Here is a 72,089-nt window from a genome sequence, read left to right as displayed (position 1 = left end):
CCGGTCCTGACTCGATACGAGTCGAGAGTTCTGCGACGATTCTTGCTCGATCACGGATATCTCGACTTTCTGTTATTCGACTTAGCAGGCATCCTTCGATCTCGCTCGATCTCTTTCCCGTGTCGATCTCGATCTTGATCGGTCATTGATTCACGAGCTTAGCAATCCATCTTCGTACCATGGTTCGATACAATGTGAGGCCGAGCCTTGATTTGCCACCCCGATTTCGGTTAATCATACAAAACTAACGCAACTCGATTTTAACCGTATACACAGATGAATTTCTTTTGGTCAGATTTTAGCCGTACGGACTCAAATCTGGTAGTGCTACTTGTAAAAGCTTTTGCAACAACACAGTTTGCTTGTTGTTTCAGACATTGGTGTTTATTATGCTTGTGATCATAACTTTAGCTTCAACAGTGATCAATGACAAGCTGGTGACTTATAACCACTAAAGGGTGTTTCTTCAAGTTTGTAATATATAGGAGTAGCATTCAATAGTAATTCTTTAGTGCTGATTAGATTTATTTATAAATATCTCAAAACGAGGTCAATTGATTTTATGGCTTTTTATAAACTTATTTTTAATTTTATAACTCTACCTTTTTTTTACACATGAAAAATTTATTTTTACGCGTAAAAGATCTATTTTTTTACACATAAAAGATTTAAAATAATTATTTTATTAATTTTAAAATTGTAAAGGGGCATAATGTAAGATAACACCTCAAAAGGGAAGACAAAATCAAGAAGAATTAATATGAGTACACAACAATAACTGTGCTACAATCTCAAACAAATTCAAATTGACTAGATAAATCATCACTAATTATATTTTCTATTTAGACTATCTCTCAACATTATACTCAAGAAAAGTTGGAAATAAAGTTTTGTGTAATTTATCAAATATTGTATTCATCCTTTTTCTTAGCCCAGTTTCTGGTATCCCTCCTAAAGAGATACTAGGAACAAAACTACTACTTAGGTCCGAAACGAGCCTTTCCTTTAGTAGAATAAATCCAAATAAATATCATGACAATATAAAAATAAAAATTAGAACAAAAATAAACGACAGTGGCTAATAAGGACGATGTTACTGTATTCTTTTCTGGTTCTCTGAGTTTCTGCATCTTCTTAATGACTATATTAATGACAAAGTTTAAACATATTTAATGACAAATCAAAAATTTAAAGATAAGTCTATCTTTATGCTTATCCAACGCAGCCAGCACCACGGCTACAGATTCCGGAGAGCGACGCCACAGAAAATCTACACAACCCCAAACCTCCCGCCGACGATGATTCTTCCTCAGCTTCTACCGGCGGAAGAACTCTCCCGTCGGCGAATAACGTCCTTCCGTTAGTCGGCTGCGCGTCGATGACGACACCTTCAAGCTCAGCCGCCGCCGCTGCAGCGGCGGCCGCACCGCCGTCAATCGCTCCGTCTCCCAACCTCCGCTCGACTTCGAGATACTCCCCGAGCGAAGCAGGTTTGGAGTCGCATTCGTCTCTGCAAAGCCTCCACCACCTCCGCCGTCGGCAATTCCTACGCTCCTCCTCTTCCGCCGCCGCGGCCGCAGCCGCCACCCTACTCTTCTTCGACTTCCTGTTCTTCCGAGAACTCCCCGCGCCGACGGAGCTCTCAACGTTCGATTGGCGGTTCTGAGTCATCGATGGAGCTCTAAACGTGATCGCCTGGAATGTAACTCCCATGAGCGTCCCTAAAGTTATACTCCGATCATGAAAAAATGAACCTGTAGACTGGTCACACGGCAAAACCCTAACCGTAAATTTCAAACACATTTCACATACACAATATGCAGTTAGGGAAGTGAATGATCATTAACTAGTTACCTCAGTGTCGAGATCAGAAGAAGAAACTGATGAAATTGTTGGAGAAGAAGGTGGTGGTACCAAATCACTCGCCGGATCCAACATTTTTCCTAATTGGGGCTTCAATTCTCTGGGGAATATATTACCAGTAGAAGCTATAACAAATAGTTTGAGGATAAACAGAAAGGGGTAAGGGTACAGTACGTCACCCTGAAAGTATTGTTGGGTTTACAGTGTAATTCTTGTGCATCAGTACTGGTCCTGCAAAATTGGAGGGGTGGTTAAGCTAGGGGCATACTATGCAATCATACCTTTCTTGGTGGAAGAGTGGAGCAAAAAAGTTGGAGAAGTTTGATTTTGTGTATCATAAAATTGACACTAGTTGTAAGAGATAATTTTTTTGTCTTACAAATTTGTGGATCTCAATCTTATATTTTTGGGTTCACAAAATTATGAGATAAAAAAATTATCACATACCACTAATGTCAGTTGCACGAGACACAAAATAAAATTTTCCAAAAAAGTCCGCGTTCCTATGTGTGAAAATGATCTACTTTTCTAGTTTTCACTGTTTAATCCAACAACTTTTCTGATTTCACTGTTTAATCCCACAACTTTTCTGGTTTTCACTGTTTAACCCTCCTATATAATGTGATTCTCGGCCTGTTTTCTGCTCCTCTTGTTGGTTGATGCATCACATCTCATTAGTTTTTTAAATAAAAATAAAAACTTGTCTTGTGGAGCTACAATTTACAGCTCATGATTTTGACATTAGTTTCATATGAATGACACAATGAAAGTTTCGAAATCATTAAATATAATTGGAGCTTATGGTCATGAATCATGATTAATGATCTTCAATCAGTTAATTTTGCTATTTGTTCATTTTACTCTATTAGTACAAGGTATTTTCATTGTAATACTAAATAAATTCGTGCTATAAGGCAAAGTGAAGGTTTTACTTCAAATATTGTACATATTCTATGAATATCACGCTTATCGTTATGCAAACAGGAATTTCCTAAGCAATAATTGACAGACTTATTACAACGTCAAGCATAATGTAAGTATAATAACAACAGTTAAACGTTAATTCAAATTAATTGGTATTGTTATATGGGTCATTTGTTGCCATATGTTCTATTTGTTTTTGTTAAATATGTGTTCGTTATGTGATATTGTAAACTTTTCAATAATTCATTTATATGTGATTTTAGATCTATCTTGTTAGTTTATATTTTATAGCTTCTTCAAATCGTCATCGCGCACGCCTATAAACTTGTGCAGCTGAGGACATCACTGAACCATCACACAACATTTTCCCATATTGTTATCGAATTGTGCTACTTGCACCATCAATCATATATGATAAACTAAAATATTATATATGTGAAGATTTAATTTAAAACTTGCATGTCCATATCATTTATCTCACGGATATTCACTCTTACGGCTTGGAGAACCTCTATTTAAATAACTAGTCTCAGTATACATGTGTTGCATGTGTATTGTATGTCAATCAATAAAAAATAAATGAAAAAATAAATTTAAATTTGCATGTGCATGTGTATGTATTGTATCGATAGAAATTGATATCGAGATAAATACAATATTAATTTAAATAAAAAAATAAATATTATTACATTGACGTACGCAACAACTTGGATTGGAACAAATTCTATGCAATGACTAAGATATCGTCCACCATCACTAAAAAGAAAACCACAAGAATGAGTATATTGGGTTGGGGGAGAGAGCAAAAAGACTTATCTGAGTACAAAAATAAATTATTTATAATTTTAACCATGACAAAATATTGGAAAAATTAACTCATAATTAACTCATGTTTCAAGAGATATCAAAAAGAGGAAAAAGGATAAATATCGTCTTTAAAGAATAGTTCATTGAAGAGTAAAAATTTATCCTCTCCACCAATTAATCACCATCTCTTTTCCCCAATCTCCAACTCTCTTCGATCTGTTCTCCTATAAATATAATTATTATAATATTGAAAAGAGAACCGATTTATATAATCACTAATCACAAAAAAAGAGTGGTGAAGATTAAGACCCACTTACTAAAGGAAAGAAAAATATTTTTTTAAAAAAAGAAAAAATTGACACAATGTACTGAATAAAAGAACTTAAAAAGTCCACATTAAACCACAAATATTCACCAAAAATTCAAACAAACAAATATAAATCAATATCATTCTCATAACTATCTTGAGTATATGCATACAGAGAAAAATGGACCATTTTCTTGAATAAGTCATGTGAAATGGAACAGAAATGCTAAAATTAAAACAAATATTCGTATAAAGAAAAATAATATTGAATTAACAAAGATCTTTTATAGATAAATCTTAAATTCGATGTCTAACCAATTTTCTATTATGAATCGTAAAGGTCCAACCAACATATAAAAAAATTGTAAATTAAGCCAAATATAAAAGCCTCTCAGGTCTAAAACATGAAAACAAATCAATGCACCATTCAAATACAGACAACCAAACCAAGAGGAAGGTCTCTTAAATATCTAAATAGAGAAATCGTACAATGGAAAAAATTAAAGCAAGGATTAATTGCTTGCTTCACTATTAAATAATGGTTATTATTTTTCAATTTGATTTTTTTGGGCTTTACAATCCATGATATAATGGTAAAAATTGCACGGCCCCCTGTTTGGTCGCCCCCATTTAACCTATACTCATTTTTTTAAATTTTTTTAACTTGTACCCATTTTTTAAATAACTCCAGTCCCCTTTCTCCTCCTCCTTGCTTTGCAACTCTCTCGAATCATATATAGGAGAATCTCAACTAAGAACCTTAGGACGTTCTTCCCATGGAGTGATACTATATAAATGAACACTTTCTTCCTGGTCTCTCAATTACTAACAAAGGAATTGACAGATTCAAACAAAAATTAAAGAAATGCAAGATTAATGGAGGATTCGTGTCTTTGTCATTGCCCAAGTGGCTTCTTTATCTTCATAAAGGATACATATTATCCATAGAGATCTGGAGGCGAATAACAATATTCTTCTAGACGGTAATGAACCTCAAAATATCAAATTTTGGATTGTCGCATGTTTTTGGTGGCAAAGATTCAGAAGCTAAGACAAATCGAGTTGTTGGAACTTAGTTGTTACAACCCATATACACATGTGTTAGTTCATGCCATATATTAGTTAACATAAATCCAAGAAGGAATTATTTTTGAGATGATAAGAAGTCAATCCTATTGGTCTTAAGTGATACAAGAGTGTATAAGGGTGATTAACAAGTATTAGAAGTTAAATGAATCAAGGATGTTGTAACTCGTATTTTCAAGTAATCTAGCGGTGCTTAATACACTCAAGAGTTCATTTATTAAGGTATTTTAATCATATAATATCTGTATCATAAGTCTTGAAGTCAAACGAGTTATGAAACAAAAGTCGACAAAAGTTGTCGCAACTTAGGTTCATAATTTTACTTAAACATTAGGTCAAATGTTTCTAATTTTTTCTCCTAATCTACAGGGAATTACGGGGTGATATACCAACCAAATTAAAGATCTATGAGTCTCGTTTCCAACGCATTAAACCGTTCATCGATACGATCTCGGAGTAGAGAGATATTCGCGTTTTCGCGAGACTGCGCCAAGCACCTCTCTATGGGGCCCACTAAGGCGGTTTAAGATATTTGGACCTATATAGGATGCCTCCAACCCGTTTTAAGTCATTTCTTCTCACTATTTTCAGACCTTAGAACCCTAGGAATATCCTCTCAAGTTTCTCTCAAGATTCAATACCCAAAAAAGGGGCAAACAACACAAATCAAGTGTCGGGAATTCCGTGGCGCTAGTAAGTCTCTTGTTCTTCTTGTTGTTGCTCATTTTTGTGTCGTTCCAGCTCGTGTGGGAGGTTGTTTTAAAGGGTTTATGTTCTGTAAATACTCCATCATGTTCTTAATATCAATCCTAGGTGATTTCAAGCCTTCTAAAGTGATTCTAGTGCCGAAAAACACTAATTGATCGCTAGTTTCGCTTTTTTGTTGTTGTGGCAGCATTGGAGGGATATTTCATGGAATGGAAATTTAAGGTCAAATTGGAGTTGATATTTCTGTATAAAGGTAAGGAACCTCTTACTCTATATGTATTTAAGATTATCCAAGTTACGGCTAAGTCATTGAAGCTAGAACTTGTGAAATATATATCGAAAGGCTTGGTAGTAATGTTATTGTTTTGTGGACTGTTTTGCACTGCTGTTGGGCTGCATATTTTACTACTGTTTTGTGGAGTTTTGGAGGAGGAAGGGTGTGGAGAAACACCATATATATGCAGGGTTATGGGCTGATAGTTATTCGTAACATTTCCAGGTTGTTTGACACGACTACGGTGGTCGTCGTATGTATGGAGTGATTAGGCTATGTGTGGACTATTTTGGGAGGCTCAATATGTTTATTATTGATATTGTTTGGGCTGTTTGGTGACTGTTTTGAATGGTGTGAGGTCATATATATAGGGGAGGTGCTGTCCGTTTCATCGTAAAATAGGTTGTGGTCGATACATAATAGTTATGACGCTTAAATGATAACGATAGTATCGTTTCTCTTATTGTAGACTAAGGAGTTTTGACAATTTCATAGCTTGAGATTGGGGCAGTATATACAAGGTATGTGAGGCTATCCCTTTCCTTCTTTTGCACGACTCCGATTGTACATAATGTAATGAACGAGCTTCCAAGATACTCTACTCTTAGAAGCTAGCAGTACTTACATTGTTTTCCCTCTTATGGAACGATTGATGTTAATGTTGTTTCTCTTATTCTTATGTTATCAATGTTGTTGGTACTTCCTGATTCTTATAAGGTTCATAGTGAAGAGTTAGTCCTAATAACGTGTACAGAGGATACCGACCTTACGTCACTCCGAAAGGTTTAGAATGTGATTCCATGAGTCGAGCATGCATTATATATATGTATCTATTTTACTCTACCGAGCCACACTATAGTTGGCCGGGTACGGCACCTATTGTGCAACCACTGATCAGTTGGGTTTTACCGAGCTCCACGTGGCCGGGTACGATTCTACCGAGCCTATTATGGCCGGGTAATTTTTTTACCGAGCCTATTATGGTCGGGTACGATATGATGATGATGATGCCCATAGAGGCGAATGTTTTAAGGGTTTATGTATTTATACATATGTACCATGCATTTCATGTAAGTAGCCCTCAGAGGTACTAAGATGTTATAGGTTGTATATTCTCTATCCTTTCTTACATTACTGATCGTATTTATGGTTCCCTGCCTTACATACTCAGTACTTTATTCGTACTGACGTCCTTTTATTTGTGGACGCTGCATGTCGTGTTGCAGGTCCTGATAGACAGGCAGGTGCAGCTCCCCCACCATAGTAGGCTGTCCAGTTCAGCGGTGATTGGCGAGATCCCTTCTCCGGACTTGCCTTGGTCTTGGTATGCATTTTTGTTATAGATATTATGGGTATGTCGGGGCCCTGTTCCGGCTATGTTGCAGCACTTATGTTCCTTTAGAGGCTCATAGACAGGTGTCGACTCATGTATAGTTTGGTATACCTTGTCAGCTAGTTTTTGTTGTATAGTCTTTCATAGTAGCATGGTAGCTCATAACTTATAGGTAGTTTCTTGATTGTCTGGTCATCCCCTGCTATGTATGTTCATGACGTCATATTTTATTGCTGGTTGTCCATGATCCAGGACTACCATTTATATTGATCTCGTCAGCCCTAAAAGATAATAATAAAGGTTAGATGAAATGTACGTTGGTGCTCGGCAAGTGTGGTCGGGTGCTAGTCATGGCCCTCCAGTTTAGGTCGTGACAAACTTGGTATCAGAGCAAGTCTGTCCTAGGGGTTGTCTATGAGCCGTGTCTAGTAGATTCTTGATTATGGATGTGTAGCGCGCCACATTTATAATCAGGAGGCTACATGACATCTAGGGTTGTTACCTTCTTCCTGAATCTAGATCGTGCGTAGAGTTGAGTCGTAAGTGTTCGTCTCTAATATTCACCTTGTTTTTTTCAGTGATGCCTTCGACTAGGAAGCAAACGATTAGTAGACGGCTTGATACAGCAGCGGGAGAGGGTACCAGTCAGGTGCCCCAAGTCAGAGCAGGACAAAGTGAGGCTCAGAGTGAGATGCCCTCTCATACCTCATCTACTCCATCTCCTCCAGAGGATATTAGAAGGCACCCAGCGCCTCCAGTTCCTCCGTCTAGCACTCCAGACCAGGATATGCAGAGTGCTTTGCAGTTATTGACTAGCTTAGTAGCTGCTCAGGCTCAGAGGCAGAATACAGGTGCTGCTGAGAAACCAGTTAGTACAAGAGTTCGTGATTTTATTAATTTAGACCCTCCAGTGTTTACTGGATCAGACCCCAAGGAGGACCCACAGACTTTTATTGACCAGGTTCATCGTACACTTCGGGTTATGCATGTTAGTGATACAGAGGCAGTAGAGTTGACTTCTTATCGGCTACGGGATTTAGCGGTTCTCTGGTATGATATTAGGAGAGATCCAGGGGTCCGAACCCTCCTCCAACTGTGTGGAAGGAATTTTTTGAGGCCTTTCTTCGTCACTACTTGCCAGTTGAGATACGACGAGCTAGAGCTGATAAGTTCTTGAACCTTAGACAAGGTAATACAAGTGTGCGAGAGTACAGTATGCAGTTTGATTCTTTGGCAAGGTATGCTCCCCATATGGTGGCCGAGATGAGTGATAGGGTACATATATTCGTGAATGGGTTGGTACCACATCTGATAAATGAGTGTACGACAGCCTCCTTGGTGGAGGGCATGGATATTTCCCGTATTCAAGCTTATGCCCAGACCCTAGAGGATCGTAAGCGCCAGCAGAGGGTAGTTAGGGAGCAGGATAGGGGCCAGCATAAGAGGGCGAGATTTGCAAGGTATTCTGATGACTTCAGAGGCAGCATCCGGCCTTAGTTTTCGAGGAGTTCGGTGCCACCTGTAGCTAGTGCTCCTCCACAGTTTCAGAGGCCTCAATATGATCGATCCTATTCTGGTCCAGGTCAAAGTTCGCGGGCATCTGGCTCATAACATCATAGGGATACTAGTCAGATGATACCCCCAACACCACATTGTGATCAGTGTGGCAAGGCCCACTTTGGACTGTGTCGTCGAGGTTCTGATGCATGTTATTCGTGCAGACAGCCTGGCCATATGATGCGGGATTGTCCTAATAGAGGAGGTGATGGTATGGCTCAGCCGACTGGATCTGTGTCTGGTTCTTCCTTATCAGTTCGACCTCAAACACGGGGTTTTCAGCAGTCGATAGTTTGTGGTAGGAGTAGAGGTGCAGTGCCGAGTTCGAGTGGTGCTCAAAATCGAACCTATGCTCTAGTAGGTCGACAGGATCTCGAGTCGTCTCCAGATGTTGTTACAGGTATTATATCTGTGTTTTCTTATGATGTATATGCGCTGATTGATCCGGGATCTACATTATCATATGTTACACCCTTTGTGGCTAATAAGTTTGGCATTGAACCTGAATTGATAAGTAAACCCCTTGCGGTATCTACTCCGATAGGAGATTCTGTGATTGCTAGAAGGGTATATAGAGGTTGCACTGTGATGATTTGTAGTCGTCAAACCTCGGCAAATTTATTTGAGTTAGAAATGGTTGATTTTGATGTGATAATGGGAATGGACTGGTTGGCCTCATGCTATGCAAATGTTGACTGTCGTACGAAGATGGTTAGGTTCCAATTTCCGGGTGAACCCGTCATTGAATGGAAAGGGAACATTGCTACACCGAAAGGTAGGTTTATTTCCTATGATCTCAAAAGGTTACATTTATCATCTCGTTCACGTTAGGGATGCGGAGGTGAAACCGCCTACTTTACAATCAATCCCTATGGTCAACGAATTCCCAGATGTTTTCCCAGATGAACTCCCAGGCCTTCCTCCTAAAAGGGAGATTGAGTTTAGCATTGATGTGTTGCCTGACACTCAACCGATCTCTATTCCTCCATACAAAATGGCCCCGGCAGAGTTGCGAGAGTTGAAGGTGAAGTTGAAGGACTTGCTGGATAAGGGCTTTATTAGGCCTAGCACTTCACCTTGGGGTGCACCAGTCCTATTCGTGCGGAAGAAAGACGGGTCGTTACGGATGTGTAGCGACTATCGACAGTTGAATAAGTCTACTATAAAGAACAAGTATCCACTTCCAAGAATTGATGACCTGTTTGACCAACTCCAGGGTGCCAAGTATTTCTCCAAGATTGATTTACGTTCAGGGTATCATCAGGTGAGGGTTAGGGAGAAGGATATTCCAAAGACGGCCTTCCGGACAAGATATGGGCACTTTGAGTTCTTGGTGATGTCGTTCAGGCTAACAAATGCCCCAGCAGCATTTATGGATCTCATGAATACTATATTCAGGCCCTATCTTGATGTGTTCGTGATTGTATTCATTTATGACATTCTAGTGTATTCTCGTTCGGATGCGGAACATGCGGGCCACTTGCGGATAGTATTACAGACGCTACAGGATCGTAAGTTATATGCTAAGCTCCCCAAATGTGAATTCTGGCTGAACTCAGTAGCATCCCTTATCCATGTGATATCTGATGAGGGTATTAGTGTCGACACTCAGAAGATCGATGCAGTAAAGAATTGGCCGAGACCTACAACACCATCAGAAGTCCGCAGCTTCCTAGGGATAGCAGGATATTATAGGCGGTTTGTAGAAGGATTTTCCTCTATATCATCACCATTGACTAAGTTAACACAGAAAGCTACCAAATTCCAGTGGTCTGACACTTGTGAACGTAGTTTTCAGGAGCTGAAGAATCGATTGACATCTGCACCAGTGCTCACTCTTCCTGAAGGAACAGAAGGTTATGTGGTATATTGTGATTCCTCAGGTATAGGTTTGGGGTGCGTATTGATGCAGCGTGGGAATGTGATTGCTTATGCATCAAGACAATTGAAGAAGCATGAAAAGAATTATCCAACCCATGATTTGGAATTGGCTGCAGTAATATATGCTTTGAAGATATGACGGCACTACTTATACGGCGTCCATGTTGACATCTACACAGATCACAAGAGTTTACAATACATCTTCAAGCAGAAAGAGTTGAATTTGAGGCAGCGTAGGTGGCTTGAATTATTGAAAGACTACGACGTCGAGATATTGTATCATCCCGGTAAAGCCAATGTTGTGGCAGACGCTCTCAGCCGTAAATCAATGGGAAGCTTAGTACATATTGAGGCAGGTAGATAGGGGTTGATTAAAGAGCTTCATCAGCTAGCCAATATGGGAATCAGATTGTTAGACTCTGATGACGGAGGTGTTACTGTACAGAATACATCAGAATCATCTTTGGTAGCCGAAGTAAAAGCACGACAATATGAAGATCCTATCTTAGTACGATTAAGAGAAAACATTCAACAGTGTAAAAGTATGGCTTTTGGGATCGGAAAAGACGGGGCACTGAGATACCAGAGCCGATTGTGTGTGCCTAATGTGGCAGGGTTGCGAGAGAAGATTATGAATGAGATTCATCAATCCCGATATTCCATCCATCCCGGCTCGACAAAGATGTATCATGATGTCAAGGAGCAGTATTGGTGGGATAATATGAAGAAGTCTATTGCAGAATTTGTAGCCCAGTGTCCCAATTGTCAACAAGTAAAGATAGAACATCAGAAACCCGGTGGATTGCTTCAAAATATAGAGATTCTGACCTGGAAGTGGGAGGTGATTAATATGGACTTCATTATTGGATTACCTCGCTCTTATCATAAGTTTGACTCCATCTGGGTGATAATTGATCGACTTACAAAATGTGCCCATTTTCTGCCAGTGAAGACAACTTACACGGCTGAAGATTATGCGAAGTTGTATATCAAGGAGATTGTTAGGCTTCATGGTGTGCCCGTATCTATTATATCAGACCGAGGAGCTCAATTTACGGCTAACTTTTGGAGGTCTTTCCAGAAGGGTTTAGGCACACAAGTAAATCTCAGCACTGCATTTCATCCGCAGACTGATGGACAGGCTGAACGTACCATTTAGACACTGGAAGATATGCTACGAGCATGTGTTCTAGATTTTAAAGGGAATTGGGATGATCATCTTCCACTCATAGAATTCGCCTACAATAATAGCTACCATTCCAGTATTAAAATGGCCCCATACGAGGCACTATACGGGAGGAGATGTAGATCACCAGTTGGATGGTTCGAAGTCGGTGAAACAGAATTATATGGGCCAGATTTGATTCACCAAGCTATTGAGAAGGTGAAAGTGATACAAGAGCGATTGAGGACGGCACAAAGCAGGCAAAAATCTTATTCTGATGTCTGACGTCGTGATTTAGAGTTTGAGGTTGGTGATTGGGTTTTCCTGAGGATCTGACCAATGAAAGGTATTATGCGTTTTGGGAAGAAAGGTAAGTTGAGTCCAAGGTATATCGGGCCGTATAAAATTCTTCGACAAATTGGACAGGTTGCTTATGAGTTAGAATTGCCATCCGAATTGGAATTTGTCCACCCGGTATTCCATGTATCTATGTTGAGAAAATGTATTGGAGACCCTTCTCGAGTCGTCCCTATCAAAGATGTACAAGTTACAGAGGACCTATCATATGAAGAAGTTCCAGTGGCAATATTAGATCGGCAAGTACGCAAGCTGAGAACAAAAGATGTAGATTCCGTCAAAGTATTGTAGAGGAACAAAAATATAGAAGAAATGACATGGGAAGCAGAAGAGGAGATGAAGTCTAAATACCCTTACTTATTCCAGAATGAAGATAACAAGGATGCTGGTGGAAGACAGGATACATTGGAAGGTGAAACGGCTCTATGAGGTAAGCAATAATTGAGAATACTTCTCCTTAATACAAAATGGTGATATGTAGATAATGTAAATACGTATAATGCTTTGTGTAGCCTTGTGAAGCCATATGTTGGGCTTAATTACTTGCAAGTTTTGCTAGTGACCATTTTATAGGGGAAAATTGATCGGAAATTTCCATTGGAATCCACGATGATTTAAACTCCCCATAAACCCTTACATTCGAGGACGAATGTTCCTAAGGGGGAGGGTGTTACAACCCATATACACATGTGTTAGTTCATGCCATATATTAGTTAACATAAATCCAAGAAGGAATTATCTTTGAGATGATAAGAAGTCAATCCTATTGGTCTTAAGTGATACAAGAGTGTATAAGGGTGATTAACAAGTATTAGAAGTTAAATGAATCAAGGATGTTGTAACTCGTATTTTCAAGTAATCTAGCGGTGCTTAATACACTCAAGAGTTTATTTATTAAGGTATTTTAATCATATAATATCCGTATCATAAGTCTTGAAGTCAAACGAGTTATGAAACAAAAGTCGACAAAAGTTGTCGCAACTTAGGTTCATAATTTTACTTAAACATTAGGTCAAATGTTTCTAATTTTTTCTCCTAATCTACAGGGAATTACGGGGTGATATACCAACCAAATTAAAGATCTATGAGTCTAGTTTCCAACGCATTAAACCGTTCATCGATACGATCTCGGAGTAGAGAGATATTCGCGTTTTCGCGAGACTGCGCCAAACACCTCTCTATGGGGCCCACTAAGGCGGTTTAAGATATTTAGACCTATATAGGATGTCTCCAACCCGTTTTAAGTCATTTCATCTCACTATTTTCAGACCTTAGAACCCTAGGAATATCCTCTCAAGTTTCTCTCAAGATTCAATACCCAAAAAAGGGGCAAACAACACAAATCAAGTGTCGGGAATTCCGTGGCGCTAGTAAGTCTCTTGTTCTTCTTGTTGTTGCTCATTTTTGTGTCGTTCCAGCTCGTGTGGGAGGTTGTTTTAAAGGGTTTATGTTCTGTAAATACTCCATCATGTTCTTAATATCAATCCTAGGTGATTTCAAGCCTTCTAAAGTGATTCTAGTGCCGAAAAACACTAATTGATCGCTAGTTTCGCTTTTTTGTTGTTGTAGCAGCATTGAAGGGATATTTCATGGAAATTTAAGGTCAAATTGGAGTTGATATTTCTGTATAAAGGTAAGTAACCTATTACTCTATATGTATTTAAGATTATCCAAGTTACGGCTAAGCCATTGAAGCTAGAACTTGTGAAATATATATCGAAAGGCTTGGTAGTAATGTTATTGTTTTGTGGACTGTTTTGCGCTGTTGTTGGGCTGCGTATTTTACTACTGTTTTGTGGAGTTTTGGAGGAGGAAGGGTGTGGAGAAACACCATATATATGTAGGATTATGGGCTGATAGTTATTCGTAACATTTCCAGGTTGTTTGACACGACTACGGTGGTCGTCGTATGTATGGAGTGATTAGGCTATGTGTGGACTATTTTGGGAGGCTCAATATGTTTATTATTGATGTTGTTTGGGCTGTTTGGTGACTGTTTTGAATGGTGTGAGGTCATATATATAGGGGAGGTGCTGTCCGTTTCATCGTAAAATAGGTTGTGGTCGATACATAATAGTTATGACGCTTAAATGATAACGATAGTATCGTTTCTCTTATTGTAGACTAAGGAGTTTTGACAATTTCATAGCTTGAGATTGGGGCAGTATATACAAGGTATGTGAGGCTATCCCTTTCCTTCTTTTGCACGACTCCGATTGTACATAATGTAATGAACGAGCTTCCAAGATACTCTACTCTTAGAAGCTAGCAGTACTTACATTGTTTTCCCTCTTATGGAACGATTGATGTTAATGTTGCTTCTCTTATTCTTATGTTATCAATGTTGTTGGTACTTCCTAATTCTTATAAGGTTCATAGTGAAGAGTTAGTCCTAATAACGTGTACAGAGGATACCGACCTTACGTCACTCCAAAAGGTTTAAAATGTGATTCCATGAGTCGAGCATGCATTATATATATGTATCTATTTTACTCTACCGAGCCACACTATAGTTGGCCGGGTACGGCACCTATTGTGCAACCACTGATCAGTTGGGTTTTACCGAGCTCCACATGGCCGGGTACGATTCTACCGAGCCTTATGATGACCGGGTACATTTTTTTACCGAGCCTATTATGGCCGGGTACGATATGATGATGATGATGCCCATAGAGGCGAATGTTTTAAGGGTTTATGTATTTATACATATGTACCATGCATTTCATGTAAGTAGTCCTCAGAGGTACTAAGATATTACAGGTTGTATATTCTCTATCCTTTCTTACATTACTGATCGTATTTATGGTTCCCTGCCTTACATACTCAGTACTTTATTCGTACTGACATCCTTTTATTTGTGGACGCTGCATGTCGTGCTGCAGGTCCTGATAGACAGGCAGGTGCAGCTCCCCCACCATAGTAGGCTGTCCAGTTCAGCGGTGATTGGCGAGATCCCTTCTCCGGACTTGCCTTGGTCTTGGTATGCATTTTTGTTATAGACATTATGGGTATGTCGGGGCCCTGTTCCGGCTATGTTGCAGCACTTATGTTCCTTTAGAGGCTCATAGACAGGTGTCGACTCATGTATAGTTTGGTATACCTTGTCAGCTAGTTTTTGTTGTATAGTCTTTCATAGTAGCATGGTAGCTCATACCTTATAGGTAGTTTCTTGATTGTCCGGTCATCCCCTGCTATGTATGTTCATGCCGTCATATTTTATTGCTGGTTATCCATGATCCAGGACTACCATTTATATTGATCTCGTCAGCCCTAAAAGATAATAATGAAGGTTAGATGAAATGTACGTTGGTGCTCGGCAAGTGTGGTCGGGTGCTAGTCATGGCCCTCCAGTTTGGGTCGTGACATAAGTAATCATGCATGCAACCTTCCTGAGCACAAATAGTTCTTCCAGCACAAAAACTTCGCCAGTTACAAACAAAAACTTCAGTTCTAGAGCTGAAGTTCGACAGTTACAAAACAAAAACTTCAGCTCTAGAGCTAAAGCTTACAAACAAAAACTTCAGCTCTAGAGCTAAAGTTTGCCAGTTACAAACAAAAACTTCAGCTCTAGAGTTGAAGTTCGACAGTTACAAAACAAAAACTTCAGCTCTAGAGCTGAAGCTTACAAACAAAAACTTTAGCTCTAGAACTGAAGTTCGACAGTTACAAACAAAAACTTCAGCTCTAGAGCTGAAGTTCGACAGTTACAAAATAAAAACTTCAGCTCTAGAGCTGAACTTCAGGCCCGGCTACTAGAATGCTGAAGTTTTGCGTGATTGCCTTTGCTACTTCAGCCCCGTTTGCTGAAGTTATGGAAAAAAACAGGTACGTTTACAATTTTTTTTGCAAAGCGGGTACAAGTTAAAACGTGACACAAAAAGCGGGTATAGATGCAAATGCCCCGATATAATGTATACAGTCAGACCTCTCTATAATAACATCCCCATATAACAGCACTTCACTATAAAAGCCAAGTTTTTCCGGAACCAAATTTCATGTTATGTTAATATATGTTCTCTATAACAACACTTCGCTATAACATCCAAAAATAATCGGAACAAACAAAATTATTATAGAGATATTTGATTGTATTTACTGATTTAAAAAAAATGGATAAATCAACTAGGTAAACTATTCAGAAGGCCTCATATTGTGGGTTGGTAAATGAATAGTGAGGTCTCTTGCGTGTTTTATATATACTAGCTTTAGTGTACACGCGTTGCGCGTGTGTGTCCCCTCTCGATGAATAATTTTTTTAAAAAACTAAATCACATAATATTATATATATTAAAAAATGTGTTTGTGTTTGAGTTATAATATAAAATTTTAAGCTTATAATATTTATTAATATTGATTCTACATAGCTAACTCAATAAAAGAAGAAACTTTGTAACATAAAAGTCCTCAATCATTTTTCAATATGTTCAACATAAACTTAATTAGTTTTTTTCCACGAGCAAAATGTCACATCGTTCTATTTCTCTAGTCAATAATTAGCATTATATGAATTATTTCTACTTTTATTTTTATCTTGAAGAGCTTTCTTTCTCTATCACACAGTCATACATGTAAGGACTGTCAAGTATATAAATACCACGTGCAACAAGTCCTGCATAGTAATAACTAACTGACGAACTGCGCGTGTACCCATCTCAATTAATAATTCTTTTTTAAAACGAAATCACATAATATTTTATATATATGAAAAGATGTGTTTGCGTTTGAGGTATAGAATAAAATTTTAAGCTTATAATATTTATTAATATTGATTCTACATGGCTAACTCAATAAAAGAAGAAACTTTGTAACATATAAGTCATCAATTATCTTTCAATATATTCAACTTAAACTTAGTTTTTTCCCACAAGCAAAATGTCATATCGTTCTATTTCTCTAGTTAATAATTAGCATTATATGAATTATTTCCACTTTTATTTTTGTCTTGAAGAGCTTTCTTTCTCTATGAATCCCATTTGTTACGTATCTTAACTAAGAGCATTCTTCGATATTTTTTTATGCAGAACATGATACCTATTGTTAATCTAACTTTACTTAAGATGTCATCAAAACACAATAGTATAAAAATAACTTAATGATATGAAGTTTAGTTTCTACCAATTTCCCTCAGAAAGTTACTATTTGTATATGTATTTTGACAGACCGATGAATATTTGATTTTAACACTTCTCATACGCAAATTATTTTTAATACCGCTAACCATTTGAATTCACAAAATTGAGTTAGCTTTTTCCCAAGGTATTAAAATGACGCAAAGCAGATTTAATTTCTCCCGTAAATAACTCTTATATTACCTTTCGTTCACGAAAATTCATTGGAAATGCCTACTTGTTTTTATTAAAGTATTTATCATTAAAAAGTTTGATAGGCAGTGCCGATAGGAGTAAAACAAAGACATGAAAATCCCTGTTGAATCCTTGGCAATACTTTTGATACTTGCATACGTGAATTATAGAAGATAAGGGTAAAACTACTGCTAATATAGATTATTTGTGCTCAAAGAAAGAGAAAGTAAAAACTAAAAAGATAATATTGAAAATTACTTTTATGTTATGAATCCAATAACCCAAACAACTTTTGCAAAATTGGTAAAGACGTCAGTTTTAAAGTGATGACTGTAAATAAGATATTGTAAACAAAAATTACAATTGACAACCTTTCAATTTGTAATTATGTTCAAGAATACATCAACATTTATTATTATAATTTCAAGAACAGAACTATTAGTTAGAAAGTTTACCTCAAATTACAAGCAAGTTGTCAATAATATTAATAGTTTTTGATAAAGCATATAAAGTATGAAAATTATTTTGGTCCTAGAATTCTAGAACTATGCAAAATTTGTAAATAAGTCTGTTTTTAACTGATGATCGTACATAAAATATTGTAAACAAAAATCACAATTGACAATCTTTCAAGAATGCATGAACGTTTGTTATTGCATAACTTCAAGAACAGACTACAAGTTAGAAAGTTTACCTCAAATTCCAATAAAGTTTTGATACTATCAAGAGTTTCTGTTAAAGAATATAAGAAAAAAAAAATTGATCTTAAAATTCTAGCAATTTAAAGAGAATCCTAAATATAAATAAAGAAAAGACACAACATAAAAGAATTTTATACCGTCAAAAGCAATTCAATCTGCGGCAGTAATTTACATTGGCAATAAAAGAATTATAAATATAAGGAAAGCACCACGTCAGTAATAAATAAAGAAAGAAAAACCTAAAGGAAAGCCAACGGCAATGAAGAAACCTAATCCTAAACAAAGAAAAGCCTAAAGAATCTTAAACTTAAACAAAAGAAATTGTGTAGCCCATAAAAATTGAAATAAACGATAATTCTTGTTTTTGGTATAAAAAATTATTAATGATTATAATTACAATTATACCATTATAAAATATATTTGCAAAGGGTAAAAAAGACGAACAACATTTCGATAAGGGTCTCGTACTTTTAATATAGTACTAGTCTTAGGGTACACACGTTGCACGTGTACCTAATACCTTTAAATGTAAATTTATTAATTTCACAGAAATAAATATTATTAGAATTTAATTTAGTTATAAAATAAATATAAAAGAAAAGTTAAAGATAAAAGAATCAAGAAAGTAGGGATCAGGAGTTTCTTGTTCATTGAGTCCTAAAAAATTATTTTTTTCTTAACTCTTCAAGATACTACGGATATAATGTATAAGAACATTTAATGTAAAATTTATTTTTAAAGAACAAAAAAGTTAATTAATAATAGTACAGATATATAAATAAATAACAATAATTATAATAATATAATTTTTAAATATGTGTTGCACGTTTATCTCAAATAAATGAATATAAATTTTAATATTATTTAAAAATATATTTGAGTTACACAACAGTATTTTAAGAAAAAATTAAGTTCCTGAAAATCATAAATACTAATTTTATTTAGTTAATGCAATAAATGAAGCAATTGTATCCTACAAAGTTCCTCTCATATCTTATTGAATACCACCATTGTATAGAATTTTACTAAAAAGGCATGAATACCCGAAAAACATATGTCTATATTATATGATAGAATTATTACTCAATAATTATCGATAGTTAATTAGTTAATGCTGAAATATCTTATTAACATTGATATATTATCTCTCATGGAGATTAAAATTGTGAGATAATTTTATTATATATGACCGGCTATTTTTGTATAATGGAATCAACCATTTATTTTACATTATATAGTTTTCTTTCACCTACACCTTATAATTATATAAAAACGGAAGATTATGCACATACAATTTACAAAATAATAAAGCCCTATGCAAAAGACAATTACAAATTTGGAACCATAAAAAAGAAAAGGACCGTGTCCGACTTTGAACAAATTAAACTAACTCCATGTCTGCAATATCATGAGGAAAAATTACATATTGACAACATAATACGCTTCGACATATTTTTTAAATTTCTTGTCAATAATTCTCCATCGAGATGATCACCTTAGCTTGCTCTGCCGGAAAAGAGGCCTTTAAACTCAAGGAACTCAACAATTTCAAACATAAAAAAATTGTCTAAAGGAGCATACTCTGAAGGAATCGATTTTAAAATTAAAGCACAAACATGTTTGAAGCAATAATTGTACCTCTACCTTCCATCTATTGGCTCTTCAAAAAAGAATTTATACATAAGTACCTTCATATCTCAAATACTATGGATGGGTAATTTTTGAAAATATATTATCATATCCAAGCCACAGGAAGAGCATGCATGTGTATATCCACACCACACATAAAAGAAATTATACTTATTGAAAAACTAATAAGTTTGGAGAAAAAAATAGAGAAAGACAAGTTTTGAAAATATGTGAATTGATATATAAATGCTTGTCTCCCATTTTTGGCATGACTCTGGTATTTTATAAAACTTGTACAACCTAAAAACCCACACTAACTTGGTTTTAACTTACAAAAATAAATCTTTTTAGCTTCCAACTCTAAATCACGTTAATATTTCTAACATTATGTCACATAAATCAAATAAGGAAATATTTATATATTACAAAATCGTAATGAATTTTGAAGTCTTAAATATTAGGACTCTTTTAAGTAGTTCAAATAAGGTTAGATTTAATAAATAAAATTTTAGTTGATTTAAGAATCCTAAATATTAGGTAAATAATCAATTTACTATTTTGTCTAGTGCGAAATTTATTTTTAAAGAGTAAAAAGGGGAATAACATTTCAATAGGGGCTCCGTGCTTTTAATATAGTACTAGTCTTAGGGTACGCGCGATGCACGTGAATCCTGTCTCAATGAGTATAATATTTAAAATATAGTACTAAGTTATAAAATAAAAGTGTAAGTTTCTAAAGATGATCATGAATATTAATTGTGTATAACTAACTCAATAATTAAAAAAATATCTTATGAGTCCTCAACATAAATAATTCAACTTAAAATTTGTTCCAACTTTACAATTTCAGAATTTCAGTTTTACGAGAACCTTGAAAATCTAAATAATCTTGAAGGATACAATTTACAACATATATTCAGGTAACTAATAATTTACGAACTTTAAATAAACACAAAATCAAAGTACAATAATAAACAAAAAGGGATATTTAAAAAAAACAAGTTAGTAAGAGAATCTACAATTGAAATCTAGCTAATAAACTCACTCATATTTAGCTAAATGTAACATGGATTAAAAATTAAAGAATCTCATAAATTATCCTGTTAATTTTACGTCTTTTGTTGATTTCTGCTCAACATTGCTCATAAGTATAATAGTGTATTTAAAACTTTTGAAAGTTAAAAGTATAATAGTTCAATAATTTTATTAGTGCAATAGTCTTGTATATTTTTAAAAAGTGAACTATCTACGCTATTGTCCAAGAACTCATACCTCTTCTTTTTTAAATATTTTTGTTTTTCCTTTATTTTATTTTCTTATCATTTATATATAGTTTACGCGTTAGACTTATACAAAGTTCGAAATCAAAAGAAAAAATAAATTTTAACTTTCTCTATGGTTCATATAAGAAATAAATTAATAAGTAAATTTTAATTAATTTTAAGCTCTAAAATTAAAAAAAAAATTAATTAAATAACTATTATATGAAATGATTCTTATAATATTTAACATAAAATTGAGGAACTTTAGAATATATTTTTATGTGTGATAAAGATCAAGTTTGAAATGAAAAGAAAAAGCATTAGTTTTAAATTTTAGTCCTTTATTGTATGTAAATATTATTTCATAAAGAAAAAGTATTCTATTAAGTTTAAGAAACTCACGTTTTCTTATTAATTTATATATGTTATGTAAGAAAGTCAAGTTTTAAACTCACGGTAATAATTAGGACTTCTTATTTAGTTCAATAAGGAAATATTTAAATTTTAGGTGATTCAAATACCCTAATTATTAGGAAAGTAAGTTAAATTACAACTATGTCCAATGTGAAATTTATTTTTAGAGGGTAAAAATTATAACTTTCATGTCTGCTCTTCTTCCTTATATTTTTTATTCCCTCGTTTCCTCTATCTCACCCCTAAAATAAAAACACAATCAAAGAAAAAGGAAAAAAATATCAAAAGCTGTATATGCCAAAAATCAAAAGAAATTATGGTTTGCTAGCTGACTTCCGGAACAAATACATTGAACTGTAGAAAATGATTAAAAGGGTAAAGTCAACAGTGAGCAAATTAAAATCAATTAACTTTCCTCGAGGAATAATTATGGTTATGTGCATCCATTGTGTTTCTAATAAATTGGAGACTTAAACCTTCTCTACACCATGTAATAAGTTTATTATCTTAATAAGATGGAGTATATGAAAGTCGATCGTACCTAATCATGCTTTAAGATTAAATCTATAAAAATATAATTGTCCAATATAATAATGCTCTTTACAAACGAAGTCATCAACTTGAATATCATACTGATTGTTTAGAACTATATTTTTAGTTAAGGAATTATTATACTACTAAAATAAGAAACATACTCACTCAGTTTCAATTTATGCAATTATTTCTTTTTAGTCCGTATCAAAAAGGATGACCCCTTTTCATAATTAAAAATAATAATTTTTATGCAATGATTTATAGTTACACAAAATATATGTGTCTCATTTTATACCCACAAGTTCAAAATTCTTCTCTTATTTCTTAAACTCCGTGTCCAATCAAATATTACACATAAATTGAAATGGAAGGAGTGTGTGTGTATATATATATATATCGGTTATTATTTTGAGAACGACTATATAATGCCATTTTTCCAAAAAAATTTACGTATATCATAATTTACTGGACTATATAATATGTCAGCCCAACACAATCAGACTCCTCCATATTAGGCTGGACTGTATGACAACAGCCCAAGTTTGGTTGGATTATATGAGAATAGCCCAGTAAAATCAGATCTCCCACAACCACCTCTCGTTCTTCGTGAACCCTTTCAGCAATTGACTTCTTAAATGGTAAAATAACACAGTTACCCATAAAAACAAAACTATTTATCTTTGTCTATTCATTTATTTTTCTATCCACAAACTAATTGTATTTTCTACCCATAGTAATTTTTATGGGAAATTTTCTCTTCTTTCTCCAATTCTTTTTTATTTATATGTTTTTTTCCTTTTTTCTTTCTTTTCTCCTTTTCTTTTTTCTCGATTTCTTCTTATTTTTTTATTTTTTTCTTTTCTAATTTCATTTAACTTCTTTTTTTTAATATTCTTTTCTCTTCATAATCTAATTTCGGTTCACCTCTTTTTTAATATAACAAGTATAATATACCTTTTATCTTTCTTTTTTTCTCATTTTTTAAATTCAATTTTTAAATTAAAATAATATTAGTTGTCACTTGATCTAATTCACTGAATATCATACTGATTGTTGCTGAGCACCATAAATTACATAATCAGATTCTAAGAATCAACTCGTGATTGCCATGTAATAAATTATAACATCATATTGTATATTATAATAATATATTATTTTAGTAAACTATATACTATTGAATTATATATTATATACCAAAATAGCATACAATATATGAAAATGATATTTTATGTTCTTCATTCAACATTACACTATTACATTAAAATAGTATACTATTATGGTATATCGTATACTATTATAGCATACTGTTGCAGTATATTGCACATTATTACAATATACCGTTACAGTATATTATATACTATAATAGTATACAATTGCATTATAGCTATATACTCCTACAGTATATTGTATACCGTAATAGTATATTGTTAGGTAACTGTGTTCTTCTTCGATTATTATAGTATACCGTTGCAGTATATTGTATACTATAATAGTATATTGTTACAGTATAACTATATACTCCTACAATATATTGTATACAGTAGTATACTATTTGAGTGGGCTCAGAAATAGTCACTAAACAGCACGGACTAGCCAGTTTTCGAATTGGTCATTCAAAAATAGCTAGCGTTTACAAAGTCATTGAAAAATAGCCACTATTTTACCGCAACACGGAAAGTTCCAGCATAATATCTTGGAGATCGGTGCACCTGTGTATGAACTTCCAGCATATTATGCTGGAACTCCATCACGCGGAAAGTTTCAGTATAATAAACTGGAATTCCGGTTTATTATACTGGAGTATTTTTCTGGATTTTGAACAGTATTTTCGTTCAAATTTATCTTTACATGAAAAATGATTAAATTTCTATTACTTTTGAAACGGTGGCTGTTTTTGAATGACCACTTGTAAATTTGGCTATTTTTTAATTTCCATTTTACATCTCATTTTTTTGTTTGTCTAGAATGGTTGCAATACTTAAAATGAAAAGGTTTGGATTATCTACGTTCTTTTGTTATTTCTGCTTTGCAAATTGAAAAGCTTGATTGCCAAGCTACATTGTGGAGACGAGTTAAGTGTAATGTGACGGAAAAAAATTGATGTAAGCGATTGGTTATGTAAGGATTGTAATATTCATAGACTTCAATAGTAATCTAACATTAATTCTAAATATAATATTAAAGTAGTGGAACTACAAGATTTTTATAATATATAGAAACTTAACGTACTTAAATCCATTAAGCTTCTTTAGTTATGATGAATGCAAATGCTTTTCTTAAAATAAAAAATAAAGAAGTATTTTTGGCCAGCAGCAGAAGTAGTTTTTCTACTTTTGGGAAGAAGCAAAAATTCTAGCTTCTTACAAGAAGCAGAAGCAAAAGCAAAAAATTAATTTATTCAAGATAAAACTGCAAAAAATTAATTTATTCAAGACAAAACTATCTCCACCTTAAAATTTATACTTTTCAAATTATCCCTTACTCCCTCCGTTTCAATTTAGATGAGGTAGTTTGACTCGGCATGGAGTTTAAGGGAAAAAAGAAGACTTTTGAAACTTGTGGTCTTAAAAGCTTAAGGGGTAAAAGTTTTGTGGGGCCAATACATTTTTGTGGTTATAAAAGCTTCTCATTAAGGGTAACATGAGTAAAATGAGGAGTTTAAAGTTGAATTATTTCAGAATTTAGAAATGTGTCATTTATTTTGGAACAGACTAAAAAGGAAAGTACCTCATCTAATTTGAAACAGAGGGGTTACTTTATATATATATATATATATTTGTTTCTGGTTTTTATCATTTTCTTAAATCTAAAGATATCATATACATGAATCATATTGTAACTTTCCAAATAATTATTTATAATTTTAGTTCTCTTCCTATAAATAATTATTTATAATTTCATCTGTTATAGGCTATTAGGTCTCGAATCTTTAAAACAGTTTTCAAATCTAATTTGTAAAAATTACCTACAAATAGGTAATAAATTTACAATTTCATCGCATAATCTATCATATATTATTAAAAGACGAAGAAAAAACTTCCACATTAAGCCCAGTGGTAGTCTCGCATTAAGTCACTTGGCAATTTACGACAAAGTTGGTTAGGTTAGGTAATAATTAGTTTCTAATTTAAATTTAAGAAAATTAAATTATATATTGTGTGTTATTAATAATTAGTTACTTTTTAAATAATTTTTATTTTACGCTCAATGCCATATTTCAAGTTTGACATTCAGAATCATCTAGTTACAACTACCATGGCTATACATAATTTCATCTGACGATATTCTTCTACCGATAAAGAATTCAAATATTATGCTAATGAAGACATTACTGCAAAGATTGAGGAAGGAAATGGGTTTTCTAATATTCCTTTAGAAATGCAAGGCAGGTCTTCTACTAATATGGAGGCATTGTGTGATAGAAGCAGAGATGATTTGTTGGGAAATATTATCATGTGTTAGTGATTTTACTTGTTATTTCATGGTGGATTATCAGTATATAGTAATTTGTGGAATAGACTTCTAATTCATACTGAATTATGTATTTTAATTATTCAAATCATTGTGTAACAACAAGGAATTGTACTAGATAATATTATATGCTTTGGTATAACTATCTACACAATATATCAAAAACATGAAACCCTTTAATGAAAAGTCATATTACTATTTTACCCTTCACTTAATAAATTACTACAAAATTGCCCTTTTCTTAAAAATTTGACTTTTTAAAAACAACAAACGTTAAAAGTGGGAAGCCCTTAAGTCAAATGTTAAATTACTTTTTTACCCTTCTAAAAAATCTAATTACAACATGAAACCCAAAATTTAAAAGTTAAATTATCAAGATAACCTTCTTCAAAATCTAATCATTAATTTCTACTTATAAAAAAACGTAAAAGCCCAAGCTTCTAACCAAAAAGGCAACGCTTCATAAATGCCCTTTGCACCCTGAATCTATCGTTCTCTCGACCAAAAGACAAACACTTCCTACAAATATTTTTCATCCTATTTGTAATATATATATTTTTTAATCCTCTTAGCAGATAAATTCAGAAGGATTACATAATGTTCATGGGCACTTTGAACTAATTCAATACCTATACTTAATTTATTAGTGAATTTGATAGGTGATTTCACATATTTTTGTCCATAATAATTAAAAATAAAGGAGTATGAAAACAAAGTTTTAAAAAAAGGTCCAACAATGTATGCAAATTTAAATGTAATGAATTCTATTAGAGGCTTCAAACTGTGGTAAGCTGCACCAAATTTTCGCTCTTGCAAAACCAGGCTAGAAAAGAAAATCAAATATTTTAGGTGCTTTACCACATATATGCAAAACAAAATAGAATACGAATGATACTGTAGCAACAAAAAAAGTGCGAGAAGATCACCAATTTCAAGTCCCAAAATGAATTAAAAACTTATGCCAAACATCCCCATTACTCTTTATCAGATCCCAGAGCAGAATAGATTTCAGGTACTGTATCAACACAAGTAGCAACAATCAATTATATACACAGTATTTACCTTCAATATTTTCATGTCTTCCTAACATCCTCTTCAATGAAGTTGCATATAATTTATGACCCTTTCTTGCCCATTGTCTTATATCTGGTGTATGATATAAGCTTCTATATTGGACAATGCATTGCAAAAGTTCCAAAATTTCTCGTAAGTTAACCTCTTATGGCGTATTCTCGTAATTCAATGCACTCATAAGATTTCTCAAATTTCACAACCTTTTATTCACATGTAAAATTTTTTAAATCACTGTAAATCTGATATTGATGTGTAACACATCATAGTTTATTTCTTGCCTAGACAATGGTACTACTACTACTACTCTATAATAATTTGATGATTAGAGTTAAGAAGTCCACAATTAGAAAGCTGAACTTAGATTTATGTTCGCATTAAATTTCAAATCACCTAGTTGCCAAGCACATGTTTTGCCAAATAGAACAGAATTGTTAGTCAAAGGCAGCTTCAGCTAAAAAACTAAAGAGTATCACATTACTTTTATCAACAAGAGCATTGTAAGAACTTTTTTTTAGCTGACCAGGTATTAAAGTTCATTTCTTTACCTTTTCACATAAACAATATATATCCTTTAGGGTTCCAACATTATCACAGGAAATACCATCTGCAAAGAAAGACCAAGTTCAAAAATTATTATTAAAAAAAAACTATTTATGTATTCAATAAAGTAAAATAGTGAGACAAAAATTGGACTAAGATTTGAAATATGTAGCTTTAAATATAGAACTACGCGTAGAAGACTTACAATAATTACATTCATCTTCATTATTCCTTTATGCATACATTAGAAAAAATTCATACAAGCACGAATTGATGTATCTTATAAGTTTCTTCCTGGTATTAGGTGAACTGCCTACACAAAGGTAAAGGAATAGTTTTCTACCTTAGATTTAGATACTCAAATATTATAGTCAATAAACAAAAGTTACTGTGATAGATGGATTTAACACTAATAGTTCACATGCAGAAGAATAATCAATTAATAGTATAAATTATTACACACGATACTACAAATTTTAGGCTAACCAATCAATTAGTAGTCATCCATATCGAAGTTCTTCCAAAAGAAACAACATAGAAATTTATGAAGAAATCAAAGTAGTAATTGCATTCACTTTTGAAATTCAGACATTGCTATTGCAAATTTAGGGGTAGCCAAGCTCTTATTTCATTGAGGGAAAAATTCATTCACGAACGAAGGCATAAATATAGTAATGGACTTTTCAAATTAAGAATCAAATGAGGAAAATGATAAATTCCCGTCTAACTAAACAAGCAGAGCAACCTACAAATATTTTTCCTGGTAAGTGTTTGAACTTTGAATTCATCATGATTAATATCATAAATACACGTAGCAGAGAGCAAAGATTCTCCATAATTTGATCATACTACGAAAATCGATATCCTAATTCCTAAACCAGTTGCCTTGAATTAGAGAAAATTACCTAAAACGATAGATAATGGACTACATGTTAGTATTCGAGACACCTCCTCTCCTATGTTCCTCTTTGCCTCTCTGTGTGTGAGCACAATAGAGGAATGAAGTGCTATAGATTATAGAAACTCACATATTGCAAAAATCTAATATCGGCTTAGCATATTCAGGAACTCAAAGGAAAAAGTGCAATTACCTATCTTGAACTTTCAATACCATTTGCAGACTCAGTTTCAAGAGAATCTATAACAAACCGCATAAAAAGTTCTTTGCATAAGAACAAACCTTAAGAACCACAACAGTAATCTACCTCCTCTGGTCCTCAAGCAGGTATGTCTATCACCTGCTTGCTTTTGGCTAATCTGTATCCAATTGGACTACTACAAGCAGGAGCAAAAAAGCCCAAAAATCTGACACAACAAATCCAAAATTGTAAATCGTTTTTCTTAAATTTAGCAGTACATGGAAAAATAAGCAAAAATTAGGAAAAAATCTTTAAAAAAATTGAAGAAGATGAAGGAATAGAAAACCTTCTAATTAGTATCGGAAAACTTTTTTATGAATAAGCAAAATATCAAATTTACCCTTGGTCGACCAAACTTCCCTTTTCTATATAATAGAAATTTTAAGGATCACTTGGTTCACAAACAAAGTATACCAGAATTTAATGCCAAAATTACAATACGACATTAAACAATAGCGTAATTGTTTATTGTAGATATTTGGTTCATTTGATATAATATATTGAGTATAATATAAACACACGTGTTTGCTTTTACTCTATATTTGAAAAAAACTTTTATTTCAACTTTACCTTCGACTTTCTTAAAAGACTTTGAAAGAAGAGTTTTGAAGAAACGGGAGATTCGTCGTTCTTGACCCTGCTTCACCTTAATTGTTATTTGAACAAGTAAAAGTTTTGTCTTGGTCCGAGTGGGGATAGCATTTCTCTTCTGCATGTCCATGGAGTTTTGAAACATCCAAACATCTCAGAATATGTAATGTTTGAACAAAAAAGTTTGAGACTATTTTGCCAACCTCAATTATCGATAATAAAGAAGGTAAATCTTAGCCTAACATAATCAACTTCAGATCTACAAGCATATAATCAGAAAAAATGAAAGGTAGGAGCATCTCATATTTATTGATGTCATGATCTTATTCCACATTAGAGGAAAAGTGAGCTTACATAAAAGTAGAAATTGGCGGAGATAGAGTAGAGAGAAAAGTCCCCCCTTCTATATATAGCTCCTAGAGTCTTTCATTCAGTGGTCTTTGACTAGCATAACCCTCTTTGACAGCTATTAATAATGAGATGCGATCTTAGATTTATACAACGTGCCCCTCAATTTTGTGAAAAGGAAAAGAACTTATGTATGTAAACATTTTTGTTGTTAAGTAGGTAGAATATATTAGTTATAAATTGCACATATTTCAAATGCTTTAAACTGAACTTGATTGAGTAATTAGGACAACATTGTGCAGATTAACTTATTCGAATTTTGTTATCAGAACTTTCTTTTGTCAGGTTTAGATATGTACTAGATTATAAGCCTCTCATCTCAAATACTATTACTCACTTAGGACAAAATAGTGTAGAGTCAAAAGCGCATCCAAATGAAAAGGTGAAATTTTCATGCCTTTGATTCATTATGGCACCACCCCGTCCCAACCATCTACGCTAGGGGGGACCAATCACTTTCTACACCTTATTTATGATTTAACTGTACCGCTTATTATATTTATATTAAATTATATTAATTTATCAATAATTAAGTAGTAAATTAAAGTAAAAATATTAATTAATTAATTATTAGTATAATTTATTCACGATTATGCTTATTAAAATATATATCATGTATTTATATAAGTTGTACACAAAGTAAAAAAGTTGATTTGGTTTTGCATTTTGCTAAAAAAAAAAAAGCTCCAATATAATTTTAGAAGGAATCAATTCGGGCCCAGTCAATAGTTGCAGTGCTATTGAACAGTATGCACTTATCCAAAGTAGAAACCGTGCTTACTTCCATAGACATAGAGGGCGCTTTTAGGATCTTATTATAATCATATATTTTTATCTCAAAGGCAAAGTTCAATTTTAAATTTAATAGATCTCGACTTTAAGAAATTACAAGTCACGTTTAATTATTCCATAATAATTAAACTAATGCTCAAGAAGGTCAAATCCGACACAGTGGTTTCGTGGGGATATAAATAATCTTATGCGTGCGTGACACGGACATGTTCCTTGAGCACTTAATAGAATTGTCGTTGTCCACGTCATTGCCACCTTGCCATGATTTAGCAGGGACCCACTACACTGAGCCGTTTTGGTGCTCCAAATTTCCCCACTTATAGCCTGTTGTTTGGCCATAAGTGCTTTTGACTTTGAAGTGTTTGACAAAGTTTTGGGAAGAAAAAAAGTGCTTTTGAGAGAAGCAGAAGCATTTTTGAGAAGCAGAAAAAAAAATAGCTTCTCTCCAAAAATACTTTTGAGAAAAATACACTTAGAATCAGTTTTTTAAAGTTTGGCCAAACACTAATTACTGCTCAGAAGTACTTTTCAAACTAATTAGCCAAACACAAATTGCTTCTCACAAAAATACTTTTGAGAAAAACACTTTTGAAAAAAAATACTTCTTAAAATAAGCTGATTTTCGCGCCAAACGAGCTATTAATCCACTCAAAAGTAAGAAACGTGGTTGTCACTTTTTTCTTTTTATGAAGATTAGGCCAAATGAAAGAAACTTCTTGGCTCAAAAAAGAGAAAGGGAAAGAGGAACCATCAAGCATGAGTTAAAATCTACCAATAAATTGTCCTCTAGGCTCGTCTGAAGTCAAGTCAGACAAACAAACACAAAGGAAAATAAAATAAAATAAAATAACTGACAGATAGAAATTATAATTTGGGAATTGGACCATGTCAAGATAATACTAGTATACTACTACTACTTGGTTACACTTTGCATCACCTTGAATTAAATGTTTCATGCCTGGCGATGTCAGAAAAAAAAAGGTAAAAAGAAAAAGGAATGCAGAAAAGAAAGCACCAAAATATGTGATTATGATTAATGAAATTGGAAAAGATTATAAAACTTAAAATTGAAATTTTGTAAATGCGTAAAAAATTAGATGATGCTATATATCTACATAAATATTAGGCAGCCAAGGGTGTAGCCTAATGCCAATATTGAAAATCATGAAGTTTCAGATTTAAATCCTAGCGGGCAAAAATACTAGCTGATTTTTTTCCCTGTCCAAAGCCATAAATAGACTTGACCAATTACATTAAGTGATTTTCTTCATCTGTCTAAATTTTGGTGGATAAACTTACCCGATAATACTAGGTGATTTCCTCCTATTTATTCACGCATTGGTATACATAATTATTCGATAGCACTAGGTCATTTTCTCCCATCTATTCAAGTCTTAGTGAATAGAAATATGCGATAACACTAAGTGATATTTTCTATATGTATAAACCTTAGTAAATAAAATTTATTGGTGATATTCTCTCTTTAGTCCGAAGATAGCAAGTAAACTGATCCAACAATAACTTTTTAAGTATAGAAATTGCTAAAAGGAGTGCAAATAGTTGATTTAATTGTGCATAGTACTGTGACTATTTAAATTAACGTTGGTTTAAAATATTAGTATTAGTATTTCTTCTCCGAACGGGGCCAGGACATCCGCGTATTTATTGTTTCTAAATTAGACCCTGACACAAGCCATCACCTTCTTTATATAAGTATACCAACCCAAACGCATTCCACCCAAAAACTCTATATTTTTTAGGTGTTACTCGCAAAAACATCATAGGTTTCGCAGTTTACTCTGTTTCTCTGCTTCAGTAATGGCTACGCATAGTGTAATTGGGTTCGTCGGCCTGGACGATATCAGCTTGGAATTAGCTACTTCTCTTCTTCGTTCTGGTTACTCTGTCCAGGCATTCGAGGTTTGTTACCATTTCTTTTGTTACTCAGTAGAAAAATTATAATTCAAAAAACGAAATTCCTGTTCTTTTCAATTACTATGATTCCTATAGTTTCTTGATCATGTTGTCATCTTGTCATGTTTCTTGATCATGTTTACTTCTGATTTTTTTTTTTTTTTAAAAAAAAGGGGTTTCTTCTGATTCCACTTTCTTGATTTTGGATATATCTAGTAATGAGGGTTGGATAAAGTATATTGGACTTTTTTGACTTAGGGAGAAATTGTAATAGTACAGATGATGTACAAGAACTGGTATGAGTAAAAAGATAAGAAAAGTTGGAAGTCAAGAAGTATAGAAATCCAAGTAAATGAGAGTCAAGCTTGAAGTTTAAGAAAGGGATAATGCTGAGGTTAATGTATTTCATCAAGATCATTATTGAATATTCAGGCAATGATTTATCAATATCTTAAATTAAAATTTTAGAATTTTAAATACGGTATTTAGTTTAACGGTTTGAATGATTTCATTTTTTTTCTTTTTCTGGGGGGAGGGAGGAAGGAGGAGGGGGATGCATGTACATTATGCAGTGCCTTCAGGTTTCTAATAGCAATTTTGCATAGGAGGTTTATTTGATGTTGTCACATACATATTTCTCCTAGTTATGACACTAAGGATAATCATGAGTTGTTCTCTGATACTCCCCCCCCCCCCAAAAAAAAAAAAAAAAACGATTTCGGCTGTGCTTATGTGCTTACCGTTTGTGACTATGTGGACTGCCCCTGCAGCCATTAGCCTGTAATATATGACATATAAGAGAGAAGCATTCTTGCACAAGAAGCAGATTTTGAACAATGTAGTTTAAGGAAACATATCAAACAGAGTTAAAGTGGATATTACAAATTTGAGAATTTATAAAATTTCAATGCTTAAATTTAACAGTAACTCAACTGTCAGACAAGAAAAGGATATGTTTCCTGCTTACATTATATAGACATTACAAGTACATTGCATAAGATTGTCTTATTCAGTTTGTCTTTCAATTTGATATGCTTCGCCTTTCTCTTCCATCCAGGGAGAAATGGTCGCTCAAAAAATGTTTGAAATTATATAGTTTTACGTTTGAGTTGTTAAATACTTGCTGCATTTCTGTGCTTCATCTATTGTTTTCGTCTAGAGAGAAAACTAACCAAAGATTTTTGACCCTAGGAAACCCCCCCATTATTTTAATGTAATCTCAGAAAGAAATAGCTAGTTCTGATGTAAGAAAAAATGTTTTAAGAAAAGCATTTTCAGTTTTCAATACCTGATAGTGGCCGGTGTAAGTAAAGAATTGCTTTGAATTCTTCTCCAGTTACTATCAGTGTATTTGAAAAGTGGTTTAGTTCCCTGCCAGAACTGTAGATAATTTGTTTTGTCACAGAATTATAGAATGTCTAGATGTTAAATTTTCTTTTTACTTATAAAAAAGGACATGGAACTTTCTTTCTTTGATCTCTAAAGTTGGGGCTAGGATGATTTTGTAGTGGCTCTTCATCATGTGACATATAAAGTATCTATATTAAATCTGAAGGAAAATGGACACCTATGTTCTGTCTACACTCGTGTGCTTTTTTTTTCTACTGAAATCTGCTTAAGATTGGTATTCTCCTTTATGGTATGTGGTTTGATATGTTGTATCAACAGGCAGGCAGTCCTTTGGTTGATAAGTTCTCAAAACTAGGCGGTAAAGTATGTGCCAACTCTATTGAGGCGGGGAAAGGTGAGATCTGAATTCACATTTTCTTTAGGTTTCCTATCCCCAGCTTTCTATTTTAGATTTTTGTTTTAATGTTTGGTTAAATTGTAGTTGTCAGTTGGAATTATGTCCAGAGCATTGATAAACTCCTGAAAACTTGGTTTAGACCAAAGTTTTTCTTATGTGTGATCTGTTCTTGTTTTGCGCCCTACTCTTGTTTTTGTTCTTCCTACTTTAATTTTCTTCGCAACTGTTTAAACTGCTATCACCATCGTGTACTTAACTCTTGTCTTTATCTGACCTAATATATGATTTATTTCTTTTCTGAACCTCAAATTTAAATGGATTTTCCATCATAAGTCAAATTTATGTTAAGATAATCAAAACTTACCAGAAATGCGGATTTTCCTGCTGATCTTGTCCATACAAATTGTCAGCTTTTGTCTTCCTATACGGAATCTGCCACTTTTCTTGTCTGTTCTGTCTCATATAGCTGGTCTTTCTTTCCCTTTTTCTGATGGAAAGATCTGCTTTGGCGCGCTATTGCTATAACACCATGTTTAGAAGAAAGCAAAGAAGAATGTTGGTAATATAAGGGAAATAGAATATTTTACTGACCTTGAGAGTGAAATATTTCTATTATTAGCATCCCAAAAAAAATTCGACCAATATAATCTCGTATTTTTCCTCTCATGATATCTGAAGACCTAATGAAGGTGATGTTGCCTAGGTTCTCCTTCTGTCTAATAATTCCTTTAAAAATCAATGGCTTGAGGTCATCATTTAAGCAAGCTGCAGTCCCCAGTAAGTATGATGGAGAGAAGCAACAGTCTTTATAGCTTATCTTTCTTGACATTGTATGGTGAAAGTTCTGTACAGTTTCTCCTGGAGTCTTGCTATGTACTGAAATACTATCTGATATTACTCCTCCAATTTCAGGTGTAGCTGCACTAGTCATTTTGCTATCTCATGCTGACCAAATAAATGATTTAATTCTGGGTGACAAGGGTGTTTTAAAAGGTAAATGTCTATGTGCAGAGTATATATCCCAGATTGCTCTCCGATCAGTTTGATGAAGGTGCAATGTCTTTGCCTTTTCTTTCGTTCCTATTAACGTTTTTTTCTTGCTTTACAGGATTAAGCAAAGACACGGTCATCATTTTCCATTCAAATGTGTTACCTTCACAGATCCAGAAGCTGGAGTTGACTCTAAGAGGCAACATCTTGATCTGCCTAATTTTCATATTTCATTGCAGTATTTAGATAAAAAGCGATAAATGTTTCATTTTTGCGACCCCTTTCTTATTGTGTTTCTTGTAGACTATGCAGAATCTTTCTGGCTTCTTGCTATATACTGCTTTATGGTTTGCTCTCTATTGTTCTTGTTCCAATTGAGCTTGACTTGCATTTTACTGCATGTAGTCTCAACAGATTTGATGATTCGTTAGACATATGAGATAAACAATGTAGGACCTGGAGATGAATATATCTGTGCTAAGACATATCAAGCAGAAGAAGATATTTTTGTTGCATGTAACTCTATAAGATGAACTGGCATTAGTGATAAGAATTTGACGTAGATATGATAGTCCACTAGTGCATAAGCTAAGATTTGCAGGGCATTATAATTCATGATTTCTCATGTTTACTCTTTGTGGGTGAAGTATCAAGGTGAACTGGGCACATGCCTATGATTGTTTATGCATGTGACATCTTATGTTTAGTTGAAATGAATTATTTGTTTTCTGAAGTTACATCTATTACATATTTCAAAGTAAAAACTGAGTTGTATATTTTTGCGACAATGATGAAATAGAGGAAGATAGAGATATAGGGATTTACACTTTTATGTAACTGTCTGTAAAAATTCAACAGACTTCTGCTACTCGTGAATCTATTTTTCTTTTGACTAATGTAGATTGTTATGGAACAAACGTCATTGTTGATATATATGTTTCAAGGACAGTATCAGAGGAGGATCTAAATGATAAAACTATGGTAAGACAAAAATCCCTGTGATTCCCACTTCAGAGAAGTTTATTAGAATTTATCTTGTACTTTTATCCTTTGCTGATGCCCGGAATTCTTGTTCTTTCTTTTCAATGATGGTTAGATTGTTTCCTCTGGAAGTTCAGAGTCCATTGCTAGAGCACAGCCCATTCTTTCTGGTGCAGTATATTTGTCTTGCTATTCTGGAATTTTTAGCAGAAAATCACAGTTGAAATCTTTATTTATAAAATCTAAAAACCATAAGAGCAGGAGAGAATTAGTTATTGTCATGTTTCTTTGCTTTACTGAGTCACCTTTTTCCTGTGGACAGCCATGTGCGCAAAGCTATACACCTTTGAGGGCGAACTTGGTGCCGGAAGGTACATTATGTCTATCTGTCTTGCCTACAAACTTTTGGCAATCTATTTATCTGTTACAAATATTCTTGCAGCAAAGCTAAAATGGTGATTGAGCTCCTTGAAGGAATTCATTCTGTTGCTTCGGTGGAGGCCATCTGTCTTGGTGCTCAAGCTGGGATTCATCCATGGATACTTTATGACATAATATCCAATGCTGCTGGAAATTCTTGGTGACTGCATTTTCGTTATCATTTTCATTTTTCTCCCATTTGATAGATAAGCACCTCAGGGATTTTCTGAAGGTGTTTTATGTAATATCTTAAATTAGATAGCTTACTATTCCAGAAAGAACATAACATTACATCTTATACTCAGTTGCTAAAATCTTAATACATTATTTTTTTCCCACTTGGTTTCCACGCACTAGCGCAGCAGGAAAATGTCATGAAAAAAAAAAACGACCTATCTGACCTTCATCATAAGTGCAAGATTAGTTAAGGGAAAAAAAAGACGCTTGAAAGCATTTGTGCTGATTTAAGGGATAGTTAGTTAATACGTCTTAGAGTCTAATTTTTTTGTCCAGGTGCAAAATTATTGCTGCATGCTCATGCTCAATTCTGATCTTAAGTCTATAAAATGATTACAGTTGGGAGTTTGATTAAGTGTTGTCACTTTGAGCAGTTCAGATTGGCATCTTATGCTGAAAGCTAGATAGACCAGGTGTACACATGGTCATGTCATTGGGGTCTGTTTATGTTTTCAACGAGTCACGAGAAGTTAATTGTTTTTGAAAGATTTATTATTCGTCATTTGTAAAAGTCTTGATATTTTAGCTATAATTGACTCGGCTCTGATACTATGCCCTTTCTTTCTCCTGTCCTCAGTTGACCTTACATAACTATTTACACATGCTGTCATGCACTGATTTTCCTAATATTCATATTTTGCAGGGTCTTCAAGAATTCTCTTCCCCAGCTTTTGAGGGGCAACCAAACCAAACATCTATTTCTCAACATTTTCATTCAAAATTTGGTAAGCTTCTTGTGTTGGGTTGCCATAGTTCTTTCTTTTGAGAGATTAACATTACCCTTCAGATTCTGCTGTAAGATGAAATGCTCTTTCTTATCCTCGGTCAATAATATCTTTACGGTTTATAGTAGATTACAGCAGATGATGTGATCTTCAGAAGGAGAAACCTTAATTCTCAAAATGCACATTCTTTCAGAAAGGCACTTCTCAGTGTTGCTTTACCATTAATAGTTTCCCTAAATTATTTACTATCTCTGAGATCGGCTCATTTTGGGCTGGTGAGAAGTTCAAGACTAGAATGCTTGAAAAAAGATTTTTATATCTAGTAACAATTATTTAAAATGATACTTTGGAATGTGAACAAACAAATGGTTAGTTAAAAGGATGTCACATCTGGTTTGGAATAATATGAAGTGATAATTATTCATATTAGTTTGAAGTGTTGGAAGGGAGAAAAAGTTTCCAATAAAGGAAATAGGTCAAACTTTTTAAAACCAGCCAAAAAGGAAATAACATCTAATTTAATGGGTCAAAGGGAATAACTTGAAAAATTCTGCTTGATTTTTCTCTTTTCATGGTGTTGCCACTGTATACAGCTTGAAAAATCTTATTAATTTCTCTTTGTATCGTGGTCTCTTTGACTGCTGCAGAGTTTCTGTTTCCTAATTCTTTTTCTGGTGCACTTCAGGGTAACATACTGGACACGGCGAAAGCACAAAAATTCCCCATTCCACTTTTAACGGTTGCTCATCAGCAACTTATAGCAGGCATAGTACACATTCCTTCATTTTTTAGTTTCGTGGAAGACAATAGTATCATTCAGATGTGATCTCAGTTGCTTTGCATTTTATTTACAGGATCGTCACATCCCCAAGCACAGAGTGATGATGATTCTACATTGCTCAAGGTCAAGTTTGAGTGCATGGGTCAATTTTTAAGGTTTTTCCACTCTAATGTAGCAGGAGCTTTTTTTCTCAGCTACTAACAGGGTGTTCTACAGGTTTGGGAAAGTTTACTTGGGGTAAATCTGGCTGATGCAGTCAATTCTAAAAGTTACAACCCTGAGGAACTGGCCAGTCAAATTACTTCTCAATCTGATACCGTGAAGCGAATTGGTTTCATTGGCCTTGGTGCTATGGGATTTGGCATGGCAACTCAACTGCTGAAATCAAATTTCTGCGTCCTTGGTTTTGATGTAATGCCTTGCATCTTTTATATTTGGTGCTGGACTAGTTCCATGTCAAAATATAATTTTGGAGCAGATATCCCACCTAATTCAATGAATAGCTTTTTCCTTCCACCAACTTTCAAGGAAAATAATACATTTTACATTTAAAGGAGATTTTGAATGTTCTGGAGAGTGAACCTTTTTACATACGCACTACTCAGTCGAAGGCTGAATTCCAGGGAGTCCATCAGAACAATTGTAGATTTCAATTTGGGGTAAAATGTATAAACCTATAAAATATGTGCAGATAAAGCAATGTCACAGTTGAGGATAATGGCTTTTGAGGAACATCTTTTTTCCCTTTGAAAACCTAGAGAAGGTGATTCACTTTTTGGGCGACTCTGATAGGTGAAATTAAGGATAAAGAAAGTGGTGGTGAAACTTGGTAGTATTTTCTTCCACCAACCGGGAAGGGAAAAGCTAACTTTGATGTTCTTTCCCTTCCGTGTCCACTGTTACATCCACAGAGACACTTGGAATGATAGAAGATGGTGGAATAAAACTTTCAATGTTTTTACAATATCTAAGATTTTGTCTGCACTGGTGGCTGTTTGTCTCTGATTCTTTAAAAGAGTTCCCACAAGAAAATGGAGGCTCAAAATGACTTTGCAAGACAGATTTTTGTTGGCCTAATGAAAATATTGGTTTCCTTCATTTTTTATTAACTGACGCATTTTGTGCATTTGCCATAATGATAAGCACCTTCACTTACAAACATCTTGAAACGTATCCACTTGCTTACGTGTTGTGTATTGTCCTCTATTAGCTGAAGTTTGCTGTGATTTATTTAAAGCTAATAATTAAGTGAAAGTGATGGTCCTTTTCTCATGAAATTGTAGGTTTATCCACCATCACTCTCTCGATTTGCAGATGCAGGTGGCTTGACTGGAAGTACTCCTGCAGAAGTATCTCAAGGTAAATTAAGATGCTTTTTGAAATGTGCGGTATGCATAACAAACTGACGAGAATCTTCAGGTCTGGTTTTATCTGACAATCTTATCTGTTTGGGAAAGAGCTTTAAGTTCTATTCTTTGTATATTTTCTTAATCTTATTGAAGAGGAGGTTATATGAGTTACTGCCTGGACGAGACTAAGCAAGAACAAGGTTGACTAGCAATCTCGTAAAATCCAAGACCACCCCATCTCCCTGGGATCAAGAAGAAAATGAGAAGGGAGTTGGACTTAGGCTTCTATCATTCTTGGAGTTGGTTAGCGCAACTCAGATAATGCTTTGTTTTCTGCTCAACAAGTCCAGCGTAAAAGTAGTTTACCAACAAGATCATCTGTCTCTAATATTTGATTGAAAGTTGCTTCTTTACTTTTTGACGAGTAGTATGCCTTGCAAAAGTTTGATGCTATGGGTTATATGCTACTTGCTGTTTACTGATCACCTTAAATGTTTGTTTTGCCCCCTTAATTGTTTCAGATGTAGATGTACTCGTAGTAATGGTCACAAATGAACAACAAGCCGAAAGTGTTCTTTATGGTGATCAAGGCGCTGTGTCAGGTAAATGCTATGCTCTCACTTCTGCATCTATGGACTGGACTAACCATCTTTCTTTTTGTTTATAGCCCTTCCATCTGGAGCATCTATTATCCTCTCATCAACAGTTTCTCCATCATTTGTTAGCCAGCTCGAGAAACGCTTGCAGAGTAAGTTTTTCCTTTCAAACTCCATTGAAGTTTGCTTTTCATTTCTGTAATACATTTCCTGGCATTTGCTAGTTCATTCTTTTTGAGGTTCAAGGAGTTTATATATGACTCAGAAAAACAGCTACATTCAAGCCAACGGGACTTTTGTTATGTGTGTGCACCCACACCCACAACCACAACCACATGTTTTTTATTTTTAAGTATAATTTTAGGGATAATATCCTTCCGATAATATGATACTGTTTTTTATTTAGAGTAGACTGCAGTACGAGTTCGATCAATTGGATATACATCCACTTTCCACATGTGACAGCCAATTTCAAGAGAACTAAGTTTAATTTAATGATATGTCGATGCTTCACATGCACTCTCTCGCAATGTTTGTTGTGTCCGTGCGCCTGCGACCACTTGTTTTTTTATTTTTAAGTTTAATTTTGGGGATTATCTTTTCATATAATATGATAGCATTTTTACTTAGAGTAGACTGCAGTGTGAGGCCTATCGATTGGATTCCACATGTAACTGCCAATTTCAAGAGAACTAAGTTTAATTTAATGATCTGTTGATGCTTCAGTTGTACTCTCTCGCCAGCTGTAATCAGAGATTATGAAAGCTTCAGTTTTCTCCAGTTTTATGATACATACGGCCTTTTCTTTTATTTCGAGCCTAATCCTCATATCATTCGCATATTAGCAATCCTGTCACTCACAGATGCTTCTCCTTTATCATTCACATAGGTGACCCGAAGAAATTGAAGTTAGTGGATGCTCCTGTTTCTGGTGGGGTTAAAAGGGCCGCTAACGGAACCCTTACGGTGCGGAAATGGAATTTACCTTTCAAAGCTCCGCTTTGGTCATTATTATAAATATTTCAAAAGCATTTATATTTCGCTGAACTTGTGTGGTAACTTACTGAAGCTATAACATCAATGCTAGATAATTGCATCAGGTACAGATGAAGCTCTCACGCACACTGGTTCAGTTCTTTCTGGTAAGAAGTGAAATCTTTTATCTGCTCTTACATTAACTTTGAGTTGTTACTATGAGATTTTCCTTTCAAATGTTTCCATTAAGGTACTGATCCTTGTGTGCTTCCCTGAACAGCATTGAATGAGAAGCTTTATGTTATAAAAGGAAGTTGTGGAGCTGCCAGGTAATTTTAATCTGAGTACCATCTTTCTTGGCCTCACTGTATCACTTGATTTCATTGTAGTTAGCTCATTTGGGCATGCAAATACTTCTCCAATCATTTTTCACCTTATCAATGTATTTGTTGCTTCTTGAATGAGTTTATTCTGGAACTAATGCATCAGTTGTTGATTTCATATGTATGCTGGATCCAACAGTGTTGTAAAGATGGTCAATCAACTTCTTGCTGGAGTTCATATAGCATCAGCTGCTGAGGCAATGGCGTTTGGTGCTCGATTGGGTCTTAATACAAGACTATTGTTTGATGTCATTGCAAATAGTGGGGGGACATCTTGGTAGGTAACTCATAGCTATCGAAGAAAACATTTTCCTTTTTGTTCAGTTTTTTTTTTTTAAAAATTGTGCAGTGCTCAGATGTTATTTTTTTAACAGCACATGGCGTTAAATTAGTTTATTAAATATGACCCTGAACCTAATTTCTCTAATCTTTTAGCTGTGAACATTATAATGCTTTAATCCTGAATAAAGAAAGCCAGTCCTATAAATAGAGAGATTGGATATTGGGACTCCTTTTATGATTCAGAGTGGCAACTATATTGTCTTCTAATTTAGTTTGGATGAAAAGTCAATTATTATTTTTTAAAAAGGTAGATGTTTCTATGTAATAGTGGTCCTTATGCCTGTGAGTATCATCTTTAGAAGCTCACTCATGATTGCCTTTATCCAACCATGAAAAACTTTTATTCTTCAAGGAATCATCTCAGCATCTTGTGCATGAGTTGTTGTTTTGGTTCTTTGGACATGGTAGAAATAGTTGTTGAATTGTACTTACCACCTCATCTAAAAGTTTAATTAGTTAAAAAGATACTTATCTTCATTTACATCTTTTAACAGATGTGAGACTCAAATTAAGACTTTGCTTGTTCTATACTCTGTTGAAATGTGTGCATCATTTCATCTAAAAATACATTGTTAGAGTGGACACTTCTATTATTGTAATTATTTTTTCATCAATAGTTGATTGATTGATGCCTTAAACAATAGTCTTTTGAGAGATGCTAGGAAATGCTTCGCCACTATTATTTTATTGTAACCTTTTTTATCAGTAAAGTTGGACTTTTTTAAAAAGGAAATTGTAAATATGCATGTCTCAAGTATTCTGTTTATTTTTTTTCCGGAGGGAGGTCAGTGTCTTCTGCGCATAAATTGTGAGAGAGTTTACATATATATTGGATTGTCCCATGGTGTTATGCAGTAAATCATATTGTGTAATTCATCTGTGATTGGAAATGAGACAATGTTAGAAAGATTAACCTCAGCTTTATTTGCTTTATTACCAGCAGACTTGGTTAACTTATATGGTGTCTTCTAATTCTCAAAAATGAGGTTCTGAGCTCCTGTAATGTTCTAGTTCAAACATGATGTACCAACCTTTTGGTTTGGGTGCTCTAAAAACATTGACCAATGCCTGAGAAATTTCTACTTTGCCTCCTGCTTTGCCTCCCTCAATCCTAATTCAACATAGAGCTATTTACACTTATTTGTAGAAATTTTTCTTAATCTGTAACGTGAGATTTGTGTAATTGTGTGGACAGTGGAATTTATTTGGATTTGTGTTTTGCTGCAGGATGTTCGAGAATCGCGGGCCACACATGATAGAAAATGATTATACACCGTTGTCTGCACTTGATATCTTCGTGAAGGATCTGGTGAGACTGATAAGCAATGAATATATTCATATTGCAGCTGCGTTAACATTGGTTTTTCATTTTTATTTCCTTATGGCTATTCGTATGGTTTTAACAGGGCATTGTTTCTCGTGAAGGCTCATCACGCAAAGTACCGCTTCATATCGCAAACATTGCCCACCAATTATTCCTGTCAGGTTTGATTAAGATATTTTTTCCTTTCTATTTTAACTGTATGCATCATGTACTGCACTACATTTCATTTTCATCCCCTAATCGTCTCAATCATATTCAATCTTAGTACCAATTATCCATATCTGGTAAGCTCTGAAAGAAAGTGATATAGATAGATAGCTTTTTTTCGCACGATGGTTGTATTTGGTGATTGAATTGGCTTTCACGAATTCCAAATGTTTTTCATTGATCCCAGCAATATAGGCAGTGAAGTTTAGTTTTAACTAAAAGTATTACAATGAGAAGATACTGCAACTGTCTATCATTCCTCATTAGTAGTGTCAATATAACATTTGGTTTCTTTGTCGCATCACTCCTCCGGAAAGAAGAAACTTCTTGATGCATGGAGATTATTTTCATATGGTAGAACCTTAATAATTTATGGTAAAAAAACTGTGAGTTTCTGGCGGTAATTAAAAAAAAAGAAGAAGAAAACATTAAGTGCAATAAAGCTGGGTTTCTCATTATTTGCCTTATGGTCTTATGGACATTCCATTACAGCTCACTTTCTTCACCATTTTGTTCTCCAAATATCTTTGAATATCATCCCTGAATAGCATGCTAAACTAGTTCAGGGTGGGCCCTGTTGAAAATCTTTGTGTCGCTTTTTTTTTTCTGGGGTGTGGGGTGGGGGTGTTGGGTGTTGGGGGGGGGGGTGTGTGTGTGAAAAATTGGATGAAAATAAACATTCTCCCAGTCATATTTTCCTTTTATCTTTTCAATGTCATGAGATTGAGGTGCCCAATGCTTGTAGTATATGAACATGAACTAGAAAATGTGGTCAAACAGCTGAATAGGTGGTCCCGGTATGCCAGCCAATATTAATCAAATAGAGTTCAATGGCTTAGATTTGTCTGTTCTGTGTGCCATCTCAGCCATGGGTTTAACCAGATAAAATTTTGGACCTTTGACTCATCATAAATCCATTTTACCAACACAAATTACTCCCTTTTCTAATTTACCTTTGTTTGACTTAATAGTGCTTGAGCATGTAGTGTCACTGCTGTACAGCAGAAACACTCTTCTTTCATGATTTGTAATCTGTCTTCATACTTTTTACAATGTCTCATGGATTAGGTTCTGCTGCTGGATGGGGCAAATTGGATGATGCTGCTGTAGTGAAGGTACAACAGCTGTCTTTATAATAAGAGATTTCATTTTAATTAGGTTTGAATTTGTGAAAACATGCTCATTAATCATTCAGTTTCTTGGGTAGACAATTTAACTTTCCTCTGTTAAATATACTGCAGCATGAATAGTTATTCGATAAGGCATAAACTGTTTGACAGGAATATGGTTCAGCTAAATGTTACCATCTAATCTTTCTCAAATTTCTGCAGGTCTATGAGACACTGAGTGGAGTCAAAGTTGAAGGCAGTCTTCCTGTTCTCAATAAAGAATCTGTACTGCAGTCCCTTCCTCCAGAGTGGCCAACTGATCCCATCAGTGAAATTCGTACACTAACAGAGAATAGTTTGAAGACTTTAATTGTTCTGGATGATGATCCAACTGGGACTCAAACTGTTCATGATATTGAGGTCCTGACAGAATGGTAACATGCCTCTATAAATTTGAGAAGCTTTTTAGTTACATTTACAACAAATTATCTCTAGATTCATAAAACAGGGGAATAGATCCACGGAGCTGTTGCTTATATGTTGAAAAGATGGCCAGGGCAGGGGTTGGTGCCTTTTCTAGTTGCACGTAACTGATCTACCGAGTTGTATGCTGCTTGATTGGAACAATTAGAACATAAATTGCATCAATGTGCTAATGACCGAGTCAGTGAAGTGGGTTAAGATCTATTGCAGATGGGAAAAGAGTGATTACGGTCTTGATATCTTTTGCATCATTATATAACTGAAGCAATTTAGCTACACGAAAATCCTGTGAACATATCATAGATTCAATTGGAATTGCGAGGCGAAGTGCAAGCTTGCCCTCATTCAGTTATTAGGAACTTGAAGGATGTTATGTTACTGGGGACCTATGTTGCACGGACTCTCCAAAATGTTGCCGCACCCGTATCGGACCCTTCAAAATTACACTACTTTTGGAGGATCCGACACGCACCCGGTGATATTTTCCGAGTCCGAGCAACATAGCTGGGGACAGTAGAAGGGTCTCTGGCTCAAATTATAGGATGAATATGGTAAAAAACTATTAAGTAAGAGCCAAGGGGTTGGAAACTGAGTTCTACTTGGAAAGGGCTGATGGTCTTTCTGACGAATGAGAAATAAAGAAAAGATAAGTTAAATGAAATGAAGAAACTTATTCACTTAGAAAGGAGCAATTAACATCCGGCTCATGTCTGATAATGTGCAGCTAGCCCTAGATAAGAAGATTGAGTTTCAGAGCGTACTGTCTTCTTCTTCCTTACTTGTTTATTACATGTATGACTGACCAAACCAATGAAAAGTAGAATCCAGCTGTTTGTGGAACTAGATAATTGAATCTTTAACTTTAATAGCAATTGCAAGAAGTGCAGGTTACCCAGTTCATATATCCTTCATTCTATTGTCCATAAAAGTGTAAAACCCAAAAAACAAATGAAATTTATCTCGTTTAATAAACTGAATCACAAATATAGGAGGATGACAAGAATGGAATTACCCTACCTTGTTAGCTTCTCATCATTCTCTCTTCTAGATCTTGCTTCCTCTGTCATCATTCTCTCTTCTCTATCTTGCTTCATCAGTGATCTTGGGAAAAACTATCACTGTGATGAAACTTTGGTATTCAAACCTTTTTTTTATAATGTAAATTGTATTAATCAAAAGGGAGAAAACTCCCGTATACAAGAAGTATACCAAAAAATAGAGAATTTGCATAAGAACATGATTCTCTACAAATGACGCCCAATCTTCTATCAAGTAGGGGCTATATGAGTGCACCAAAAAGCGATCAAAGATAAAAGACTATTCTTAAGATGTGAAAAAAGAGACTCAATCCTCTCAAAAGCTCTCCTATTTCTCTCCCCCCAAACTATCCACATGAGAGCTAACGGGGTGAACTTTCATGCCTTTTGCTTTCTTCTTCTATGGAAACCGGCCCAGCTATATAACATTTCCTTTACCGTGCTTGGCATCACCCATTGAACACCAAAAAGATTCAAGATTGCCCTTCACAAACCCGAGAACACAGGGCAATACAACAAAAGATGGTCAACTTTTTCCCCTGAGCTTTTACACATGTAGCACCAACTAACAAGTGTAATTCCTCTTTTTCTCACATTTTCAGCAGTCAAGATCACTCCTCTCGCCGCTAGCCATGCAAAAAACACACCTTTGTGGGCGCCTTAGGAATCCAGATCGAGGAGTATGGAAAAGTGGCCTCCTCTCTCACTAACATACTCTGGTAAAAGGATTTTACGGTGAACAAACCATCGCCACGCAACCCCCATCTCCAAGAATCACAAGATGGGTGGGGCCTGTCTTGCCCATATAGCAGTGCCAACAAATCTTGGAGCTCCGCAATCTCCCAATCTTGCATGTTCCTTCTAAATGAGAGGTCCCATACTACCCCCTTCATGCTCCTTGCAAATCTATTGAACCATCAATTCATTCTGGTTTGAAACTCTGAAGACGTGGGGGAAAGAGACCCTCAGAGTATCCTCTCCACACCACCTATGATTCCAAAAGCTGATTCTCCTTCCATCTCCCACCCTGCAAGTGATGTTGCTATTGAAGGCTTCCTAATTCTTCATGATGCTCCTCCACATGCCACACACGAAAGGTGTTGTGATCGCCTTGGTCCTCCAACCTCATCCCATGGAATCGTACTGTTTTTTCTACCCCGAATCTCCACAGCCACTTCCCCAACAAAGCTCTGTTGAATACCCTAAGATCTTTTACTCCAAGTCCAACCCACTTCTTTGGGGAAGTGACTGCCTGCCAATTCTCTAGATGAAACTTTCTAGTTCCATCTGCCGCATCCCAAAGAAAATTCCTTTGAAGTCGCTCCAGTTTTTCTGTGATGCTCACAGGAGCTTGCAATAGGGACAAGTAATAGGTGGACATACTCGATAAAGTGCTTTTAATAAGCACTTCCTTATCGCCTTTTGAGAAGTACTGTTTCTGCGCTAATGTTTTTTCAACCCTTTCGATCACTGGATTCCAAACCGTAGTATCCTTATGCAAAGCACCCAATGGGAGACCCAAGTAACTAGTGAGAAGAGTTTTTGTCTGTAGAGCTGACTATGTCTTTATGTATCTTTCTTTTGTACTTCTTGCATCTTCTTGATGCCTTTAATGCAATTCTCTTACTTTATCCAAAAAAAGTAATTAGTGGGAAGAGAGCCCGCCTTACATCTGAGAACATAAGACAAAGCATCGATGTTAGCAATCTCATCCATCGGGAAAATCTCACACTTGCCGAGGTTGATTTTTAGCCCTGTTACTATCTGAAACCACTGCAGGACCTGCTTTAGGTAGGTTAACTGATCCATGATATGGATCACAGAAAACCAGGGTGTCATCCGCAACAAGCAAATGAGAGACTCTTCGGGCATTGGGTGCCCCGATTGGAGCTGAGAATCCTCGCAAGAAGCCTCCGCCCGCTGCACAATCCAAGATTTTACTCAGAGAATCCATCACTAGAATGAATAGCATGGGGATAGGGGATCACCTTACCTAAGACCCCTGGAGCTGCCGAAGAAACCACAAGAGCTACCATTAACGAGGACAAAGAATCTGGCTGAAGAAATGCAAAACTTGATCCATCCTCTCCATCTTACCCCAAACCTCATCCACATCGTAATGAAATCCAGGAACTCCCAATTGACATGGTCGAAAGTCTTCTCAAGGTCCAACTTGCATTGTAAGCGGGGTTCTCTATTTTTTCTTCTGGAGTCTACAAGTTCATTTGCCACCAAAGCAGTTTCCAGGATCTGCTCACCTTCCATAAACGCATTCTGGGAGGACGAAACAAACACGTCAAGAACCTTCTTGAGTCTAATGGATAGCATTTTAGAAATAATCTTGTAAATGCTCCCCACGAGACTAGTAGGCCTGCAGTTTCTGATACAAGATGCACCTTCTTTCTTAGGCACAATGGTAATAAAAGAAGCATTGATACTTCTCTTGAAAACACCATTCACGTGGAAATATTAAATGGTTTCCATCAACTCCCCCTTAATGGTGTCCCAACAGAGCTGAAAGAAGGCCAAGGAGAAACCATCAGGCCAGGGGGCCTTATCACCAGCATAACTCGACACAGCCTCGTGCACCTCCTCCTCCTCGAAAGCCCTTTCTAGCCACTCACTGTCTCCCTCCCCTATGTGGTTAAATTCTATTCCCCCCCAAAGTAGGCCTCCAAGTAACTTACTCTTTTTATAATTTCTCATAAAACCCCACTATCGCCCCTTTTACCTCCTCCTCTCCCTCAATCCTCACCCCATCCACAACTAAGGATTCTATGAAGTTTCTCCTTCGATTTGCAACCGCAACCCTGTGGAAAAACTTGGCATTTGAATCCCCCTCCTTTAACCAGAGCGCCCTCGATTTTGCCACCAACTAGTCTCCTGAGCTATTGCTAACTTGACTATTTCCCTCTTAGCCTCCCCCAATCTTGCTTTCTCAGATTCATCTAACTCCCTCGCCCCTTCCCCTCTCTCTAATTCCCCAAATTCATGCATAAGCTCCGTCATTTTAACCTCTACCCTCCCAAAAACCTCCTCATTCCACCTAATAATATCTCCCTTGAGCAGTTTAAGTTTCTTTGAAAGACGAAATGAAGGTCTTGTCCACCATTCTTTCACTTTGTCACAAAATCCTGGCACTTTCAACCACATGTTCTCGAATCGGAAAGGAGCACGCACCCCCCGCCCTCTGCATCCATCTAGCAAGATAGGCAAATGATCCGAAGTCAGCTTAGGTAAAGGAATCTGCAGCACATTCGACATCCCAGGACGATATTAGAAATCTATCAAGTCTAGACCTTGAATTGGAATCCTCCGCCCTGGCCCAAGCAAACCTTTCCCCTGACAGAGGAAGGTCAATGAGAAAGTGATCATTGATGAAGTCAGAAAACTCCTCCATGGCCCTCGAAATCAGACTGCACCCTATTCTCTCCTCCGGGAATCTGATAGTGTTAAAGTCTCCCCCTAGAACCCATGGAATGTCCTATTCCCCCGTAACATTAGCCAGTTCCACCCAGAAAGACACCTTGGACCCTTCTCCTACCGGTCCGTACACTCCCCCAAATCCCCACTCCACCCACTCACTCTATCTTTGACAAAAGTTGTTAAAGAAAAAACTTCCTTTTTAATATCCTTTACCTCTAAGCTTCTATCATTCCACATAAGAAGAATGCCCCCGACACTTCCCGCCGCTGGGACCCAGTGATATTTTACCCAATTACCTCCCCAGACACTCCTCACAATTGCATCCGACAAAACTTTCATTTTGGTCTCATGGAAACAAACTAGGTTGACACCCCACTCTCTAACTCCCGCTTTGATGATGACCCTTTTGTTTGGGTCATTCATCCCCCTCACATTCCATGAAATAATCTTAAATTCCATAAGTAACAATACCCCCTTTTACCCACCCCCCTAGCCGAGCTCCCTTCCTCCCTGTCACACACCCGACCCCTTCTCCGGTACACCACTACATCCCCTAAATTATTTTGCTTAACACCTTGACCCAACACCCTCCCTACACCATCATTAAAAGATTGCTGCTCAATCTCCCTCAACAGTTCTAACACCCTATCTTCCTTCCCTTTAAAAGAAACACCTAAAAACTTCCTAAAGTTTAATAGTTTATCCTCCATCCAGAAGGACATATCCCCTCCTCCAATCCGTGACGAAATAGGACAGGCGTCTTCTATATGTACCCTTTCCTTGCTCCTACCGGAGGAATACAAGACTATAGCATTGCTAGCAATAGGAACTTTAGGTGCCAGAGGAATCTCACCATTTCTTTGAGAGGCACCAACCTCTGAGATTAACACCCCGCTACTATAGGAATGTCCAGAAACGCCAGCAGTGTAGCGTGAAGGAAGAGAGCATGGAATCCGTGGTGGCATATTAACTGGAATTGCTGGTCCGACACTAACATCAATTGGGATGTGCAACAATCTCCCTATAATAAGAAGGAGCTTGAAGTGTAATCTCAGCACAACACAACAAAGCACAGGAGAAGGTGAGGGGGCAATGGAGCTGGGTCCATCAGAGGCGGGAGGGCGTGGAATAACACTTCCCGCCGTGGAATAACACCACCAGCTTTAGCCGGTGCTGCCCCTGAAGTAGCGCCCATCGAATAGGGGCGCTTGACACTAGAGCTCGGTGAAGAAATACCACTATGTGAAGCACCATCGGCAGCAGAAGAAGAAGCGACTGTTCCTATATGCTTAGGAGCCTTATCAGGCACAACTTGAAATAATTTGGGCCCCTTAGGATCAATTCTAATAGAATTGGGAAAAGTTGTTGGGCCCATGTGTGGAGGTCCAGGCCTATACTTGCTGAAAACTTGTCCGTCCCTATGATAGTTAAAAGAGGACCGGCCCATTCTGCCTTTCCAGCCTGCATCCCTAACCCAGGGGCATTCACGTCTTTTCCTCTTGATAAGATTTTGTCATTCTTCTCCCAAATTGACTGCTTAGCCCACTGATATGGTGAGCCCTCCCCTCCCTTCAGAGACCGATCTCCCCTCCGCTCTCTTCTATTTGATCTTCCATTTTCTTCTGCGATAGGGTGAAATTCAGGCTCAACCAAACCCTATAACTCAAGTAGCCATCTTCCACCACTGTGGAGACAGGGATTCTGCCCCCTTTCCTCACCACAATCTTCACTCGTGAGAGATCGTGTAGGCTGCAGGTGACATCAATAAAACCCCCACAGATTTCCCCAATCTTCTTGAATAGGTCAAGACACCAAAGATGCACCGGGAGATCCACCATGTTAACCACCAATGTTTCGCCAGTGAAACGAGGGTCGAGACACCCATCGTGCTCCACCCATCTGTCTAGCTTTAAGTTCCCATCGAACCACCTGTTTCCTCTGACAAGAATTTCTGAAGCTTGAGACTCGTCGACAAATCGAAAGAGATATTGCATGTCCCCTAGTTGCGATATTTTCGGCCCATCCTTGATGTTCCATGCCTCTGCTGCCCAGTTCCTAACAGCCTCTGGAGAACCAGCCCATTTGGAGAAAGGCTCAATCAGACAAGATTCCCAGAAACCCTTGCACCTGAGAGTGTGCTCCTAGGACAACGAGAAGTGCGACTCCTGCCCTACGTCAAGTTTTCGATGGCATCTTCCCTCAAGTTCTAGGGCCGGCCAAGAGGCAGCTTTGATGAAAGACATGTTTTCCAATTTTCTAGATTCTAGGGAGAAGTAGGAGCTTCTCTCCGTAGAGTCTGTCATAACTAAACCAAAAACCTCGCTAGGAGGCTGACTAAAGAAGAGGAAGTGAAATCTGGCCGGAAAAAGCCACATCTGTTGCCGCAAAATAGTAAAAGTGGTCGGAATTTGGAGGTTGGTGGATGGGTGGGGTCGGAACAGCCTCGCGAAGAGGCTGTCTGAAGAAAAGAAGTTGAGATCTGGCCTGGAAAGGCGTCACGCACCGGCACGTGGGTTAGAGGTCGTCGGAGCTCTGCCGCGCGTGGGGTGTCGGATTTCGGAGAATTTTTCTCGGGTAATGTCGCGGCAGGGTTGGATCTCGGATGGTGGTGGTGAAATCCTAGGATTCATGATTCTCAGGCGCCTCGGGGAGCGTGCCTGGGAGCATTTTCTCTGTTTCTGCTTTTATCTCTATTGAGTTTATAGAGATGAAAACTTCTAAATAACTTTATTACTATTATCAATGATGAACTTGTTTATTTTTTCAGGAGTGTGGAGTCACTCGTGGGAGAGTTCAAAAAGAGGCCAAAATGCTTTTTCATTTTAACCAATTCCCGAGCATTGACTTCTGAGAAGGTAAAAGAGTTATGTTGAAGTAGAATTTGACTGTACATTGAACTCCCTCAAAGAATTTTTCTATAAATTCTAACATCGGTTGACAAATTAACTTGTTTTATTGATTATGATATCACGCACTGAAACTTCTTAGTGCAGGCTAGTGCATTGATAGCAGATATCTGCAGAAACATTGATACTGCTGCCAAGTCAGTGGAAAAAGCAGACTATACGGTTGTTCTGAGGGGTGATTCAACTTTACGAGGTCATTTCCCTGAGGTAAGGATATAGAGCAGCCTACATAAATTTTCTTATGTGTCCTTTCCTGACGCACTTTACAACATATCTTTTTATGCCACCTAGGAAGCAGATGCAGCTATTTCTGTGCTGGGTGAGATGGACGCATGGATTATCTTGCCCTTTTTCCTCCAAGGAGGCCGTTATACCATTGGAGATATACATTATGTTGCAGATTCTGATAGGTATTCTCTTCGAATGTGTCATGTATCAGCCGTTTGGACTTGCCGGTCATCACTAATTATGTTTCCTTCTTATCTATAGGCTTGTTCCAGCAGGTGAAACTGAATTTGCTAAAGATGCTGCTTTTGGATACAAATCTTCCAACCTCCGTGAGGTTAAGCCTTGTCTTTTTCTAAGTAAAACACATCATCTTCTTTTTCACCACTAAATTGATTTAGGTGTTATTCTATTTTTTTAATTTGATATTTTAGTGGGTAGAAGAAAAAACAAAGGGCCGCATACCTGCTAGCGGCGTTTCATCTATCTCCATCCAGCTTTTAAGAAAAGGTGGACCAGATGCTGTTTGTGAACACCTCTGTAATTTGCAGAAGGTACATAAGCCTCATCACCACTAAACTCTGTGGCTGCATAATTGGTTTTTTTATCATTTTATTACCTCCGCTAATTCATTGGCATCCATCCGCCTCCATCTGACTTTGTATGCGGCTAACACACCTAGCTTATAGTTAGCAGCTATTTCCTCCTTTGGAAATACTATTCTTTAATATTACAGCTCTTAACATGATTTTGGAGGTTGCTTAGAGAATCGACATCATGTTAAAATTTCAGTTTTCACGTGTTGTGTTTGGAGTGACAATATTCTGCATCTGGTGATTTGTATACGTGTTTTGGTTCATACACATGAGGACTACTTGGATTTGTCTTAAAAGTAGAAAGATGATCTTACAGAGTAAGGGGCATACCTTCTCAAATCCCTCATAATACAGCCAAGACCTTTTGTAGAAATACGCAAACTGTGACCGTTATGCTTCATTTTTGTTCTCTTCCATAACATTACTCTAATGTGCACAGAGTCTAATAGTAGAAGTTTGTCGATAATTGCCAATGTTTAGTGAAACCTCATTTTTCATTCTTTTGGTGCAGCACGAAATCCATTTGATAATTGGGAACGTATAGAGGATGTGAAACAGATTTTCGTGATAGTATAGAATATGAAAAGAAGTGTCAACAACAAAAAGGTGAGTGGAAAGAAGAATTATAGAATTGAGGTCACAGGAGAGAAAAAAGACAAATTAAAGTTCCACAGTTTAAGATCTATACTTCAACTTGCTTGACAACCCTAAATCTCCAGCAGTAGAAATCCAAACAAGTCGAGGTCACTCTAGAGTTTACGTAGATTAATCTGAAGGATTTTATTTGGGCTCATACTATGTGCAACGAACTGCATTGTGCATTGGGAAACTTCATGTCCGCTTGATTTTTTGCTTCCTTGACGAAATCTTGACCTTAGTTCTATGGTGCTCCTGATTGCATTTTCTCTATAAACAGGGTTCAACATGTATAGTCAATGCAGCTAGTGAAAGAGACATGGCTGTATTTGCCGCTGGAATGATACAGGTTTTGTAGCATTCTTGTTACAGTTGATATTATCTCTTTGTCATGTCCAGTAGATGTAAATTGTTTTTTTTTCTTTGCCCTAAATGCAGGCAGAACTAAAAGGAAAGCACTTCTTATGCCGTACTGCTGCCAGTTTCGTTTCTGCTCGAGTTGGAATCGTCCAAAAATCTCCAATTTTGCCAAATGATATTGGAATAAACAGAGAAAGAAATGGTGGACTTATTGTCGTGGGTTCGTACGTTCCAAAAACAACAAAGCAGGTCAAACTTTTAACAAGAGATATTTTTATTGTTAATTGACTATATTTCTTGGCCTTTCCTTCACACTACTTTTCTAAAATTCACTGCAGGTTGAAGAGCTAAAACTGCAATATGGTCATGTTTTGAAGACTATAGAGGTAATTCTGAATACTGTATTTAATATTCTTTTGCTGAAAATATGTGGCAGCGTTTTAATTTTTCCTTTCTTGAAAAGTAGATTTCTGTGAATAAAGTTGCGATGGAGTCATCAGAAACAAGGGAGGAAGAAATCAATCAAGCAGCTGAACTGGCAGACGTATACCTTAGAAATAATAATGACACTCTTATAATGACCAGTAGAGAGCTAATCACAGGCAAAAGTGAGTTTTCTCATTATCCGATGATGAATGCTAATTCCTTGCCCTGATTTTGTTTGCCTTCGCTTTTTTATGCTTCTAATATGTTGTACTTAGAAAAAGTAAATTTTTTCTTTACAATACCCAGCTCCATCTGAGAGTTTAGAGATCAATTTCAAGGTAAGCTCAGCACTGGTGGAGATAGTTAGGCGGATAACCACGAGGCCTCGTTATATTCTTGCAAAGGTATTTCTCTCGTGCATTATATGCTTGTATCACTTTCTTCGACTATGCATGGTAATGGAAGGGCCATTTCTCACGTTCTTTACTTTTGTTAGTGTGTTCTTTCCCACACTTGGCTTTTCTGCTGGGAGGTGCCACATTAAGGGAGAGAGTTTGAGGGATTTGTCAATCAAATTGACTGTTTATAGGTATATTTATGTCAAAATCCGGGTTTAGGATTCTACAATTGTAATGATAAGACCACCCTTATTGTTAAGTCTAAAAGCATGTGTACACTGGCCTAATTCAAATATAGGGGCGGGGTTCATGCTCCTCCATCTCCAGTATGGAACTCTTTTTAAGACTTGAATTTTTTTTAAAGTGCCCGTATGTGATCAGGATTATTTTCTCCTCTTTGTCCTGGATGCACTTGTTTAAGGGAAATCCATACTGCTTTTGTTGAACCCTTTTACTCGACAGCATGTGTTTAGACTTCAGAACAGCTCTATGTTGCTTCGTTATCTTGACATACTCTCCGAACATGTTTGGAGAACATTAAATGTTGTAGTTTTTTACCAATTGAGTGAGTTCTTCTTTCATAGGGAGGAATTACCTCATCAGATCTTGCCACAAAAGCTTTAGAGGCAAGACGTGCCAAAGTGGTGGGACAAGCTCTTGCGGGTATTCCATTGTGGCAGCTTGGTCCTGAGAGCAGACATCCAGAAGTTCCATATATTGTCTTCCCAGGTAATTATGGCGGTTTCTTTTTGCTGTTGAATACCTCTACTTTGGATCCCTAATATTTAGCTATCGACGTGATCATCAGGTAATGTTGGTGACAGTAAAGCTCTGGCAGATGTAGTGAAAAACTGGGCTCATCCAGGCAGATTATCAACCAACGAACTACTGCTGGTGAGATGAGTTTGCCTTCGTGATTTTCCCGTTTCCTTTTACATCTGGCACTAAACTCTCTGTTCCGGCAATAGGAGGCTGAGAGGGGAAGATATGCTATTGGTGCTTTTAACGTCTACAATTTGGAAGGAGTTGAGGCGGTAGTTGCTGCAGCAGAGGAGGAAAATAGTCCAGCTATCTTACAGGTTCAGTCATTACTAGTATTTACTACTTCTGAATACACTTTTGCATGTACTAAAGATTGATAACATTTTTCATAAATTTGTATTACTGTTAAATACCAGGGAACATAAAACACATTGTGTTTCCTCTTATTCTTATTTTCTTACTAGTTCTCGGACACATGCGTTGCACGTGTGTTCCATGCTAACTAGTACAAATAATTTAAAATTATTATAATAAGTGTGCGATTAGTTGCACAAAAGTTGAAAAGAAAAAATACAAGCTCTCATACTGAAAATTTGTTATCAAATGTACTCAAAAGTAATATTCGAACGACTTCAATTATGCAATTCTTATAATGTATCAAGTACATATTTTTTTTAAAATGTAACAATATATAATTTAAATGTCGGTTATGGTTGCAAATGTTTCACGTTTTAAAGTTTTTGCTTTCTTTTTAAGAAGTTGTAGGATGGCTATACAGAAGTAGCAATTGTTTGTGATAGAGATAGTTGCTGAAATATTTAATTGATGTATATAAATCATAATTACACGTACATGTACTCTGTCTTTTTTGTCTCATTAAAATTTATTAGTCCTTTCATCTTTGAATTCGGCAAGAAAATATTAGTTAAACTGTATAAATATAATTGTATTATGAAATACTCCTATAGTACATCATAAGATGTTGAGAGTTTGATATTCTATATTGTACTTCATACAAAATATAACAATTTATTAGTAGTTCCAATATCGATTGTCATAGGCAACAAATATTTGGAAAGAAAGAAAGTAGTTTATAGATATAGCCCAAAGTAGTTCCAACTATACTATACCTCAAAAGTAAAACGTCCTCATTCTTAATTCCTCATTAGTCTTTGGGAGGGAAAATGATGATATCGTCTTCAGTAATGGTGCGGCATTTATCCAGCTTCTCTGTCACACTTTTTCTCATTCTAATCTCAGTAGAAGAACTTAATTTTGTAATTATTTATTTATTGCAGCAAAATGATTAATAACAGCAGAATGCTGCTTACTAAGAATTTGAATAAACAAGAGTATACAGTTTCATGAATACTCATAAGAACTAACGAAGAAAAATAGACTTACCTATAAATATGTAACTTTTCTGTGTTATTTTTTCTAATGGTGATGGTTATATGCATACTGCTGATTTATAACTCTTATATAAGCTCATAGATTGGTAATATTCTTCAACATATACAATAATTGATTAGCAATTTATTGTGATAACGGATATCCATTAATTGGTGTAGATGGAGAGAGGATGATGACAAAAAACTCAAAAGTTTTCTAACACCACTAAGTAGCTTAAGTTAATCTAAGAGGTAAAAATGGTTTGGTGGTTTTAGATTTTCAATTCCCACGTTCAAAGCAGCCATGATACACCATTTAATATAGGAGCCTAGTTAAAGAGAAAATTTAATTTCCAACACACAAAATGAAGTATCATACATTTAAGTAGAAGGTAAAGTAATTAAAGTCCTAATTTATGAGCAATTTTTTCACACATTTCGTTGAGGAACAGGAGGGAGAAAACGGCGTAAAGCATTTTATGGGAGATATTTCAAAGGGCAAATTAAGAGGGTAATATTGTCATTCAGTTTTTGAAGGATATCTTAGTAAAATAACTTTAACAAAAAATCTTCATACTCATAATATAGTATGATGATTACTGGTCTGTTTTATTATTTCACTTTTAATATTTTATTTTAGAAAACCTGATGTCATAATATCTAACTTTCTTATATATAAAACCTGACTTAATTTACTTACTTAGTCTCTGTAAGTACTTTCTTTGAATTTCTTCACTTTCCCATTTATTTTTCCCTCTTCGTTTTTGTAATCGTGAGTGCTTAATATGTTGATGAAAAAACAAGTGAAGGCATGCCTAATTGAACTCTTTTTCATGCGCTATAATAAAGATTCTTTGCCTCTTTTTATACTCCAGGTCCATCCTAGTGCGTTAAAGGAAGGAGGAGTGCCACTCGTTGCATGTTGCATATCAGCTGCAGAACAAGCATCTGTAAGTGACATTCAAGATACTGAGCTAAATTTTAACAGCTTTAGAATAAAGAATAAAAAAGTGGATAAAAATTAAACTAGATTTAATGCATACAGCTATTCCTACTAGATAAGAAACATGGATTTGCACTACAATGACAAAGTGAGACTGTTTTCTGCTTGCATAATTTTCATGGTGAAGAATCAGTATCAGCAGCGATCAATTAAAGGACAATAAAGCTAACACGTTCCTTTGCTAATTATATGGTATCTGAAATCTTTCGATTGGATAGAACAACATAAAAAGGAAAAATATATTTACTTAAGAGTTAATTGAGTAGGTCAAGTATTTTTTTCCATAACTTGCAAAGACTTTTGAAGCGGTAAAACATCAAGTAACCTTTATAATATAGATTGGGTCGGTGTCAATTCAAAAGGGCCTTCCTCTCTTAAAGTGCATTCTATTGGATTAACAATTTCAGTGTTTGAAATCTTGAGCTCAGATGTAGGCTTTTAGTAATTATTTTTCTATTAGGTCATGTCTAACGTATCATAAGTATGTCAAAACAGGTCTTTTTGGATGGACCAAGATTTAACTTGGAAGATCTGAGTAGTGATCATTGTGTCTCTGAGTTTTTTTTATCTTGCTTATCTCCTAGAAAGCATTAACCATATGGATAATGACAGGCAGTGGCGGAGCCACATTGAAGCAAGGGGTGTTTCGCCGGAAAATTACACTATTTTGCTAGATAACTTTTTTTGTTTTATGTATATTTACTATACGTTGACTCCCCTTCACTTTTCGATATATCTAATTATTTATATTATGACACCCCTTGATGAAAATTCTGGATCCGCCACTGATGACAGGTACCTATAACAGTTCACTTTGACCATGGAAATTCCAAGCAAGAGCTGTTGGAAGTTCTTGAGATGGTTAGTTTTATTTGCTAACTAGTGAGGCATATTTATTATGCTCTCCGCTTTAATTAAACTTTTTGCCCAACCAAATGAGCTCAAAGTATCTTATGTCTGTGTGCTAACTCGTAAATTCAACCACTGCAGGGATTTGACTCACTCATGGTAGATGGGTCACACCTTCCTTTCAAGGATAATGTTTCCTATACGAAGTACATTTCTTCATTGGCACACTCGAAAAAGATGTTGGTAGAAGCTGAATTGGGAAGATTGTCAGGTACTGAAGATGATTTGACTGTAGAAGATTATGAAGCAAAGCTGACTGATATTAATCAGGTCCTCTCACTCACTCTCTTTCTCTCCCCCCTCTGCGCCCTGGTTAAAATCAAGTTTTTCCTCCAATTTCAAACTTGATTTCATATAATTTTCAGGCAGATGAATTCATTGATGCGACTGCCATAGATGCTTTGGCAGTGTGCATTGGAAATGTTCATGGAAAATATCCTGCAAGTGGTCCAAATCTTAGGCTTGATTTGCTGAAGGTCTAATTCCTATTCTCTCTCCCTCTTTTCAACTCCTTTTGATCTTTTTAACCAGGTTAGCTGACCAAGGAAATTTTAGAATATGCCATCATTTTAGAACACGAGGGAGGAAATTATTTGAAAAAAAAAAAACAACGGTTCATATATCCGACTGCTGCTATTTCTATTAGAAAATGATCACTTGCATAGTTATGCACAGTGCGAAACATTTATGTGAACTATGATTTCTCATGTCATGTTTTACTTAAAAAGATTAGCAGCAATGTTCCGAACTTATAGTGCATTGAAATTGATTTATAAAATTGTTCTGCTCCTGATACATGCTCTGCAGAAAATTAACCTTCTTTTTCTGTTATGGTGCATATCTTGTTTTGCCTGTTGATTCCAAATCACTCTCTAAGTGATTAATTTTTGATCATGTATCAGTTGGAAACAAATATTAACAAAAATAACAGATCAGCTCTTTGTGAAACAGCATCTCTTGAAAGATTGTTTTGAATCAGTATCTATCTGCCAAGTAAAACTCATTTATTTCTCCCCTGTTTTTGGGTCCAGGACCTCTATGGCTTGTGTTCAAAGAAAGGAGTTCATCTTGTTCTTCACGGAGCTTCTGGGCTGTCAAAGGAAATAATAGAGGTATACGAGATTCTAATAATTTTGTACTGATTTCTTTTAATGAAATAGATAAAGGGCAAGAGGGAAGTCGAAACCAAAATTCCAACCATAGGGGTCGTGATGGCGCCTAACACCGCGTGAGAGCAAGCCAACACATAATGATAAATAAGGGAAAGAGACTAACGGTTAACAGCATAATGATAATATAGAATAAAAGTAAATCAGAAACATACATAATAAGTCTAAAACCAACGCTGACTAATCAACCATCCCAAGATTTGGTGTCACAAGTACATGAGCTACTAAGAGTGCTACAAACGTAGTTTGAAATGAAATGTAATAGTCTGATACAAGGGAAAATAGTAATAACGAGAGCGAAGGTGACTCCGAAGTCTGCGGGCGGTTAAGTAGCACTACCTCAAGTCTCCTCTGCTCCCCTCTGAACAATAGTAGGATCCTCACCATAATCTGCACAAGAAGTGCAGAAGTGTAGCATGAGTATAACCGATTCATATTCTCAGAAAGTATCGAGTCTAACCTCGACGAAATAGTGACGAGGCGATGACATGATACTTACCATAAAAACCTATACAGTTAATAAGCAACAAAATAGAGATAACAGTAATAATAGCAGGAATTAAAGGCAGGAAACTGTGGAAACAGCAAAAGAATCTAATATCAGAATGATAACCACGTTCTTGAATAGCACAACCAAAAACCCTTTTCAGCAGTTCAAATCAAAATCAACGGGAAAGAAACACTATCCATAACCAACACAGCCGAAACCAATAAAGAAGTTCTATATCACAAACAAAACCCACATCTCATAACACATACATTGTGGCGCACAAACCCGATCCAACACATACATAAACATCATTGCGGCGACAACTCGATCCCATGGTCATACTATTGTTGCGGTGAGCAATCCGATCCTTATCATAACATTGTTGCAGCGGCAACCCGATCCAACATATCAGTGCGCACAGGATCATCCAACAACACATCCAAAGATAGAGAAATTCATAATAGAAGCGAATTTACTAAGGAAATGATGGACACGAACAAGAAGTAATGACAAATTCCAAATTTTAGAGCTAATATTACTCATGCAACGCGATAGGGATCCAAACAAGATTATTAACACGCAAACGATCAAATTATCGCGCAATCCTAACATAGAATAATAAGACATGAAACAAGTATGGTTGAAACGAGTATAGTCATGTCCTAGTAAAGGCAGTTATTAAGTACAAGCATGAACAAGTAAAAGCATCTAGCGAGTAAAACATGTGACAAGTAAGGCATGTAACAAATAAAGGCATGGAAAAAGTAAAATATGCAATTAGATAAAGGCACGGAACATGTAAAAGCATGTAATAAGTAAAACATAAAATAAACTAGTTCTACCTGCATGCTTTGACCCATGACAACGTACGTATACTCGTTACCTTGCATATACGTCGTCCGAGCACATAATTCATGTAGCAAATAGACCCAATAACATCCTAATTCCCTCAATCAAGGTTAACCACGATACTTACCTCTTCCGACAACAATCCAACACAGCTTTGCTTTTAGCACAAGCCTCTGAACAACTTGAATCTAGTTAAATAATGTTCAAATAAATTAAAACAAGCTTTAGAAACTATCCTAGCATCAAAAAGGTTCGATCTTTAACATATTTGGAATAGTCAACAAAATGTCAAACCGGGCTTGCATGGTCGAAATCTGAAATTAAAACCAAATCCTGATTACACATTCTCTCCCGAGTTCAAATATGTGATTTCACTCTAATAGGTAAAAATGATTTAGACAATAAGACTGCTATAGTAAAGTTTGACTTACAATTTTTATCATGCTAGACAATGGATACTTAGGATCCGTTTGGCCATAGATTTTGCCAAAATAAATTTGGGTTTTATTTGGCAAACACATGTTTGGCCATAGATTTTGCCTACATTTTGGCAAAATCCCAAAACCAGCTCAATAGCTGGTTTTGGGCCAAAATATCACTATTACATTTTTTAAAAATTGCCCCAAACTTTTGTATTTTATAAAATAGCCCACCATTTATTATTTTGTGATAATGTTGCTTCGTCTTCTCGGTTATTTTGTGTATCCCTAGTTCATTATAAAAATGATAATTTTGTATCAAATTTATTTATGTTTAGGACTATGGTTTGCAATAATATAATGAATGTTATTGATAATGATATTGTTGGGTATTTGTGATAGTTTTTAGAACTTGTGGGTATAAGTCATGTTTCATATTTTTCCAAAATAAATTTAGGAAATATGTTTTGAAAACAGATGTCCAAACATATTTTCATCTTCAAACCAAACTTCACCCGAATCAGATTTTTCAAAATAAATTTGGGAATCTATGGCCAAGCGCTAGCTTAGATTTAGGGATGAAAATCCATGGAAAGTAATAGAAATTAATCAAAAACAAGTTAAAGTTACCAACCTATGAAGTTGAGATAAAAATCTCTTTAAAAGTTGGTTCTACACGAAGTCTATATCTCAAAAATGGAAGAAAATGAGCTAAAACACGAAACCCTTCCCATTTACCCAGCTGCACCTGCATGGTCGAAATTTGAAATTAAGACCAAATCCCGATCTCCCATTCTCTTCTGAATTCTTATAAATGTCAAACTACCCCATACTCTCCGCCTTCCTGCTCAAGTTGTCAACCACCACATTAGCCTTCACCGGGTGATACAATATAGTGATATTGTAGTCTTTCAACAACTCCAACCATCTCCACTGCCTCAAATTCAAATCCTTTTGCTTGAACAAATGTTGGAGACTCCGAGAGGTGAGCAATATAAATACATGTACATCAGATGCTAACTAAGGAAAGAAATAAAAGAGATTCCTACAAATCTGCTATTTATGTACACTACTAAGAAAGTGTCTAGATTTATTCTATAACACTCCCCCTCAAGCTGGAGCATATATGTCGATCATGGCCAGCTTGTTACAAAGGTAACCAATTCGAGTACCATTCAATGCTTTAGTGAACAAATCAGCTAGTTGCTCTCCTGTCTTCACGTAGCCAGTGGAAATCAAGTTCTCTTGAATTTTCTCATGAATAAAATGACAGTCAACTTCAATATGCTTGGTTCTTTCATGATACACTGGATTTGAGGCAATATGGAGCGCAACTTGATTGTCACACCAGAGCTTTGATGGAGTAGGATGCTTCAACCCTATTTCAGTTAAAAGATGGTGTATCCACATTATCTCACATGTTGGTTGTGCCATAGCTCTATACTCTGATTCTGCTCTGGACCGAGATACAATATTCTGTTGCTTACTTCTCCATGATATCAAGTTTCCACCAACAAATACACAGTAACCAATAGTAGATCTTCTGTCAATCTTGGATCCAACCCAATCTGCATCTGCAAAACAATCAATGCGGGAATGCCTGTGGTTGCTATATAATATGCAAAGTCCAGGAGCTCCTTTTAAGTAACATAGGATCTGCTCCAAAGCCTACCAATGTTTGATTGTGGGTGAGGACATGAATTGGCTAACCATACTTACTGCAAAAGCAATATCTGGACGAGTCACAGTGAGATAGTTTAATCTCCCAACTAACCTCCTGTATCTATCTGGATCATTAAATGGCTCGCCATCATCTTTCATAAGATGCAAATTAGGAACCACTGGAGTACTGCAAGGCTTGGCAGCCAACGTAAGTCAAGAATATACTTTCGCTGAGATAGAAAAATCCCCTTCTTGCTTCTAGTTACTTCTACTCCCAAGAAATATTTCAGTTGTCCCAAGTCTTTTGTATGAAACTTAGTATGCAAGAAAGACTTGAGAGAAGAGATTCCTGCATAGTCACTTCCTGTAATCACAATGTCATCAACATATACAACCAGGAAAATAGATCCAGCTGTTGATTGCCTGTAGAAGACTGAAAGATCACATTTACTCTTTCTTAGCCCAAATTCTTGAACTACCTCACTAAATTTACCAAATCAAGCCCGGGGACTCTGCTTCAAGCCATATAAGGACTTCTTTAAATGAACCTTTCCATACTCCCCCTGAGCAACAAAACCAGGTGGTTGCTCTATATACACCTCTTCATGAAGATCACCACGAAGAAATGCATTCTTAATATCCAATTAATGCAAAGGCCAATTCTCAGAAGCTGCTAGAGAAATGAACAAGCGAACAGAAGTAAGTTTGGCAATCAGAGAGAATGTGTCTGAATAATCCACTCCATAAGTCTGAGCATACCCTTTGGCCACAAGTCTGGCCTTACGTCTTGCCACAGAACCATCTGGATTAACTTTGACCGTGAAGACCCATTTGCATTCCACTGTTTTCCTTCCACTAGGTAAATTCACTAAATCCCAAGTATGGTTTTCCTCTAAAGCATTTATTTCCTCAAGCATTGCTTCAGACCATCTAGGATGATTCAAGGCCTCTTTCACCGTTTTGGGTATAGAAATGGAGTCTAGAGACGCAATCAAAGATCTAGACGCGGGGGATAAGTGGTCGTAGGAAACAAAATTAGCAATAGAATATGTGGATTTGCAAGTACGTGTACCTTTGCGTAAAGCAATGGGAAGGTCAAGGTCTTCTGGAGGATCAGGCGGAAGAGGAACAGATGACGAAGGAACTGGTGCAGGAGACGTATCATTTGTCTCTCACCTGCGCGAGTACACTTGAACAATTGGTGGTCTTGCTAACACAGTTGGAGCAGGTGTTGAAGGCACAATAGTCGATTGGTGCTCGATAGAAGAGCTAGGAGAGGAAGGAACATCATCTAATTGTTTTGTCAAAGTACGGGTAACCTCATATACTAGCCACTCATCTTCCTCCCCCTGACTTGTAGAGACGGGAGGTGCATAGAAGAATGGTATAGTCTCTGAAAACACCGCATCAATTGACACCAGATATTTGCCAAGTTCAGTAGAATGACACCGATACCCTTTCTGAAGGCGAGAATAACCAAGAAAAACACACTTCAATGCCTTGGGATCCAACTTGGTAACAGATGGTCGAACATCTCGAACATAACATGTGCTTCCAAACACCTTAGGTTCCGCAGGAAATAATGACTTATTTGGAAAAAAAATACTGTAAGGCATATTACCTCCAAGCGCAGTAGATGGCATGCGATTAATCAAAAAGCAAGTCGTGGAGACCACATCAGCCCAGAACTGTTTAGGGACTTTCATTTGGAACAGAAGTGCCCGAGCTGTCTCAAGTAGATGCCTATTTTTCCTTTCAGCAACTCCATTTTGAGAGGGTGTATCAACACATGAAGACTGATGTAGTACACCATGTTGTCTCATGTAGGACTGAAATAACTCTGACATGTATTCTTTAGCATTATCATTCCTTAGAATACGCACCGAAGCATTGAATTGAGTTTTGACTTCAGCACAAAAGGCAGAAAAGTGAGTAAACACTTCAGAGCGACTCTTCATAAAGAAAATCCAAGTCATTCGGGAAAAATCATCTACAAAAGTGACAAAATACTTATGTCCAGTTTTAGAAACAACAGGACATGGTCCCAAACATCAGAATGAACTAACTCAAAAGCTGACTCAGCTCGCTTGTTAACCCTTGGACCTAACGAGATGCGATGATGTTTTGCAAATCGACATGACTCACAATCCAATGAAGAAATATTCTGAAATTGAGGACAGAGCTTCTTCAACAAAGGTAAAGAGGGATGCCCCAATCGACAATGTGCTTCAAAAGGAGACACGATACTAGAGCATGCAATAGACTGTGGCTCCCATTTAACAAAGATGTAGAGATCCCAGATAAATACCCTTTACCAATAATTTGCTTTGTCGTAAGATCAAGAAACAAACAATGATTGGGAAAGAACGCTACACAGCAATTAAGGTCTGGTGATTTTACTAACAGAAATCAAATTAAAGGCCAAGTTTGGTAGATTTAATACAGATGACAGGGCAATAGAGGAAGTCGGTTTAACAGTCCCAGATCCAACACTGCTATATGTTCCATCAGCTACAGTAACTGAAGAGGGTGCTTTGTGTGATCGAAAGCTAGAAAAAATATTTGGATTACCTGTCATGTGATTTATGACACCTGAGTCAATCACCCATTTAGTTGAAGAGGTGATAAGACATGTCTTATCTGGTCCGGCAAAAGCAGTAACTGAAGAAGATTCCTTAATTGATTTATGATATTGAAGGAACTCAAGAAACTCATCCGAAACTAGGATTGTTGGACTAGAAGTTGTATCACTATTTCCTCCTTGCTTACTGTTTATAGTCATCCTATTTCCAACTAATAAAACTCACTGTATCAAAATAATTGATGGAGAATCCAACTGAAAGACCCAAACAGAATATATTCGAAAGCAGAAATCAGACAATACTTGAAAAAGGCAGTAGCCAGCCCAATCAAAAACCCGAGAATAGCCAAACTCAAGGTTGCACTCAAAAAGACAATTTTTGAAATCTAACCAAGCTAACCTCCAAGAGACAATATCAAATCACAAATTCGTGAGCAACAATCCAATTCACTGTTGCACCTGTAGAAAACCTCTGCCAATTCCCATAATCAAAATAACAATCAACAACTAATAAAAAAATTTCTAACCTGACTAAAAAGAATGTTCGCAGATTCAGGTTTCAAGGCTCTTTTTCTCCAAAATGTGGTCCACTACCACATGACCACCACAATTCAACCAAAACTTCGAGGCAAAGTCGTAACGGGAAGCTAGACCAAGATTGGTCCATGAACGCGCCTCCACATGCAGCTTAAACAGAAGTATCTCCGGCAGTTTCGTCGGCGCATGAGACGCACGTGCTTCTCCTCCGACCACCAGATTTTGGGGTTTTGTAGATTGGGGGAGTTTCTGATATAAGTCCGACAAAGCAGGATACCCTACTCTGATACCATGTCCACGAAATAGAAAGAATAACTTGTGTTCTCATTCCAAGAGGTGAGCAATATAAATACATGTACATCAGATGCTAAGGAAAGAAATAAAGAGATTCCTATAAATCTGCTATTTATGTACACTACTAAGAAAGAGTCTACATTCATTCTATAATAAGTGTCTAGATTCATTCTATAACAAGACCTCACATGACACGCTATACAAGTAGTGCCTCAAAACGTTGAGTGCGTGCACAATAGCTGTCAACTCCAAAGCATGAATATGATAATTCTTTTCATGGATCTTCAACTGGTGAGATGCATAGGCAATCACCCTACCACCCTACATAAAAAATGCACCAAGCTCAATGCGCGAAGTATCACAATACACGGTATAAGGCTCCGAACTTGTGGGTAGCACCAACCTGGAGCCGTAGTTTAAGCAAACTTTAGCTTCTGATAGCTCTCTTCACATTCATCAGACCATCTTAAAGGAGAACCCTTCTGAGTCAACTTGGTCAATGGGTCTGCAATAGTTGAAAGCCCCTCAACAAAGCGAAAATAGTAGTCCGCTAAACCTAAGAAACTCTGAATCTCTATAGCTGAAGTAGGTCTAGGCCAGTTCTGAACTGCCTTAATCTTCTTAGGATCAACCTTGATATCCTTACTAAACACAACATGACCCATAAATGGCACTGAGTCCAGCCAGAACGCATACTTCGAAAACTTAGCATAAGGATGGAACTAGAATCCCTCACATGGTGAGACAACTTGATTTGAAAGGGGTGATCATGGCAAATGTCTTGGTGTTGAATGTCTTATCATTAATGTCCGAGGCGGATCCACGATTTGAACTTTATGTGTTCAGGATGCCACTAAACATTTAAGTTATTGGATTCGAAATTTAATTTTTGTAAAAGTTTAGTAGATTTCTCAACACATATATGGGGTCTGAGCCAATGCTATTGGGTTCGGCTAAATCGATAACTTATATGTGTATCCACCCCTAATTAGTGTCTTAACAAGTTAAGTATAAGGTGTTAATCTGGGGTCGGGGATGGCCTTTACATTATTTGAGACTCAAGCAATGCAGGAATACAACTAAACCTCATGCGCTCTTTCATTTCAAGACGTAATTCAGTTATCACTTCTTTTGAAGATCTCATTTTGGTAGATAAGTTACTAGTGAAAATGTTATATTTATTGTAATCTATATTAACTTTCATTTTGCTCTCACTGTAATGAACAGGAATGTATAAAGCTAGGTGTCAGAAAGTTCAACGTTAATACTGAAGTGCGCAAGGCGTATATGGATGCATTGAGTAGCCCGAAGAAGGATCTCGTCCATGTCATGGCTTCTGCAAAAGAAGCCATGAAAGCAGTGATTGCTGAAAAGATGCGTCTGTTTGGCTCAGCTGGGAAATATTGTTAACATTCTTTGCCCCTCCCCGAACTAAGAATAAGTTGTAAAACTCCTTATCAAGGGGGCTAATGGCCAAAAATGCTCGGTGCTTAAGTTGAGGACAACTAAGATTATTATCTGTCATCGTTCTTACAAATTGAATATCCTGTTAATGTGACCACCTTAGCCCGTACATATAATAAAGGTGCAGGTTGTAACACCACCTGCCTACTCAAACTAGTGGCAGTTTGTGGAAAGGTCGATAATCATTCTTTCGTTTTCCATTCTCTTGTTATCCATTATGGTTTAAGTTTCCTTGCATCTTTGGTGTTTATGATTTAATGTAAATGACGCTAATAATCTTGTAATAAGAAAGAAGAAAATTGTCACATGTTCACCGTCGTTTCTGATTTATAGCCTGTTTGGCCAAGCTGCAAAAATTAGAGAAGTGTTTTTTGTTAAAAGTAATTTTGGCAAGAAGTAGTTAGATTTCTGGCCTGTCCAGCCCTAAAAGCCACAAGAAGGGCGATAGACAGGGTTAACCCTAGAGATGTGATGTATTCTGAAATTAGCCATCATTCTCCCCCGGGGCTGATTAATTAGGTTAAGGAAAATATGAGGCGACCCTATTAAAGAGAGCAATAAGGATACATCGACTCTCTTGGATTTCACGTCATAACATATATATACCCGGATTGAGCATATCCAAGAAAGACACAGAATGAATCTTATGCTTGTCAGGTCCACTCCTCTGTCTTCTCTTGCCTATCGTCCACTTCGGTGACTCCAACCCCGGAAAGATGATCTCTTCCACTAACCTCTTTCCATGAACTTCCGGAGTCCCTATCTAATAGTCACCCCCCTCCCTTACTGACTAAGGCTAAGGTGGTGTCAACCAAAGGGGCAAGAAGTTCTCACATGAATAGACGTTTGAATATTCGGAGCACGATACTTCACGAAGTTTGATTTGCGGTCGGGGTATTATCAAGTGAGTATTGCCGAGGGTAAACATATTTCTTTTCTCTTGTGTTGGCTTTGCAAGTTCCTGCTGTGCATCCCTGCCTTAACGTAACGGGAAGGATCGCAAGATGGTTACCGCTTATGTCTGAATTCGACATCACGTATGTAACCAAAAAGGAAGGGCGATAGCAGAACACCTTGCACCCTATCAAGGAGGAACATGAGTTTAAGGATTGTTTCCCAGACGAGGAAATAGATGTCACAGAAGAGGAGGGCATGGAAATTTGACTTTGATGGCACGACTAATCAAAATGGGTACGGAGTAGGGGCATTGCTGATTGCACCTGATGAATCGCACACCCCCATTGCCATTAAGCGGAACTTTTAAGGAACTAAGAATACCACAGAAGATGAAGCATGTATCCATGGATTAAAGACTGCCTTGACCCTGGGAATATAAGAAATCGAAGGAGCATTAGCCGATCTGGTACATCAATACATGTTCCTATGCCCATTCCAATCTTGTCTAACTTTGCTAACTCCCCCTTCTCAACCCGTATCTTGTTCGTTCTGGAAACACGTCTTCCTATTCCATCTTTTCTCGAATCTCCTTTAACGGAAGAAATAGAAGCTCGAGAAGGAATACCAAAACCTATTTCACTCGCTGAGTCTTTTTGCATCCATGGCTGAATGGTTAAAGCGCCCAACTCATAATTGCCTGCAAGTATAATGATTAGACGAAGAAGAGGCCGTCAGACCAGAAAGAAAGCTACCCTTTTCAGCTAGATTGGGATTTAGGTAATGGGTCGTCAGACAGAGACTGAGCGCAGACGCACCCGAGGAGTTTGATTTCTACGCTTCTTCTTCCTTTCTGAAGGGCACTTTCTTTCTCTTGAAAGATTTGATGCGCCACACAACTTACCCAATAGCTTTTCGATTGTTGGCGTCGACTTCCCCTTTCAAAGTAAGATAGTTTCGAACAACATATATGATATTGTAACTTTACTCTTTTCATCCAACTCGAAATATCGTAAGAGAAGCACTTTTACGCCCAAAAAGTCCCATGTCTTTCCGGACCAACCACCGGCGATTTCCGACAAGTCTTTTCCCGGAGGAGCGGAAAAAGCGTTTCCAATACCGATAGCAGTTCCCGCTGAAGCAATTGTAGCAGCTCCTGCACCCATTGATTTTGCACCTTCTAACATCTCGAGTTTAGAATTCTCCTCACGTTTTTTCCATCACGATTTTCTCTTCGAGAACACTCGCCTCGTCGATTCTTCCCTCGTTCTTTTTATCTTGGACATTGAGATGTTCATGCAAAGCATAGGCGTCACAAGCGGTACACTGAACACCAACCCAATCGTGAGAAAGAAATTTTTGCAACTACAAAAACTACAACAACCTCCGTGAACAGACGCTTTGTCAGTTCATTTTTTATATAACTTCAATTCAATAATTAAGAAAAAAGGTTAAAAAGGCTGAAGAAGTACTTACAATGGTTTTTGTGGGTCTTGATCTGGAAAATCAGATGATGATGGCTCCTTCGAGGGCCTCTGGCTCAGGATCGGGTGAGAGCGCTGGAGGAAGGGGCTTCAGGTGGACTGATTTATTTGGAAGCAGTTCCCCTGGTAATTCCGAAGCCAGTCTCAACCAACCAGCCCCAGACTCTCCCAACCCTGGTGAACCCGCAGCGCCTATTGCTGAGGTTTATCATCCGTTACAGGAGGACGGACAGAGGCGTCGGGAGCTCAGTGATCGTCTTAGCATAAATACTGTTAAGCGTCCCTTGCCCGAAGATATTTCTGAGGAAATAATTGAGACCCAATTACAAACTGAGCTTAAGATAGAGGAAGCCCTTCGTTCGGACAGGGTTCAAGAAGGTTCCATTTTAGAGAAAAGGCACTAGATTAGGGGGTGCTCTTCTATCCTTTTGGTAGGGCATTCTCATTGGATACGTACTTGGACCACCTTAAGCAAATAGAAAACCAGGGGACCCACCGGAGCCTGCTTTATAAAAGGCTTTTGGATGAAATCTCTCAGGAGAAACTAGAACTGGCCTTTGATGGAATAAAAAAAAGGAGAGACTGGTAGAGCTCATATTTGTCAGCGGCATTCTCCCTTCTATCTATCTTGAATTGAATTATGGAACTTTTTCCCCGAGCTGCGGAACTATCAAGTCTATTAGAAAGTCGAATTAGAAACTTTTACACCAATTTTCAAGTGGATGAGATCGGTCGAGTGGTTTGTGTTTGGATAATTAGTTTGAAAAGCACTTATGAACCGCAATTAGTGTTTGGCCAAGCTTTAAAAAACTGTTTCTAAGTGTATTTTTCTTAAAAGTGTTTTTCAAAAAAGTGTCTTTGGAGAGAAGTTACTTTTTTCTGCTTCTCCAAAACTGCTTTTGTTTCTCCTCAAAAGTACTTTTTTTCTTTCCAAAAGCTTGGCCAAACACCTCAATTTTTGGCCAAAAGTGTTTTTGGCAAAAAAAAAAAGCACTTTTGGCTAAAAAGAAGCTTGGCCAAACAGGCTATAAGTCTATTTTCCTATTGGACACAAAAGTCCTTAGGAAGCTTCTCTAAGAAGCTCTATTAATATTCCAGCTTTTATTTATTTATTTATTGGTGGCATTTTTGCATTTTCCTGTCCAAAAGTTTGTCCCATTTTGCAATTCACATCCTATTTTTGTTATTTCTATAAAATTTTAACTTCTAACTCACAGTGGCGGAGCCATATGCACCCATGGGGTGTCAACCGACACCCATTCGTCAGAAAATTATATTGTGTAGCTTGGTAATTTAAAATATATACTATATATTGACACCCATTGACTTCTTGATGAGTTTATTTTTTTATATTTTGACTCCCCCTAATAAAAATTCTGGTTTCGCCACTGCTAACTCAAGGTTCTCTCACGTGGTTGTACGACGGTAACTTGGAACACAACAACGAAACGACTGTATTTTTCGAACCCTTACCTTTTGCAATCTTTC

The 72,089-nt window shown here is 36.3% G+C and overlaps 2 protein-coding genes and 1 long non-coding RNA gene across 3 annotated transcripts; 1 reads left to right on the top strand and 2 right to left on the bottom strand.

Moving 5' to 3' along the window:
* Positions 1 to 986: 986 nt before the first annotated feature.
* LOC107827647 (uncharacterized protein At3g17950-like) lies at positions 987 to 2,432 on the bottom strand. The gene is made up of 2 exons (XM_016654822.2): positions 1,855 to 2,432; positions 987 to 1,761 (listed from the first exon to the last, which is right to left on the bottom strand). Exons 1-2 carry the CDS (start codon positions 1,936 to 1,938, stop codon positions 1,213 to 1,215), a joined length of 633 nt encoding a protein of 210 aa, XP_016510308.1. The 5' UTR covers positions 1,939 to 2,432; the 3' UTR covers positions 987 to 1,212.
* A 20,507-nt stretch (positions 2,433 to 22,939) lies between these two features.
* LOC107760552 (uncharacterized) lies at positions 22,940 to 28,609 on the bottom strand. Its single transcript, XR_001642429.2, has 2 exons — positions 28,371 to 28,609; positions 22,940 to 27,254 (listed from the first exon to the last, which is right to left on the bottom strand). It is a non-coding gene; the product is annotated as an uncharacterized LOC107760552 (long non-coding RNA).
* Positions 28,610 to 31,761: 3,152 nt separating this feature from the next.
* On the top strand, positions 31,762 to 68,421 carry LOC107760560 (uncharacterized). The gene is made up of 42 exons (XM_016578632.2): positions 31,762 to 32,040; positions 33,703 to 33,778; positions 34,694 to 34,774; positions 34,890 to 34,970; positions 35,673 to 35,752; positions 35,868 to 35,922; positions 36,075 to 36,123; positions 36,195 to 36,332; positions 37,053 to 37,134; positions 37,820 to 37,898; positions 37,989 to 38,038; positions 38,132 to 38,326; positions 39,199 to 39,274; positions 39,786 to 39,866; positions 39,932 to 40,012; positions 40,750 to 40,826; positions 40,948 to 41,002; positions 41,116 to 41,164; positions 41,358 to 41,495; positions 42,788 to 42,869; positions 42,967 to 43,045; positions 44,160 to 44,206; positions 44,423 to 44,634; positions 51,914 to 52,001; positions 52,140 to 52,259; positions 52,344 to 52,462; positions 52,542 to 52,614; positions 52,712 to 52,831; positions 53,790 to 53,858; positions 53,948 to 54,118; positions 54,208 to 54,255; positions 54,336 to 54,477; positions 54,602 to 54,699; positions 55,278 to 55,422; positions 55,502 to 55,587; positions 55,662 to 55,772; positions 57,722 to 57,796; positions 58,645 to 58,710; positions 58,840 to 59,028; positions 59,124 to 59,234; positions 59,790 to 59,870; positions 67,987 to 68,421. The coding sequence occupies exons 1-42, from the start codon at positions 31,939 to 31,941 to the stop codon at positions 68,167 to 68,169; spliced, it is 4,140 nt and encodes a 1,379-aa protein (XP_016434118.2). The 5' UTR covers positions 31,762 to 31,938; the 3' UTR covers positions 68,170 to 68,421.
* Positions 68,422 to 72,089: the final 3,668 nt, after the last annotated feature.

Source organism: Nicotiana tabacum, chromosome 6, assembly GCF_000715075.1.
Source record: "Nicotiana tabacum cultivar K326 chromosome 6, ASM71507v2, whole genome shotgun sequence".
NCBI classification, from domain to species: domain Eukaryota; kingdom Viridiplantae; phylum Streptophyta; class Magnoliopsida; order Solanales; family Solanaceae; genus Nicotiana; species Nicotiana tabacum.
The sequence above is the reverse complement of the archived record's forward strand: the minus strand, read 5'-3'. Positions and strand labels throughout refer to the sequence as shown.

Coding starts and splice junctions, on each gene's coding strand:
- LOC107827647 (XM_016654822.2), bottom strand. CDS start 1,938: ATGTTGGATCCGGCGAGTGATTTGGTACCACCACCTTCTTCTCCAACA. Junction 1,762..1,854: donor CTTCTGATCTCGACACTGAG/GTAACTAGTTAA, acceptor CCGTGTGACCAG/TCTACAGGTTCATTTTTTCA.
- LOC107760560 (XM_016578632.2), top strand. CDS start 31,939: ATGGCTACGCATAGTGTAATTGGGTTCGTCGGCCTGGACGATATCAGC. Junction 39,275..39,785: donor TCCTGCAGAAGTATCTCAAG/GTAAATTAAGAT, acceptor TAATTGTTTCAG/ATGTAGATGTACTCGTAGTA. Junction 41,165..41,357: donor GGAAGTTGTGGAGCTGCCAG/GTAATTTTAATC, acceptor TGGATCCAACAG/TGTTGTAAAGATGGTCAATC.